This window comes from Dendrobates tinctorius, unplaced genomic scaffold, assembly GCF_039654945.1.
Source record: "Dendrobates tinctorius isolate UK_male_01 unplaced genomic scaffold, ASM3965494v1 ptg000189l, whole genome shotgun sequence".
Taxonomy (NCBI): Eukaryota; Metazoa; Chordata; class Amphibia; order Anura; family Dendrobatidae; genus Dendrobates; species Dendrobates tinctorius.
Genome location: NW_027361856.1, coordinates 4,577,392 through 4,649,480, shown reverse-complemented (window position 1 = coordinate 4,649,480; position 72,089 = coordinate 4,577,392). Strand labels below are relative to the sequence as shown.

General features: G+C 49.2%; 2 protein-coding genes across 3 annotated transcripts; one reads left to right on the top strand and one right to left on the bottom strand.

Moving 5' to 3' along the window:
- Window positions 1–12,549: 12,549 nt before the first annotated feature.
- On the top strand, window positions 12,550–24,335 carry IGSF8 (immunoglobulin superfamily member 8). Its single transcript, XM_073552291.1, has 6 exons — window positions 12,550–12,689; window positions 19,932–20,306; window positions 21,587–22,042; window positions 22,275–22,697; window positions 23,168–23,578; window positions 23,801–24,335. Exons 1-6 carry the CDS (start codon window positions 12,647–12,649, stop codon window positions 23,920–23,922), a joined length of 1,830 nt encoding a protein of 609 aa, XP_073408392.1. The 5' UTR covers window positions 12,550–12,646; the 3' UTR covers window positions 23,923–24,335.
- Window positions 24,336–25,934: 1,599 nt separating this feature from the next.
- KCNJ9 (potassium inwardly rectifying channel subfamily J member 9) lies at window positions 25,935–63,921 on the bottom strand. Of its 2 annotated transcripts, none has more exons than XM_073552292.1 (3): window positions 63,593–63,921; window positions 54,425–55,368; window positions 25,935–28,998 (listed from the first exon to the last, which is right to left on the bottom strand). In XM_073552292.1, exons 2-3 carry the CDS (start codon window positions 55,338–55,340, stop codon window positions 28,679–28,681), a joined length of 1,236 nt encoding a protein of 411 aa, XP_073408393.1. In that variant the 5' UTR covers window positions 55,341–55,368; window positions 63,593–63,921; the 3' UTR covers window positions 25,935–28,678. The 2 variants fall into 2 exon arrangements, with proteins under 2 accessions (XP_073408393.1, XP_073408394.1); XM_073552293.1 differs by lacking the exon at window positions 63,593–63,921 and adding an exon at window positions 55,716–55,873.
- Between the last annotated feature and the right edge of the window lie 8,168 nt (window positions 63,922–72,089).

The window sequence follows — 72,089 nt, the reverse complement described above, 5'->3', positions numbered from 1 at the left end:
CAGGCGGTGTGGGTTAATGGGAAGCGTATGCAGGGACTAAGGGATTCCGGAGCAACTTTGACCCTTGTGAAGCCTCATCTCGTCCGGGACCAAGAGAAGACGGACCGGACAGTGGCCGTCCGTGTAGCCAGGGGAGCCATACATCGACTGCCCACTGCCAAGATTCACCTAAACTGGGGAGTCGGGGATGGCCTTGTTGAGGTCGGCCTGATGGAGGATTTGCCTGCAGACATCTTGCTGGGAAATGACTTGGGGCCCATGTTGTCTGCATTCTCGGTCGCCCCTCTGGCTGAGACCTATCCTGTGACCACCCGGAGACAAGCTCGAGCTGCGGAGGTGGAATCACACTCAGAGGAGGCCCAGGTAAGACACCCCAGCCCTACACGTATTCCCATAGCCAGACACATTTCTTGGGCCACCCCAGCTGAGTTTAAAAGGGAGGTACTTGAGGATCCCTCATTACAGGGGTATCGTGGGAAGGCACAGGAGGGGGGAGGAATACTGGAAGGGGAACAGTTTGCATGGCATCAGGGACTCCTCTACCGGGTTACAGAGCAGTGCCACACAGGGACGAGCCACACTATAAAACGACAGCTGATAGTGCCCAAGAAGTATTGGCAGAAGCTACTGCGAATCTCTCATGACATACCCTTGGCTGGGCGCCTCGGCGTCAGTTGCACCAGGCATCGTCTGATACAAAACTTCTTTTGGCCGGGGGTAACCTATAATATTCGTCAGTACTGCCAGACCTGTGACGGTTGCCAGCGCCTTGGCAAGAAGGGAGATCGCTACAAGGCCAAATTACACCCCCTCCCCATTGTGAGGAGCCATTTAGCCGAGTAGCAATCGATCTGTTAGGGCCATTAGCTAAACCCTGTCCGTCAGGGAAAAAGTATATATTGACAGTGGTAGATTATGCCACACGGTATCCAGAGGCGGTTGCATTACCTAACATACTGGCAGAGACGGTGGCGGCTGCCCTGCTCTAGGTTTTCTCACTGGTTGGATTTCCCCGGGAGGTTATCTCAGACCAGGGCACCCAGTTTACAGCAGAGGTGACCAACCAACTGTGGAAGCTGTGCGGCGTAAAGTCCATTAGATGCTCCCCGTACCACCTGCAAACCAATGGGTTGTTTGAACGTTTTAAGGGAACATTAAAACTCACTGGGACTTTTACCAGGACCTACAGGGACTGGGAGAAATTCTTGCCACACGTCCTGTTTGCCTATCGGGAGGTGCCCCAAGAATCCTCGGGGTTCTCCCCGTTCAAACTGTTATACGGGAGGTGGGTAAGGGGACCCCTAGACTTAGTGCGAGAACACTGGGAAGGGGAGGGAACCATAGAAGGGATACCTATTGTGCCCTATGTGCTGGAATTCCGGGACCGCCTACACGAGCTGACTCAGGCTGTACATGGGAACATGCAGGTGGCCAAATGGCGCCAGCGGGTGTGGTACGATCGGAGGGCAAGAGAACGCACCTTTGAGATAGGACAGAAGGTCCTGGTGTTAGAACCAACTAGGCAGAACAAGTTCAAAGCTGCATGGCAGGGGCCCTACCAGGTAGTGGGGAATATAGCCGACACCACCTACAATGTCGCCTATTGTGTTGACCCCAGGGTTATCCGCGTGTTCCACGTGAATATGCTGAAGCCCTACTGGGAGCTCCCTGAAGAGGTAGTGGCCATCTGTGCTCCCAAATCAGAGGATTTAGCAGGACTCCCCTTGCCTGATGTCTTAGGGGAGAGGACTAAAACATGGGACCAGGTACACTTGGGGGAAAAGCTAGTGCCCCGGGAGAGACAGCAGGCGGTAGCGTCGTTGAGGCAGCGACAGAGGATTCTTTTAGAGAGACCGGGGTACACCCGCCTGGCACAACACAAGGTTGAGACCCAGGATCAGACCCCCCTGAGACAACCCCCCCTTCCGCGTCCCTGAGTCTGTACGAGAAGGGATGCGACAAGAGATACAATAGGTGTTGCGTTTAGGGGTCATTGAAGAGTCAGATAGTCCCTGGGCATCCCCCGTAGTGTTAGTACCCAAGAAGGATGAGACCACCCGGTTTTGTGTAGACTATCGCAAGCTAAATGAGAAAACGGTGACGGATGCATATCCCATGCCGCGTGTGGATGAGATGTTAGACCGGCTGGCGGGGGCAAAGTATTTGACCACCATCGATCGATGCAAAGGCTATTGGCAGATCCCCCCAAGTCCGGACGCTATTTCTAAGTCTGCATTTGTCACCCCGTTCAGCTTATTCCAGTTTTTAGTTATGCCATTCGGGATGAAGAATGCCCCTGCGACCTTCCAGAGGCTGGCTGGCTGACCGGCTTCTGGCTTGTGCCTACCTGGATGACATCACCATCTACAGCGCGACATGGGATGAGCATCTAAATCACCTAGAGACAGTATTGGACAGGATCCACAAGGCCAGAATCACCTTGAACCCCAACAAGTGTCACGTGGGCAAAGCAGTATTCAGTATTTAGGACATTGGGTGGGAAGTGGGAAAGAGAGAACAGAACCAGCCAAGATTGAGGCCATAACCAAATGGCCCACCCCATGCACTAAAACCCAGGTCATGGCATTTCTAGGGACAGCAGGGTACTATAGGAAATTTGTCCCCAATTACAGCAGCATAGCCAAGCCCCTCACTGATCTGACACGTAAGAACCTCCCCCGCCAGGTAACCTGGACCCCTAGTGTGAGGAAGCCTTCTGCCAGCTAAAGGACGCCCTCACAAATACCCCGGTTTTGGCAGCATCCGATCCAACTCAACGTTTCGTTGTTCACACAGACGCTTCTATGTTTGGACTGAGGGCAGTGCTGAGCCAAGTCGGGCCGGACCGTCAAGACCACCCGGTAGGTTAGGTGAGTCGGAAACTACTGCCCCGCGAAGTAAGCTATGCGGCCATCGAGAAGGAGTGCTTGGCAGTAGTATGGGCACTCAAGAAGTTACAACCATATTTGTATGGACAACAGTTTTCCCTCCTAACGGACCATAATCCCCTAGTGTGGCTTAATTGGGTCTCTGGAGATGCCAGATTACTGCGGTGGAGTTTAGCCCTACAAGCTCTGGACTTCACCATACACTACAGACCCAGCAAACAAAATGGTAACGCCGATGGACAAAGTCGACAAACGGAACTTATACCAACCCCATAGACTTCGGTCATCCCCAAGCTGTTCCGTTAAGGATCAGACTGTGTATGCCAATTGCGTCGCTGAAAAGGGGGAGCCGTGTTACAGAACCCCCCAGCACCCCGAATAGGAGATGCATGATAGGTGCAATGTGAGATGCATACACCTAATGCAGCAACCGACCGGCTGCGACCCCCTGGGCAGAGGTAAACGAGATATCCCACTTCTGACCTCCCCCCACCTTTGTAAATCCCACGGTAAATGATCGGGGGGTCGCCGACCACCTGCGGCTATTGTAATGTACGTCTGGCGTCTTAATTGGAGCCTGTTATCTACTGGCCCGCCACATATTGATTGTCCTGTTCTCTGTATGTATATATATTCTGTGACCGGTGAGTAAAATGTTGTCACACTGGAAATATGTGGAGAAGCAGTGATCTTTTATATGTTCCCATGTTACAAAGCCTTTCGAGCCAGCATCCTTCATTCAGAAGTGAGGAAAAGCAGAGTGGACCTCCTGAAACACGGGGTGGTAATGTAAGAGGTATTAGAGCACAGAAGACCCCGTTACAAGCTGTACACAAACACGGGGAAGGAGGATTGGTATATACAGGTGTACACAGACATGGGGAGGGGGGAGCGTTATATACAGGTGTGCACAGACACTGGGTGGGGGGAGCGGAATATACAGGTGTACAAAGATACGGGGAGGGGAAAGCTGTATACACAGGTGTACACAGACACGGGTAGGGGGAGCGGTATATACAGGTGTACACAGACACAGGGAGGGGGCAGCGGAATATACAGGTGTACAGAAATAGGGGGAGGGGGGAGTGGAATATACAGGTGTACACAGACACGGGGAGGGGGGAACGGTATATACAGGTGTACACAGACACAGAAAGGGGGGGAGCGGAATATACAGATGTACACAGACACGGGGAGGGGGGAGTGGTATATGCAGATATATACAGACACGGGGAGGGGGGAGCAGTATATACAGGTGCACACAGACACAGGGAGGGGGAGCAGAATATACAGGTGTACAGAGACACGGGGAGGGGGAGCGGAATATACAGATGTACACAGACTCGGGGAGGGGGGGAGCAGCATATACAGGTGTACACAGACACAGGGAGGGGGGAGCGGCATACACAGGTGTACATAGACACGGGGGGAGCAGTATATACATGTGTATACAGACACGGGGAGGGGAATATACTGATGTACACAGACACGGGGGAGCGGTATACACAGGTGTTTACAGATACGGGAGAGCGGTATACACTGGTGTACAGAGACACGGGGAGAGGGGAGCAGTATATACAGGTGTACACAAACACGGGGAGAGGGGAGCGGAACATACATGTGTACACAGACACGGGGAGAGGGAGTGGTATATACAGGTGTGCACAGACACGGGGAGGGGGAGCAGTATATACAGGTGTACACAGACACGGGGAAGGGGGAGCAACATATACAGGTGTATATAGACACAGGGAGGGGGGAGTGATATATACAGGTGTACACAGACACGTATATACAGGTGTACACAGACATGGGGAGGGGGGAGCGGTATACACAGGTGTACACAGACACGGTGAGGGGGGGAGTGGAATATACAGATTTACACAGACACAGGGAAGGGGGAGCAGTATAAACAGGTGTATACATACACCGGGAGGGGGGAGCAGTATATACAGGCGCATACAGACACGGGGAGGGGGAGCAGAATATACAGATATACACAGACATGGGGAGGGGGGAGCGGTATATACAGGTGTACACAGACATGGTGAGGGGTGAGCGGTATATACAGGTGTACACAGACACGGGGAGGGGGAGCGGTATATACTGGTGTACACAGACACGGGGAGGGGGAGCGGTATATACAGGTGTACACAGACACGGGGAGGGGGAGCGGTATATACAGGTGTATACAGACACGGGGAGGGGGGAGCGGTATATACAGGTGTACACAGACACGGGGAGGGGGAGCGGTATATACAGGTGTACACAGACACGGGGAGGGGGGAGCGGTATATACAGGTGTACACAGACACGGGGAGGGGGGAGCGGTATATACAGGTGTACACAGACACGGGGAGGGGGAGCGGTATATACAGGTGTACACAGACACGGGGAGGGGGAGCGGTATATACAGGTGTACACAGACATGGGGAGGGGGTGCGGTATATACAGGTGTACACAGACATGTGGAGGGGAAGCGGTATATACAGGTGCACACAGACATGTGGAGGGGAAGCGGTATATACAGGTGCACACAGACACGGGGAGGGGGAGCGGTATATACAGGTGTACACAGACACGGGGAGGGGGGAGCAGTATATACAGGTGTACTGTACACAGACATGGGGAGGGGGAGCAGTATATACAGGTGTACACAGACACGGTGAGGGGGGAGCGGTATATACAGGTGTACACAGACATGGGGAGGGGAAGCGGTATATACAGGTGTACAAAGACACGGGGAGGGGGAGCGGTATATACACGTGTACACAGACACGGGAAGAGGGAGCGGTATATACAGGTGTACACAGACATGGGGAGGGGGTGCGGTATATACAGGTGTACACAGACACGGTGAGGGGGGAGCGGTATATACAGGTGTACACAGACACAGGGAGGGGAAGCGGTATATACAGGTGCACACAGACATGTGGAGGGGAAGCGGTATATACAGGTGCACACAGACACGGGGAGGGGGAGCGGTATATACAGGTGTACACAGACACGGTGAGGGGGGAGCGGTATATACAGGTGTACACAGACATGTGGAGGGGAAGCGGTATATACAGGTGCACAAAGACATGTGGAGGGGAAGCGGTATATACAGGTGAACACAGACACGGGGAGGGGGAGCGGTATATACAGGTGTACACAGACACGGGGAGGGGGGAGCAGTATATACAGGTGTACTGTACACAGACATGGGGAGGGGGGAGCAGTATATACAGGTGTACACAGACACGGTGAGGGGGGAGCGGTATATACAGGTGTACACAGACATGGGGAGGGGAAGCGGTATATACAGGTGTACAAAGACACGGGGAGGGGGAGCGGTATATACAGGTGTACACAGACACGGGGAGAGGGAGCGGTATATACAGGTGTACACAGACATGGGGAGGGGGTGCGGTATATACAGGTGTACACAGACACGGTGAGGGGGGAGCGGTATATACAGGTGTACACAGACACAGGGAGGGGAAGCGGTATATACAGGTGCACACAGACATGTGGAGGGGAAGCGGTATATACAGGTGCACACAGACACGGGGAGGGGGAGCGGTATATACAGGTGTACACAGACACGGGGAGGGGGGAGCAGTATATACAGGTGTACTGTACACAGACATGGGGAGGGGGGAGCAGTATATACAGGTGTACACAGACACGGTGAGGGGGAGCGGTATATACAGGTGTACACAGACATGGGGAGGGGAAGCGGTATATACAGGTGTACAAAGACACGGGGAGGGGGAGTGGTATATACAGGTGTACACAGACACGGGGAGGGGGAGCGGAATATACAGGTGTACTGTACACAGACAAGGGGAGGGGGGAGCAGTATATACAGGTGTACACAGACATGGGGAGGGGAAGCGGTATATACAGGTGTACACAGACATGGGGAGGGGGGAGCAGTATATACAGGTGTACACAGACACGGTGAGGGGGGAGCGGTATATACAGGTGTACACAGACATGGGGAGGGGAAGCGGTATATACAGGTGTACAAAGACACAGGGAGGGGGAGCGGTATATACAGGTGTACACAGACACGGGGAGAGGGAGCGGTATAAACAGGTGTACACAGACATGGGGAGGGGGTGCGGTATATACAGGTGTACACAGACACGGTGAGGGGGGAGCGGTATATACAGGTGTACACAGACACAGGGAGGGGAAGCGGTATATACAGGTGCACACAGACACGGGGAGGGGGAGCGGTATATACAGGTGTACACAGACACGGTGAGGGGGGAGCGGAATATACAGGTGTACTGTACACAGACATGGGGAGGGGGGAGCAGTATATACAGGTGTACACAGACATGGTGAGGGGGGAGCGGTATATACAGGTGTACACAGACATGGGGAGGGGAAGCGGTATATACAGGTGTACAAAGACACGGGGAGGGGGAGCGGTATATACAGGTGTACACAGACACGGGGAGAGGGAGCGGTATATACAGGTGTACACAGACATGGGGAGGGGGTGCGGTATATACAGGTGTACACAGACATGGGGAGGGGGAGCGGTATATACAGGTGTACTGTACACAGACATGGGGAGGGGGGAGCGGTATATACAGGTGTACTGTACACAGACATGGGGAGGGGGGAGCGGTATATACAGGTGTACACAGACATGGGGAGGGGAAGCGGCATATACAGGTGTACAAAGACACGGGGAGGGGGAGCGGTATATACAGGTGTACACAGACATGGGGAGGGGGATCGGTATATACAGGTGTACACAGACATGGGGAGGGGAAGCGGTATATACAGGTGTATACAGACATGGGGAGGGGAAGCGGTATATACAGGTGTATACAGACACGGAGAGGGGGAGCGGTATATACAGGTGTACAAAGACACGGGGAGGGGGAGTGGTATATACAGGTGTACACAGACACGGGGAGGGGGAGCGGAATATACAGGTGTACACAGACACGGGGAGGGGGAGCTGTATATACAGGTGTACACAGACATGGGGAGGGGAAGCGGTATATACAGGTGTACACAGACATGGGGAGGGGGGAGCAGTATATACAGGTGTACACAGACACGGTGAGGGGGGAGCGGTATATACAGGTGTACACAGACATGGGGAGGGGAAGCGGTATATACAGGTGTACAAAGACACAGGGAGGGGGAGCGGTATATACAGGTGTACACAGACACGGGGAGAGGGAGCGGTATAAACAGGTGTACACAGACATGGGGAGGGGGTGCGGTATATACAGGTGTACACAGACACGGTGAGGGGGGAGCGGTATATACAGGTGTACACAGACACAGGGAGGGGAAGCGGTATATACAGGTGCACACAGACACGGGGAGGGGGAGCGGTATATACAGGTGTACACAGACACGGTGAGGGGGGAGCGGAATATACAGGTGTACTGTACACAGACATGGGGAGGGGGGAGCAGTATATACAGGTGTACACAGACACGGTGAGGGCGGAGCGGTATATACAGGTGTACACAGACATGGGGAGGGGAAGCGGTATATACAGGTGTACAAAGACACGGGGAGGGGGAGCGGTATATACAGGTGTACACAGACACGGGGAGAGGGAGCTGTATATACAGGTGTACACAGACACGGGGAGGGGGAGCGGTATATACAGGTGTACTGTACACAGACATGGGGAGGGGGGAGCGGTATATACAGGTGTACACAGACATGGGGAGGGGAAGCGGTATATACAGGTGTACAAAGACACGGGGAGGGGGAGCGGTATATACAGGTGTACACAGACACGGGGAGGGGGGAGCAGTATATACAGGTGTACTGTACACAGACATGGGGAGGGGGGAGCAGTATATACAGGTGTACACAGACACGGTGAGGGGGAGCGGTATATACAGGTGTACACAGACATGGGGAGGGGAAGCGGTATATACAGGTGTACACAGACACGGGGAGGGGGAGCGGTATATACAGGTGTACTGTACACAGACATGGGGAGGGGGGAGCGGTATATACAGGTGTACACAGACATGGGGAGGGAAAGCGGTATATACAGGTGTACAAAGACACGGGGAGGGGGAGCGGTATATACAGGTGTACTGTACACAGACATGGGGAGGGGGGAGCAGTATATACAGGTGTACACAGACACGGTGAGGGGGAGCGGTATATACAGGTGTACACAGACATGGGGAGGGGAAGCGGTATATACAGGTGTACACAGACACGGGGAGGGGGAGCGGTATATACAGGTGTACACAGACATGGGGAGGGGAAGCGGTATATACAGGTGTACAAAGACACGGGGAGAGGGAGCGGTATATACAGGTGTACACAGACATGGGGAGGGGGTGCGGTATATACAGGTGTACACAGACACGGTGAGGGGGGAGCGGTATATACAGGTGTACACAGACACAGGGAGGGGAAGCGGTATATACAGGTGCACACAGACATGTGGAGGGGAAGCGGTAAATACAGGTGCACACAGACACGGGGAGGGGGAGCGGTATATACAGGTGTACACAGACACGGGGAGGGGGGAGAAGTATATACAGGTGTACTGTACACAGACATGGGGAGGGGGGAGCAGTATATACAGGTGTACACAGACACGGTGAGGGGGAGCGGTATATACAGGTGTACACAGACATGGGGAGGGGAAGCGGTATATACAGGTGTACAAAGACACGGGGAGGGGGAGTGGTATATACAGGTGTACACAGACACGGGGAGGGGGAGCGGAATATACAGGTGTACTGTACACAGACAAGGGGAGGGGGGAGCAGTATATACAGGTGTACACAGACATGGGGAGGGGAAGCGGTATATACAGGTGTACACAGACATGGGGAGGGGGGAGCAGTATATACAGGTGTACACAGACACGGTGAGGGGGGAGCGGTATATACAGGTGTACACAGACATGGGGAGGGGAAGCGGTATATACAGGTGTACAAAGACACAGGGAGGGGGAGCGGTATATACAGGTGTACACAGACACGGGGAGAGGGAGCGGTATAAACAGGTGTACACAGACATGGGGAGGGGGTGCGGTATATACAGGTGTACACAGACACGGTGAGGGGGGAGCGGTATATACAGGTGTACACAGACACAGGGAGGGGAAGCGGTATATACAGGTGCACACAGACACGGGGAGGGGGAGCGGTATATACAGGTGTACACAGACACGGTGAGGGGGGAGCGGAATATACAGGTGTACTGTACACAGACATGGGGAGGGGGGAGCAGTATATACAGGTGTACACAGACATGGTGAGGGGGGAGCGGTATATACAGGTGTACACAGACATGGGGAGGGGAAGCGGTATATACAGGTGTACAAAGACACGGGGAGGGGGAGCGGTATATACAGGTGTACACAGACACGGGGAGAGGGAGCGGTATATACAGGTGTACACAGACATGGGGAGGGGGTGCGGTATATACAGGTGTACACAGACACGGGGAGGGGGAGCGGTATATACAGGTGTACTGTACACAGACATGGGGAGGGGGGAGCGGTATATACAGGTGTACTGTACACAGACATGGGGAGGGGGGAGCGGTATATACAGGTGTACACAGACATGGGGAGGGGAAGCGGTATATACAGGTGTACAAAGACACGGGGAGGGGGAGCGGTATATACAGGTGTACACAGACATGGGGAGGGGGAGCGGTATATACAGGTGTACACAGACATGGGGAGGGGAAGCGGTATATACAGGTGTATACAGACATGGGGAGGGGAAGCGGTATATACAGGTGTATACAGACACGGAGAGGGGGAGCGGTATATACAGGTGTACAAAGACACGGGGAGGGGGAGTGGTATATACAGGTGTACACAGACACGGGGAGGGGGAGCGGAATATACAGGTGTACACAGACACGAGGAGGGGGAGCAGTATATACAGGTGTACACAGACATGGGGAGGGGAAGCGGTATATACAGGTGTACACAGACATGGGGAGGGGGGAGCAGTATATACAGGTGTACACAGACACGGTGAGGGGGGAGCGGTATATACAGGTGTACACAGACATGGGGAGGGGAAGCGGTATATACAGGTGTACAAAGACACAGGGAGGGGGAGCGGTATATACAGGTGTACACAGACACGGGGAGAGGGAGCGGTATAAACAGGTGTACACAGACATGGGGAGGGGGTGCGGTATATACAGGTGTACACAGACACGGTGAGGGGGGAGCGGTATATACAGGTGTACACAGACACAGGGAGGGGAAGCGGTATATACAGGTGCACACAGACACGGGGAGGGGGAGCGGTATATACAGGTGTACACACACGGTGAGGGGGGAGCGGAATATACAGGTGTACTGTACACAGACATGGGGAGGGGGGAGCAGTATATACAGGTGTACACAGACACGGTGAGGGCGGAGCGGTATATACAGGTGTACACAGACATGGGGAGGGGAAGCGGTATATACAGGTGTACAAAGACACGGGGAGGGGGAGCGGTATATACAGGTGTACACAGACACGGGGAGAGGGAGCTGTATATACAGGTGTACACAGACACGGGGAGGGGGAGCGGTATATACAGGTGTACTGTACACAGACATGGGGAGGGGGGAGCGGTATATACAGGTGTACACAGACATGGGGAGGGGAAGCGGTATATACAGGTGTACAAAGACACGGGGAGGGGGAGCGGTATATACAGGTGTACACAGACACGGGGAGGGGGGAGCAGTATATACAGGTGTACTGTACACAGACATGGGGAGGGGGGAGCAGTATATACAGGTGTACACAGACACGGTGAGGGGGAGCGGTATATACAGGTGTACACAGACATGGGGAGGGGAAGCGGTATATACAGGTGTACACAGACACGGGGAGGGGGAGCGGTATATACAGGTGTACTGTACACAGACATGGGGAGGGGGGAGCGGTATATACAGGTGTACACAGACATGGGGAGGGAAAGCGGTATATACAGGTGTACAAAGACACGGGGAGGGGGAGCGGTATATACAGGTGTACTGTACACAGACATGGGGAGGGGGGAGCAGTATATACAGGTGTACACAGACACGGTGAGGGGGAGCGGTATATACAGGTGTACACAGACATGGGGAGGGGAAGCGGTATATACAGGTGTACACAGACACGGGGAGGGGGAGCGGTATATACAGGTGTACACAGACATGGGGAGGGGGAGCGGTATATACAGGTGTACAAAGACACGGTGAGGGGGAGCGGTATATACAGGTGTACACAGACATGGGGAGGGGAAGCGGTATATACAGGTGTACACAGACACGGGGAGGGGGAGCGGTATATACAGGTGTACACAGACATGGGGAGGGGGAGCGGTATATACAGGTGTACAAAGACACGGTGAGGGGGAGCGGTATATACAGGTGTACACAGACATGGGGAGGGGAAGCGGTATATACAGGTGTACACAGACACGGGGAGGGGGAGCGGTATATACAGGTGTACACAGACACGGGGAGGGGGAAGCGGTATATACAGGTGTACAAAGACACGGGGAGGGGGAGCGGTATATACAGGTGTACACAGACATGGGGAGGGGGAGCGGTATATGCTGGGGTTCACAAACACGGGGAAGCGAATCTACATACTCCAGTCAGCACGTAGCAGAATTCAGCTATAACGTCATAAATCACAGGTGTGGTGGGAGGAGCTTTGTAGCGACATTTGTCACCGTGTGGGGAAGGAGCCAGATGCTGGGTGGGGCTTCCTCTTCTTCATTTTCGCCCGTTGCTTGCGAGCATAATGTTGGTGGTGACAGCGCCGTTTCTTCTTCTGTGCACAGCGGGTGAGTGCCGATCCCGGATGTGGTAATGTGTGTGTGTGTGCTGTACCCCCACTCCTCAGTATGTGTGTGCTGTACCCCCACCCCTCAGTATGTGTGCTGTGCCCCCACTCCTCAGTGTGTGTGTGCTGTACCCCCACCCCTCAGTGTGTGTGCTGTACCCCCACCCCTCAGTATGTGTGCTGTGCCCCCACTCCTCAGTGTGTGTGTGCTGTACCCCCACCCCTCAGTATGTGTGCTGTGCCCCCACCCCTCAGTGTGTGTGTGCTGTACCCCCACCCCTCAGTGTGTGTGCTGTACCCCCACCACTCAGTATGTGTGCTGTACCCCCACTCCTCAGTGTGTGTGTGTGTGTGCTGTACCCCCACTCCTCAGTATGTGTGTGCTGTACCCCCACTCCTCAGTGTGTGTGTGCGCTGTACCCCCACTCCTCAGTATGTGTGTGCTGTACCCCCACCCCTCAGTATGTGTGCTGTGCCCCCACTCCTCAGTGTGTGTGTGCTGTACCCCCACCCCTCAGTGTGTGTGCTGTACCCCCACCCCTCAGTATGTGTGCTGTGCCCCCACTCCTCAGTGTGTGTGTGCTGTACCCCCACCCCTCAGTATGTGTGCTGTGCCCCCACCCCTCAGTGTGTGTGTGCTGTACCCCCACCCCTCAGTGTGTGTGCTGTACCCCCACCACTCAGTATGTGTGCTGTACCCCCACTCCTCAGTGTGTGTGTGTGTGTGCTGTACCCCCACTCCTCAGTATGTGTGTGCTGTACCCCCACTCCTCAGTGTGTGTGTGTGCTGTACCCCCACCACTCAGTATGTGTGCTGTGCCCCCACTCCTCAGTGTGTGTGTGCTGTACCCCCACTCCTCAGTGTGTGTGTGTGTGCTGTACCCCCACTCCTCAGTATGTGTGTGCTGTACCCCCACCCCTCAGTATGTGTGCTGTGCCCCCACTCCTCAGTGTGTGTGTGCTGTACCCCCACTCCTCAGTGTGTGTGTGTGTGTGCTGTACCCCCACTCCTCAGTATGTGTGTGCTGTACCCCCACTCCTCAGTATGTGTGTGCTGTACCCCCACTCCTCAGTGTGTGTGTGCTGTACCCCCACTCCTCAGTGTGTGTGTGTGCTGTACCCCCACTCCTCAGTATGTGTGTGCTGTACCCCCACCACTCAGTATGTGTGTGCTGTACCCCCACCCCTCAGTGTGTGTGTGCTGTACCCCCACCCCTCAGTGTGTGTGTGCTGTACCCCCACTCCTCAGTATGTGTGTGCTGTACCCCCACCCCTCAGTATGTGTGTGCTGTACCCCCACCCCTCAGTGTGTGTGTGCTGTACCCCCACCCCTCAGTGTGTGTGTGCTGTACCCCCACCCCTCAGTGTGTGTGTGCTGTACCCCCACTCCTCAGTGTGTGTGTGCTGTACCCCCACTCCTCAGTGTGTGTGTGCTGTACCCCCACCCCTCAGTATGTGTGTGCTGTACCCCCACTCCTCAGTGTGTGTGTGTGTGCTGTACCCCCACTCCTCAGTATGTGTGTGCTGTATCCCCACTCCTCAGTATGTGTGTGCTGTATCCCCACTCCTCAGTATGTGTGTGCTGTACCCCCACTCCTCAGTATGTGTGTGCTGTACCCCCACCCCTCAGTGTGTGTGTGCTGTACCCCCACCCCTCAGTGTGTGTGTGCTGTACCCCCACCCCTCAGTGTGTGTGTGCTGTACCCCCACTCCTCACTGTGTGTGTGTGCTGTACCCCCACCCCTCAGTGTGTGTGTGCTGTACCCCCACCCCTCAGTATGTGTGCTGTACCCCCACTCCTCAGTATGTGTGTGCTGTACCCCCACTCCTCAGTATGTGTGTGCTGTACCCCCACTCCTCAGTATGTGTGTGCTGTACCCCCACCCCTCAGTATGTGTGTGCTGTACCCCCACCCCTCAGTATGTGTGTGCTGTACCCCCACTCCTCAGTATGTGTGTGCTGTACCCCCACTCCTCTGTGTGTGCTGTACCCCCACTCCTCAGTGTGTGTGTGCTGTACCCCCACTCCTCAGTGTGTGCTGTACCCCCACTCCTCAGTGTGTGTGCTGTACCCCCACTCCTCAGTGTGTGTGCTGTACCCCCACTCCTCAGTGTGTGTGCTGTACCCCCACTCCTCAGTGTGTGTGCTGTACCCCCACTCCTCAGTGTGTGTGCTATACCACTTCTCTGTGTGCGTGTTGTACCCCCACTCAGTGTGTGTGTTTTGCACCCCCACTGCTCCGTGTGTGTGTTGTACCCTACTCCTCAGTGCTTGTGTTTTCTAACCCCCCTCCTTCTTAGTGTGTGTTTTGTAACCCCACTCCTCAGTGTGCCCTTTTAGCCCTATTCCTCAGTGTGTTCACTGTACCACCACTCCTCAGTGTCTGTGCTGTTCCCCCACTCCTCTGTGTGTGTTGTACCTCCTGTTGTGAATTCTCTCTCTGGCATCCCTCTGGTGATTACTGAAGGTAGTGGAGCTGGTCAGATTGACAGAGGGGTTGCGCGTTCTCTTTCTGGGCTCCCTCTGGTGGTTACTGGAGGTAGTGGAGCTTGTTATGAATGGGTCACCGAGGAGGAAAAAGCCTAAACATGCTAAACCCAGAAAAACCAGAGAGGTTGGTAACTATGCAGATTTCAGATCCCTGGTCCTATTACACAACTAGCAGCAGCCATGGAGCGTGCCTATGATGAACCTAGATGCCTCGTCACGGCTGGAGTACTAAATAAGCCTAAAGCAAGAAAAGGGAAAACTAACTGCCCCAGAGCAGACCCCAAAGGAATAGACAGCCCTCACACATGTATTGACGGTGAAACAAGATGAAAACACAAACACAGGTAGGAAAATAGGCTGAGCAAATGATGGGGCCCAAACTAACTCAGTGCGTGTGTGTGTGTAGCTGTACCCCCACTCCTCAGTGAGTGTGCTGTTTCCCCATTCCTCAGCTTGTGTGCTATACCACCACTTCTCTGTGTGCGTGTTGTACCCCCACTCAGTGTGTGTGTGTGTTTTGCACCCCCACTGCTCTGTCTGTGTGTTGTACCCTGCTCCTCAGTGCATGTGTTTTCTAACCCCCCCTCCTTCTTAGTGTGTGTTTTGTAACCCCACTTCTCAGTGTGCCTTGTACCGCTAGTCCTCAGTGTGTTCACTGTACCACCACTCCTCAGTGTCTGTGCTGTACCCCAGTCCTCAGTGTGTGTGTGTTGTAACCCCACTCCTCAGTGTGTTGGTCCCCCAACTCCTCTGTGTGTGTTGTACCTTCACTCTGTGTATGTTTTACCCCCGCTCCTCCGTGTGTATGTTGTAACTCCACTCGTTAGTGTGTTGTACCACCACTCGTCAGTGTGTGTATGTTGTACCCCCCACTCCTAAGTGTGTGTGTTATAAACCCACTTCACAGTGTGCGTTGTACTCCCACTGCTCCGTTTGTGTGTTGTACCCCTACTCCTCAGTGTGTGTGTTGTACACCCACTCTTCGAGTGTGTGTGTGTTGTCTCCCAATCCTCATTGTGTCCGTCTTGTGCCCCACTCATCAGTGCGAGTGTGGTACTCCCACTCAATGTCTGTGTCTCTCGACCACTCCTCAGTGTGTGTGTTGTACCCCCCACTTCTCAATGTGTGTGCTGTACCACCACTCCTCTGTGTGATTTCTGTAAACCCACTCCTCAGCCTGTGTGCTGTATCCTCAGTGTGTGCGTGTGTTGTACTACCACTCGTCAGTGTGTGTTTTACCCCCTTTCCTTAAGGCGTGTATACTAGCTGTACGCCCACTCCTCAGTGTGTGTGTGCTGTACCCCACACTCCTCTGTGTGTGTGCATGTTGTACCCCCTCTGTGTGTGTGCATGTTGTACCCCACTCCTCAGTGAGTGCTGTACCCCCACTCCTCAGTGAGTGCTGTACCCCCACTCCTCAGTGTGTGTTGTACCCCCACTCCTCAGTGTGTGTTGTACTCCCACTCCTCAGTGTGTGTTGTACCCCCACTCCTCAGTGTGTGTGTTGTACCCCCACTCCTCAGTGTGTGTGTTGTACCCCCACTCCTCAGTGTGTGTGTTGTACCCCCACTCCTCAGTGTGTGTGTTGTACCCCCCACTCCTCAGTGTGTGTGTTGTACCCCCCACTCCTCAGTGTGTGTGTTGTACCCCCCACTCCTCAGTGTGTGTGTGTTGTACCCCCCACTCCTCAGTGTGTGTGTGTTGTACCCCCCACTCCTCAGTGTGTGTGTGTTGTACCCCCCACTCCTCAGTGTGTGTGTGTGTTGTACCCCCCACTCCTCAGTGTGTGTTTGTGTTGTACCCCCACTCCTCAGTGTGTGTGTGTGTTGTACCCCCACTCCTCAGTGTGTGTGTGTGTTGTACCCCCCACTCCTCAGTGTGTGTGTGTGTGTGTGTGTGTTGTACCCCCCACTCCTCAGTGTGTGTTGTACCCCCCACTCCTCAGTGTGTGTGTGTGTGTGTTGTACCCCCCACTCCTCAGTGTGTGTGTGTGTGTGTGTGTGTGTGTGTTGTACCCCCCACTCCTCAGTGTGTGTGTGTTGTACCCCCCACTCCTCAGTGTGTGTGTGTTGTACCCCCCACTCCTCAGTGTGTGTGTGTTGTACCCCCCACTCCTCAGTGTGTGTGTGTGTTGTACCCCCCACTCCTCAGTGTGTGTGTGTGTTGTACCCCCCACTCCTCAGTGTGTGTGTGTGTTGTACCCCCCACTCCTCAGTGTGTGTGTGTGTGTTGTACCCCCCACTCCTCAGTGTGTGTGTGTGTGTTGTACCCCCCACTCCTCAGTGTGTGTGTGTGTTGTACCCCCCCACTCGTCAAGTGTGTGTGTGTGTGTTGTACCATCACTCCTCTGTGTGTGTGCTGTACCCCCACTCCTCTGTGTGTGTGCTTGTTGTACCCCACTCCTCTTTGTGTTGTACCCCCACTCCTCAATGTCTGCTGTACCACTCCTCAGTGTGTGTGTGTGTGTGTGCGTGCTGTACCCCCACTCCTCAGTATGTGTGTGTGTGTTGTATCCCCACTCAGTGTGTGTTGAACCCCCACTCCTCAGTGTGTGTGCTGTATCCACACTCCTCAGTGTGTGTTGTACCCCCACTTCTCAGTGTGTGTTGAACCCCCACTCCTCAGTGTGTGTGCTGTATCCACACTCCTCAGTGTGTGTTGTACCCCCACTTCTCAGTGTGTGTTGAACCCCCACTCCTCAGTGTGTGTGCTGTATCCACACTCCTCAGTGTGTGTGTTGTATCGCCACTCCTCAGTGTGTTGTTCCTCCACTCCTCGGTGTGTGTGCTGTACCCCCACTCCTCAGTATGTGTGCGTGTTGTACCCCCACTCTTCAGTGTGCGTGTTGTACCCCTACTCCTCAGTGTGCGTTGTACCCCCACTCCTCAGTGTGCCTTGTACCGCCACTCCTCGGTGTGCATGTTGTACCCCCACTCTTCAGTGTGTGTTGTATCCCCACTCCTCAGTGTGTGTGCTGTATCCCCAATCCTCATTGTGTTGTACCCCCACTCCTCAGTGTGTGTTGTACCCCCACTCCTCAGTGTGTTGTACCCCCACTCCTCAGTGTGTTGTACCCCCACTCCTCAGTGTGTTATGCCCCCACTCTTCAGTGTGTTGTACCCCACTCCTCAGTGTGTTGTACCCCCACTCCTCAGTGTGTTGTACCCCCACTCCTCAGTGTGTTGTACCCCCACTCCTCAGTGTGTTATGCCCCCACTCTTCAGTGTGTGTTGTACCCCCACTCTTCAGTGTGTGTTGTATCCCCACTCCTCAGTGTGTGTGCTGTATCCCCAATCCTCATTGTGTGTTGTACCCCCACTCCTCAGTGTGTGTTGTACCCCCACTCCTCAGTGTGTTGTACCCCCACTCCTCAGTGTGTTATGCCCCCACTCTTCAGTGTGTGTTGTACCACCACTCTTCAGTGTGTTGTACCCCCACTCCTCAGTTTGTGTTGTACCTCCACTCCTCAGTGTGTCTGTGTTGTACCCCCACTTCTCAGTGTCTGTGTTGTACCCCCACTTCTCTGTGTGTGTGTTGTACCCCCACTCAGTAAGCCTGTGTTGTATCCCCACTCCTCAGTGTGTGTGCGTGTTGTGCCTCCACTCCTCAGTTTGTGTGCTGTACCCCCGCTCCTCAGTGTTTGTGCTGTATGTCCACTCCTCAAGTGTGTGTTGTACCCCCATTCCTCAAGTGTGTGTTGTACCCCCACTTCTCAGTGTGTCTGTGTTGTACCCCCACTTCTCAGTGTGTCTGTGTTGTACCCCCACTTCTCAGTGTGTCTGTGTTGTACCCCCACTCCTCAGTGTGTGTGCTGTAACCCCGCTCCTCAGTGTGTGTGCTGTACGCCCACTCCTCAAGTGTGCTGTTCCCCCACTCCTCAGTATGTGTGTGTTGTACCCCCACTCCTCAGTGTGTCTTTGTTGTACCCTCACTTCTCAGTGTGTCTTTGTTGTACCCCCACTTCTCAGTGTGTCTGTGTTGTACCCCCACTTCTCAGTGTGTCTGTGTTGTACCCCCACTTCTCAGTGTGTCTGTGTTGTGCCCCCACTCCTCAGAGTGTCTGTGTTGTGCCCCCCTCCTCAGTGTGTCTGTGTTGTACCCCCACTCCTCAGTGTGTCTGTGTTGTGCCCCCACTCCTCAGTGTGTATGCGTGCTGTGCTCCCACTCCTCAGTGTGTATGCGTGCTGTGCTCCCACTCCTCAGTGTGTGTGTTGTACCCCCACTCCTCAGTGTGAGTGTTGTACCCCCACTCCTGAGTGTTGTACTCCCACTTCTAGTTGTGTATTGTTTTGCCTCTCCTCATTATCTCATGTTGTTTTTCCTCCTTCTTGTTATCTCATGATCAATCTCATTATCTTATGTTGTTATCCTCCTTGTTATATCATGTTGTACCCAGCTCCTCAGTGTCTGCTGTACCCCTGTTCTTGTTATCTCTTGTTCCATCTCATTATCATATGTTGATCAACCTCCTCTTTTTTTATGTCTTGTTACTCCTCCTCTTCCTCATTATCTTATGTTCCGCGTCTTTGGTATCTCATGTTGTTCCTCCTCAACTCGTGATGTTCCTCTACTTCCCTGTCATCTCGTTTTGTTCCTCCTCCTCTTCTCGTGTTGTTCCTCTTCCTCCTCTTCGTCATCTCCTGTTGTTTCTCCTCCTTTTGGCTCCTATACACTCCACCTGCTTATTCCAACTTTTTGTTCTTTCAGTGATTCTGTCATCATGCTGATGGTCTCCTTTCATCTTGTATTCTAGGCCTGAGTGTTGCCCGGGACGTGAAGCTCCCAAGTGGGCCCCTGTACCGTGTAGAGGGGACATCGATTTCCATTCCCTGTAATGTCAGTGGGTATGAGGGTCCGACTGTCCAGAACTTTGAGTGGTTTGTTTACCGGCCCGGGGCTCCTGATAACTCCATTGCTATCGCCAGCACTAAGGACCCTGACTTCTCGTACGCTGTGTTCTCTCCTCGGGTTAGCAGTGGCGATATTTCCATCCATCGTGTGAGTGGAGATAGCGTCGAACTCCGAATCCAGCGCCTGCGCAGTGAAGATGCCGGCGTCTACGAGTGCTACACCCCCACCACAGATGCCCGCTACCTTGGGAGCTACAGCGACAAGATCACCATGAATGGTGCTTCCACTTAGTCACATGACAGTGTGGGGTGTTGACTAACACAGACTACAGGGGGAAATAATTTCCAAAATTTGAGGGAGGTGTGTGAATAGGACCCTGTGCTGTAGTGGGATTCTGACCAGTAAAAGAAGAGTGTACATGGCAATTGCAAGGTGTGGGTATATTGGGGGTGTCCCAGGCAGTAGCGCCGGGGAAAAGAAGTTAGAAGGAGTGTACTGGGGTGTTCCAGGCCATTGCGAGGGAGTATAGGAGGGGTCTCAGACAGTAGCGAGGGAGGGGGAAAGTGTGGTAAGGGTTTCGGGAAGTAGCCAAGGAGAGGGAAGGAGGGTGGTAGGGATCTCGGGAAGTAGTGAGGAAGAGTAGGGGGGTCCCAGGCAGAAGCGAGGGAGAGTAGTGGGGTTTCGGGCAGGAGCGTATGGGTGGGTGTCCCGGGCAAGAGCGAGGGAGCGTAGGGGAGGTGGTGTCCCGGGCAAGAACGAGGGAGAGTAGGGGGGTGGGGGTGTGTTACGGGCAAGAGAGAGGGAGTGTGGGGGGGGTGTCCCGGGCAAGAGCGTGGGGAGGTGTGTGTCCCAGGCAAGAGCGTGGGAGCGTAGGGGGGGTGAGTGTCTCAGGCAAAATACTGGGGGCATAGGGGGGGGTATGTGCCAGGCAAGAGTGAAAGAGCATAGGAGGGGGTCGTGTTCCGTGCAAGAGCGAGGGAGTGTAGGGGGGGTGTTTGTGTCACGGGCAAGAACAAGGGAATATAGGGGGTGTGTGTGGGAGCGTGGGGAGATGTGTGTCCCAGGCAAGAGCGTGGGAGCGTAGGGGGGAGTGTCCCAGGAAAAATACCAGAGGTGTAGGGGGGTATGTGTGTACCGGTGCAAGAGTGAGGGAGCTTAGGAGGGGGGTGTATCGGGCAATAGCAAGGGAGCGTAGGTGGGGTCCCATGCAGGAGCTAGAGAGGGTGAAGGATTGTAGGAGGGATGTCACAGTAGCGAGGTGGAGTGGTGAGAAGCATAGGCGGAGTCTCGGGATGAAATTAGGGAGGGGTCTCAGGCAATAGCGAGGAAGGGGGAAGGAGTGTAAGAGGGGTGCCAAGCAGTAGCTAAGAGGGGGAAGGAGCATAGAAGGTGTCTGAGCAATAGCGAGGGAGGGGGTAGGAACGGTCCCAGGCAGTTGCGATGGAGTATAGGAAGGGTCTTAGGCAGTAGTGCGGGGTGTATTGCTGGATAGGTCCTTGGATGTAGCGGGCTGTATTCTCCAGCAGAGGCCTGATCTTCTGCCTCTTCTTCTCGCAGTTATCCCGGACACCCTGCATGTTTCCTCGGTGGGCTCCAGTAGAGGACGCCTGTCTTCCCCTCCACCTCTGCAGCTTCACTTGGTGGAGGGCCGTGAGCTGCACCTCTCATGCTCCGCGCTGTCTGCCTCTCCTCTCCACACCCACCTCTCAGTGACATTTGGGGTGAGTGCACCTGGATCTCCAGTGGGACGGGAGACCCTGCAGGACATTATCTCTGTGCGATGGGACCTCAGCGTGGAGCCGGCCTTGTACATAGAGCGCTACATGAATGAGGAGATCCGGGTGGAGAAGCTTGATAACTCCACTTTCAAGATGGTAATTGCCCGCTTGCGACCACAGGATGCCACCACCTACCACTGTACTGCAGCACAGTGGATTCAAGACCCTGATGGCAGATGGCGGAAGATCACTGAGAAGAGAGCTGTGCTGGCCCAGGTGTCCGTGCAGACTATAGGTAGGAGAGGCATGAGAATTAGCCGTGGCACTCTCCTAAGCATCTGCCACTCTGCATCAGAAACCCTAGCCTGTCAGCTTGGGTAATGATTAGCTCCCAAAGTCATGACAACCCTGCAACTCAAAGAAGTGTAATCTCAAAGCTTACTTGCTAGTTTTTGCCACTACAGGAGATCTCATCACTGTCTGCTAGTGGTCTCATCATTGTCTCATGTGTCTCTCCCTTTCTTTAGACTCTTTGCTGACGGTCTCGTCCTCTCCTCTGGAGCTCCGCCTGCAGTCTGGGGACATGGCGGAAATGATCTGCAGTGTGTCCATGCTGCTGCATCCTACTCCAGATGTGCTATTCTCTGTGGAATGGTGGCTAATGACAGCGCCAGATTCACCTGGACAGCGGGTTTCATCCATGACATCGGACGGAGCGGTGCAGCTGGGAGAGCAGTACACTGGGGAAGACGTGGGAGTGAGACACATCTCTCTAGAGAAAATCTCCTCCTTCCCCGGATCCTACCGCCTGAGGATTTACTCCACCCAGCCCAGCGATATTGGATCCTACAGCTGCCGAGTCACCGCCATTGTGTCCTACCCAGGGGCGAGACAAGAGGAGGTGTCCAAGAAGACGTCACCGAGCCTTAGACTGCTAATGAAACCACAAGGTAAAGCAGTGTGATGTACCCAACACACCCACCATATGAGACCTCCATAGTGTGACCACCCCCCTCATAAGGTGAAAACTCTACTGTAGTGATATCACCCCTTTCTTACAGTAAAGGCTCTGTAGCATGATCATCTTTCATTCCAACCTCTTAAGTTAGAGAAGCCGCGGCCTGACCCTCCTCTTTGCGCAGGGAAGCCGTGGCCTGACTCTCCTTTTAGGGCAGAGAAGCCACAGCCTGACTCTCCTCTGTAGGCAGTTAAGCTGCTGCCTGTCCCTCCTTTTTGGGCAAAGAAGCCGCCTCCTAACACTCCTCTTTGAGCACAGAAGCCGCCGCCTGACGCTCCTCTTTGGGCAGAGAAGCTGCCGCCTGACTCTCCTCTTTGGGCAGTGAAGCTGCCGCCTGACGCTCCTCTTTGGGCAGGGAAGCTGCCGCCTGACGCTCCTCTTTCTTTGCTTCTCTTTCTGTAGATATTGCTGTGAGCGCCTTTGTTTTTCTGGACTCTGCCCCCATATATCGTGGTGACACGGCTGTTCTGCTTTGCAACATCACGGTGGATTCCCCTCCACAATCTCTTCGTTCTGCTGTCAGTTGGTGGGTGGAGCTTGCAAGGGAGGAACCACATGACCGATCAAGTCGGCTCCTGGCGTCGATGAGCCGGCAGGGTGTGTCAGAAGCAGGGTCCCGCGTCTCTGGTGGAGAGCTGAGCACAGATAAGGTGGAAGCAGAGCGTTATCGTCTGCGTCTGTACAACATCCAGCCTGAGGACGAGGGATCCTATCACTGCACGGTCACCACCTGGATTCAGTACCCCGACCACAGCTGGCACAATGCGGCCTCCACTAAGTCTAACTCCATCAGACTCTACCCATATGCTCGAGGTATTTATATGTCAGGGTAGGAGGTGATGGTGGGGAATGGCGGGGTGTGGGAAGTGATGGGGGAAACGCAGGGTATGGGAGGTGATGGAGGGAATGAAACGCGGGGTATGGGAGGAGATGGGGGAATGGCGTTGTCTTTGTCCGCTTTGTGCTTGCTTTGCCTCTTGCTGGAGCAATGACCTTGAGGCTCCACCCACTTTTATGACATCTGTTTTCTTTCAGCTCGCGACCTCCTCCTGATCCCGATGATTGGCGGTTTTGCCAGCGCTCTGGTCGTGGGCATCACCATCTTGTCAACAGTCACCTGCTGCTACATTCGCCATCTGCGTAGCCGGAAACGGTGAGGGCAGAATTGGTGCACATGACGAGTGGTTGGAGTCTTCTCACCTGTGTTTTTACATGAGGCACAATACGCAGGGTGGTGCTGATGGGGCGGACGCCATGTTTTAGTCTTGTGATTGTTGACTTTCTCATTAGCACTTAGATAAATGTGATTCTACAGGACAAGCGGTGACTGGCAGTGGCCACATGACAGTCCATAGCTGCCCTGCACTGATGTTGGGGTCCTCAGGAAGCCCTACCTGAACTCAGCCAAATGTGGGCAATGCATTTCCATAATCCTCTCTGCTCCCGCTGCATGTGCTTAGTGGCGGCTAGGGAGCCTTGAGGGGCACTACTCCAGTGTCTACTATGAATTTAATCCTGGGCCCCCGGCCTCTTAATGTGACAAATAGCCAATAAAATGTGAATCATCACAGCCTCCTGTAACATAGTGGGAGGAGTCAAGGTAAGCGATGGGATTTGAGGAATGAAAATATGGTGGGAGGAGTGCCAGACTCCTGGTGCCTTGCTCTGGCTGCTGCTGCGCCGCCTCTTCTCTGGCCGTGCTCTCCACCGTTCTTCCCTCCTATGGTATCTGACTCTGTACTGTATAGGTCATATCCTCTCTTCAACCCCCACCTCCAAGTCTCCTCCAATCTGTACTTGCTTTTCATTTATACAATTACTTTTACCTCTCAGCTAAGTTACCCTGCCCTGTTCCCTCCAGTGATGCCAGCCCGGGTCCTTTCTTTCTATTCTCCGGTGATCCCGCCCTGGGTCCTTTTTCTCTGCCTTGCGGTGACCCTTGCCCCTCATCCTCTCTCTGGCCTCCAGTGACCCCCGCCACCGTGTCTTCTCTGCCTTCCAGTCACTCTCGCCACTGTGGCTTCTCTGCCCTCCAGTCTCCCCCGCCACCGTGTCTTCTCTGCCCTCCAGTCACCTCCGCCACCGTGTCTTCTCTGCCCTCCAGTCACCTCCGCCACCGTGTCTTCTCTGCCCTCCAGTCACCCCCGCCAACGTGTCTTCTCTGCCTCCAGTCACCCCGCCAACGTGTCGCTCTCGCTCTGCATCCTCTAGCAACCTCCGCCCCGCATACTCTGTCTGCCCTCTAGTGACACCCGCCCTGGGTACTCTCTCTGCCCTCTAGTGACCCCCCACCTGCTTACTCTCTCTGTCTGCCCTCTAGTGACCCCTGAAGTACGTCTTCTCTCCAGCCACCAGGACCATCCTCAGTGGCGCCCCTCCCCTGTATCTTTTCTCCACATAATGGTCACCACCACCCAGTGTCCCCCTGTTTCCTGACCAATGCGACCTCCCCACCAGTATCTCCCTCATAGTAGTTACTATGTGATGTTAATAGTATAATATACTGGTATTGTCATATGTAGGGTGCTCACCCTCTGACCCTCCATACAACATACTCTTACAGTTCAAGGTTGACTGTAGTTATTGCAAGTGTGAGCAGCATTCCTGTCCTCTAGAGCAGCCCTCTTCTCAGGTCTCCATGTTTGACAGCACTATGATGGTGATACCGGTCTATACCGGTGTAATATACTGGACCTGTGCTGTCTCATGGGTTTGGTCTGCCAAGGTTTATTACAGGTGGGACCCCAGATCTGATGTCTTCCATGAGATGTTTGTGGCTATGCCACTCTTCTATGCTGAGATGGACACTACTTCTCCAGACCTGCAGAATCACTGCGGAGATGAGCAAATAAGCCTCAGCGGGAACGACAGACGTGGGATTACTGGAGCAGAATTTCACTATGTGTCCAGATATTAAGAGGGCATATAAGGGTATGCTGGGGATTTGATGTATTTGTCCCTTTCGGGTGTATGGTGGAACAGTCGGGTGTCTCTGGTCCGGGTGAATACTTGTGCGCCGTGCGATCTTCTTGGTTCTTTTCGGTTAGGGCTGAGAGCTGCAAATGCTTAGGTTCCTCTGGCGTTAACATCTCCTCATTTACATATACCAGTCCATACTGGTGAAGCTAGTGTCATCCAGTGAGAGCGGCCAAATAATGGACACTCAGGCGGGCGTCAGCGTTTTTATTGTACAGCAGCAGGCACAGAATTTTGATACTGCACAGGCCAGAACCAGATCTAACCCCGCTGCTCTGGAGTGATGTTGTGATTGGTTCACATGTTGATTACTCTGGGTGTGACTGCTGTAGATGGGGTTAATGTGCTGGACACGTATGGATGGCGATTATGTAATTCTGTATGTGCATGGAGCAAGCCAGAAAGGAGGCTCATGGGAAACATGGCATCTCTATAGGGCATAGTATGAGATTGTGGGCTCAGTAAGAATCAGCCCATATACAATGGGAGAGAAATGGAGTAGTTGTGATGATAGAGGACTGTGATGCTACTTGAGAGGCACAGCATCAACAACAGTGTTGCATGGCGAAAGGCGCAGCATGCAGGAAAACTACATCGCTGGGCAAGATACGCACCGTTCATGAGGATGAAGTCATTGGGTGAAAGGCGCATCGTGCATGAGCACGACATAGCCGGGGGTGAGAGGCGAAGCGTGCATGTGGACAACATAGCCGGGCGAGAGGTGCAGCGTGCATGAGGATGACAGCCGGATGAGATGTGCAGCATGCATGAGGATGACAGCCGGATGAGATGTGCAGCGTGCATGAGGATGACATAGCCGGGTGAGAAATGCAGCGTGCATGAGGATGACAAAGCCGGTGGCAAGAGGTACACCTTCATGAGGACAACATAGCTGAAGGTGAGATGCGCCATATGCATGAGGACGACAGCCGGGTGAGAAGCGCAGCGTTCATGAGGACCGACATAGCCAGAGGCGCTGCGTTCATGAGGACGACATAGCCAGGGGCGAGAGGTGCAGCATTCATGAGGATGACATAGCCAAAGGCGTGATGCACAGTATGCATGAGGACAACGTAGCCAGGTGAGAAGCGCAGCGTTCATGAGGACCGACATAGCCAGAGGTGATACGCACAGCGTTCATGAGGACAACATAGCCGAAGACGAGATGCGCAGTATGCATTAGGACGACATAGCTGGGTGAGAAGCGCAGCATTCATGAGGACTGACGTAGTCAGAGGCGAGAGGAGCAGCGTTCATGAGGACGACAGAGCCGGAGGCGAGAGGCATACCGTTCATTAGGACGACATAGCCGGGGGTAAGAAGCGCAGCGTTCATAAGGACGACATAGCTGGGTGCGAGAGGCGCAGCGTACATGAGGACGACATAGCCGGGGACGAGAGACGCAGCGTGCATGAGGACAACATAGGTGGGGCGAGATGCGCAGTATGAATTAGGACGAGAGGCACAGCATGCATGAGAACGACATAGCTGAGGGCGAGAGACACAGCGTGCATGAGGACGACATAGGTGGGCCAAGATGCGCAGTATGCATTAGGACGACATAACCGGGTGAGAAGTGCAGCGTTCATGAGGACTGACGTAGCCAGAGGCGAGAGGCTCAGCGTTCATGAGGATGACATAGCCGGGGCGAGAGGCGCAGCATTCATGAGGACGACACAGCCGGGGGTAAGAAGCGCAGCGTTCATAAGGACGACATAGCTGGGTGCGAGAGGCGCAGCATGCATGAGGATGACATAGCCGCTGAGAAGTGCAACGTGCATGAGGACGACAGCCGGGGGCGAAAGGCGCAGCGTGCATGAGGATGACATAGCTGGGGCGAGAGTCGCAGCATTCATGAAGACGACATAGCCAAGGGTGAGAGTTGCAGTGTTCATGAGGACGACATAGCCGGGGGGTAAGAAGCGCAGCGTTCATGATGACTACGTAGCCGGGGCGAGATGCGCAGTGTGCATGAGGATGACATAGCGGGGGGGCGAGAGCTGCAGTGTGCATGAGGACGACATCGCCGGGTGAGAAGCGCAGCATTCATGAGGACATCATAGCCGGGGATGAAAGGCGCAGTGTACATGATGATGACATAGCCGAGGATAGAGGCGCTGCGCGCATTAGGATGACATAGCTGGGTGAGAACTGCAGCATGCATGAGGACGACATAGCTGAGTGAGAAGTGCAGTGTGCATGAGGACAACATAGCCGGTGGCAAGAGATACAGCGTGTGTGAGGACGACATAGCTGTGGGTAAGAGGCGCAGCGTGCATGAGAACGACATCACCGGGCAAAAGGCGCACCATGCATGAGGATGACATAGCCAGGTGAGAAGTGCAGCGTGCATGAGGACGACATCGCCGGGGGCGAGAGGCGCAGCGCACATGAGGAAGACATAGCCGGGCGAGAAGCGCAGCATGCATGAGGACAAAATAGCCGGGGCGAGAAGCGCAGCATGCATGAGGACGACATAGCCGGGGCTAGAGCCGCAGCGTGCATGAGGACGACATAGCCCGGGGTGAGAGGTGCAGTGTGCATTTGGACGACATAGCCAGGCGAGAAGCGCAGCGTGCATGAGAACGATATAGCCAGGGGACGAGAGGCACAGCGTGCATGAGGACGCAATTGCTGAGCAAGTTGCTCAGTAAGTACACGGACGGCGTCGCCGGCCGAGAGGAATAGTAGGCCAACAGCATCACCGGGCAAAAGGATCAGTAGGCAAGCGGACGGATAGATGAATGGATTCGCCAGGAGAAAAGCGCAATGGTTTGAGAATTGTGAATTTGTGAGAATGGAGATGAAGGGCAGAGAGAGAGGATGTGGGGCGGGGGTTGCTGGAGGGCGGAGAGAGTTATCTGAAAACTGCTTGGTTCTTAGAGGTTTAGCAATTTGTGAAACAGCAGGTTAGTGTATGTAGGTAGGACTGCACTTTCACTCCAGCAGGACCTGCTCACTTTCAGGACTGCTCACGCTGCCATTTCTCTGCTTATCCATGCCATCTTTTTCTGTGCCCTCTTCCACCTTCTCATCCAGTTGGCTGGGAATGGACCAGTAGAGATGGGCGTCCATTCTAGCAGCGTTCTCAGCTAGCTCCCGTGCGCTGCAGGAAGGAGTAGATACTTCAAAAGTCTGGTGAAATGTGTTGTAGTCCACCTCATAAAATCCATCCTCCAGACTGAGCACAGACATAAAGCGATGGCCCCATAGCACTTCATCTACCAGGTAAGAGCTTCGTGCCTGGCATGTCATTCCTGCAAAAAGAGAAGCATTTAAAGCACTATCCATTTACAATCAACAGCTCCTCGCCGTGCCAACCCAGACGGGCGAGAGTCCAACAATAAGGAAACCCAGCTGAGGGAGAGGCCAACAATACGGAACCCAGACGGGGGAGAGGCCAACAGTACGGAAACCCAGACAGGCAAGAGGCCAACACTGCGGCAACACATCCACAACCAAAACTCACCTATACAGTATTGTGCAAACATATTAGGCAGGTGTGGGAAAAATGTTACAAAGTAAGGATACTTTAAAAAACTAATAAGAAAATGGAAAGAGTATTAAGAAAAGATAAAAGGAAGACCTATCAGTAACTTGTACACAGGTTAATAAGGATCTCAGCAAATCCTTCTGTTTCTTCATGTGATTCCAGACAAACTAGATGATGTGAGATCAGAGCTCTGCAGAACGGTATCATCACTGTCAGGACTCCTTTTTAGAAACGAATGAACCTTTCAAGTTTCGGTGAACGTCCCGATGTTCGCCGAACATACCCGAACCCCATTGAATTCAATAGGAGAAAAAAACAAACACATAGACAAGGGGCTAAAATTAGGGGCAGACACCAGGAAAAGTGTCCTCAATTGACCCAGAGTACAACTAGTATAATTGCGCAGCATGGATGCATGGAACAAGGCTTGGACCAGCATTTCTAGCTTGAGCATTGATCAGTAACGGGGATTAGTGATAGGTGTAGGCCTGGTGCTCTGAGAGCTCTGCCAAATTCAGGCAACCCACATGAAGGTAACCCAACTAGGAGTCCAAACATTTCCAAAAATTAGGGGCAGACAGGAAAAGTGGCATCAATTGACCCACAGTAGAAATGTGATAATGGCACCACAGCAGTCAACCATGGACCATGCATGAAGTGTCAGAATCTGGGCCAGCATTTACAACTGTGAATTGAAGTTTCAATTGAGATGAGGTGGGTGAGGATTTGGTGTAGTCCTGCTGTGCTGGAGCCCTGTTACCTTATGCAACAGCTCAAACTGTTTTTTTGCCCAGCCATTCTTAGGTGGCACAAATAGCTTGGTAGACCACTAATGTTGGAAAAATGTAAGGATAGTAACACAGGTAGTTAACTGAAAGGCCTGCTGGTCTGGGATCTCTACTGCTACATCCAACACACATGAAGGAGACCCAACTTGGAGTCCAAACGTTTCCAAAAATTAGTGGCAGACACCACTAAAGTTGCATCAATTTCCCCACAGCAGAAATAGTATAATGGGGTTCTGACACCTCTTACACTACAGGCAACCCACCAGATGGAGACCCAACTTGGGAGACTCCACATTTCAAAAAATTATTGTCACACACCATTAACGTGGCATGAATTTCTCCAGAATATAAATAGTATAATGATCCTCTGACACACCTTCCACTACAGGAAAAGATAGACACCCAACATTTCCAAAAATTATTTGTAAGATCAGAAGCAGAAGCCACAGACTGCAATAACGCAAGATCAATGCATGATACTAAAGATGACACCATCACCTAGTGTGCCTATTCTGCGACTGGAGTGCAAAAGACATTGGAGAGACATGACTTCTTCATCTTGATCAAAGCTAGGCGTTGTGACGCCCCCATAGAGGAAGCATTTGCGAAACGGTGCTGTCAGGGTGAGAACACGCTGCATTTGGGACCTGCATCTTCAGCACTTTATAGGTATTTTCTTACATTTTTTGAGCATGTTTCCATCTGTCTGACCTAATACCCTTAGCTATTTGCACATCAGCTATTTTGCACAATTTTTCCATGCCCTTTTATTGGCGTTCTGTTTACATATTGCCTTATTATGGTATTTACATATATGCACTTTGCACTTTATTTATAAAGCACTTATTTATTTAAATAGGTATTTACCTTGTATTTTGTGAATACATAACTTATGGGCATGCTTTTCTTTTTATCATTTATTGTTTGATATATTGGGTATTTAATCAGGCTCTATATCTCATGTTGTTTATATTGTGCACTTTGCACTTAATTTATTGCATATCATATTTTATTTATCATCTTGAGTTACTCTATTTTTGTATTCAAATAATTTCTTTCATCTTTGACGTAATACCCTAAGTGCATATACATTTTTGGTACTTACCATTTGTCCCTCTCGCTGTGTTCTTCTTTTGTTGGTTCTAGAAGCTTGAATATTTCCATAATTTTTATTCATTTTTTATTATTATCAATAAAGATTATTTTTTTTAATCGTATTCATTCTTTTGCATTTCATCATCCTTTTCTCCAGTTTCACAATGGAGGTTGTGTATATTGATGTGGTATATAATAACACAGACTAGGCGTGGAAGTAAGATGCCTATATTTTTGGGATCTACATCATGAAAGCTATCCACAGTGGCGCTTTCCGGCTTATGCACGCCTCAGGAACTGAGAAAAGGGTTCCTGCCTTCCCCTAGCCAGCAGATAGTTCTCGTTTGGCATCAATAGAAAGCTCATGTCATAATAAGAAAAATGGCAGTCCTGCCATCACCGAACGAGCATCGCAGTCAGAGTTATGATTTTCATAAGGTTTTAGTTACTTCTGAAAAGGGGAGTGCATTCCACAGCTCAGCCCTCCCCGTGATGTCATCCAGGAGGAAGACCCTTAGTTTTGGGCAAAAGGTGTACAGCTCAGAGGCCCAGATAAAGGAGGGGGGGGGTCATATGCCCGGGGTGCCAGCTAGGAGATGGCTGTGCTGATGAACCATTGTCCCTTGGGGAAGGCACCCCTCCCACATGGCATGCCATTGACTGAGATATGTAAGTTCCTTCTTTTAATCCATGTTATTTTGTAATTGCATGTATATATTGTAATTGTCTCGTTTGTAACATCTTTTTATATTTTTGTAAACACTGCCTATCTTTTCTGGAGTAAAACTATAAAAAATGACTAGCATTGTTTTCCTTGCTCTAAACGTATCGCCACGTCCTCTGGGCTAAATTCACACCACTGTTGGGTTGGCTCCTGACCCCATATTGATTTTAATATCAGAACTAGGATCTGGTAGCAGCAAAGTGTGTTTTGGGGTATCTGGGAGATTCTGGCAGGGACGGAAAAGAGGTTTTATTTGTGTATTACCTGCCTGAGACTGGGGACATATTGCCATCCCTGTTGAGTGCCCAATAGCCAGTACACGACCAGGCAGCCCTTCTGGCGTCTTATACTAGGTGTAGTTCCCTGACTGACCTGAGAGTAAGGGGGGCATCAGAGAACTGCAATTTCCTAAGCCAGATCTGGAAAAGTGGGATTGTAAAATAGGATCCCTGACAAGGGTTAATAAAGGTTTGTTAACCAGATTGCTGTCCCTATAATTATCCCTTATCTTAGTGCTCCACAGACAGCTACAACTTTTTTCTCCTTCATCCTATATCTCCCCTCTTGAGGGTTTGCGGCAGGAGCAGCTACGAGCATAGTTACTTCCATTGAGAAGCTTAAGGACCTGCCATTTTCGGGCAATGCGGGATTCACACTTCCCAGCTTAAGGACCTGCGGTGACGCGTATCCTGTTCCCTGATCACGTGACCAGAACTCGGAAGTGCTGGCCAGCAGCAGCGGTGCACAGCAGTTTCCAATGGTCCTCGGGGATCATCCCTCCAAGTACAAACTGGGGTTGTGCAGGGGTGCACAACCCCATTAGGTGAGTGGCCACTTGTCCCCTGTTTGATAATCCACTTAATCATCAGGTTTCGCACATTTTGTGCTCCTTGTTTATTGTTCTCATTGCATGGACTGTGAGGTGCAGGCAGAGATATTATGGTGGATGGAGAAAAATGTGTGCTCGCTGAAAGAAATACAGCAGGCATCTCCACTTGCATAACAGCTGACGGGCTCTCACTCACACTGACTGTAGGGGTAAACAAGTGGAGGTTATTCGGCCTAAGACCTGTGCAAGAACACTTGACACAGTGATGGAGGAGGAAGAAGCAGAAGATGTGGTTGTCGAGGTAGTCAAATTATTGAAATTTTTGCCTCTACTGAGTAGTCTTTTGCAAAGTTGGCAGATAACATGAGTTGGGTCATCCTTTGCACTCTCAAAAAAGGCCCAGGTTAGGCAATCCATGCTGCCCCTGCGAACTAAAGACCCGTGACCCCTACTGGCCACAGCCAGAGTTGTGGCTGAGGATGCAGTGCTTGTCATGGTTGCATCACTCCGTGTCTATGCAGCAAGCAGCAACGTAACCTCATCGTCATCCTCTCTTATCCCACTCCTCGCCCTGAGAGTCGCCCTCCTCTTCCTCCCTGACAGTACAGTACAGTTGGCGTGCACCTCAGGTATCTGAGTCTCATCAAGATCACCTTCACCCCCAGGGGTTTACCTCTGGTGATGAGGGTCTGGATTCAACTTGGACACCTCTGTTATGAATGGGTCACTGAGGAGGATGGCAGGAACAGGCTAAGCCACCAGAAAACCAGAGAGGTTGGTAACTAAGCGGATTGCAGACCCCTGATCCTATCAACACAACTAGCCATAGCCGTGAAGTGTTCCTATGATGCCCTAGACGCTTTGTCACAGCCGGAGAACTAACAGCCTAAAGCCAGAAAGGTGAAATCTAAACTGCCTCGGAGCTGATTCCCCAAAGGAATAGACAGCCCCCAAACATATATTGTCAGTGAGGCAAGATGAGACACAAACACTGGCAGAAAACAGACTGTGCAAACGGTGGGGCCCAAGCTGTCTATACAGGACAGGACAGAAAAGATACTGTCTGCAATCACGCACAAAACCCTAAAAAAATCCAACACTTCTAATATACAAAAAGCCTGAGACCACATGACCTCTTCCCCGCTAGATCAGCGCTCTGGTATAAACTGGAAGCAAAGTAAAAGATACTTACATAACAGGGGACTGAACAAACTGACACAAGCTGTAACATATGGAGCAGGGCCCAGCGCTGCCCCCAGCAGGGAGTACGCTGAACCCTAGCAACAAAGCAGAAAGCAAAAAAAAAGGCACAACCAGATTAGATGCAAAAGGATTAGCAAAAGAATCACTTAACTGAACCATGCAGATCAGGCAGGGGAAAAAGAACTCCAAATGCAGGTGGGGAATTTCCATCAACCTGCCCAGCTCTACTACTCTCAGTAACCACCAGAAGGAGCTTCGGCTCAGAACTCCGAGCAAGGGAATTCACAACAGTACCGTACCCCCCCCTTGAGGAGGGGTCACCGAACCCTCATCCACGCCACCAGGCCGATCAAGTTGGGCCCGGTGAAAGGCACGAATCAATCTCTTGGCATGGCTGTCAGAAGCAAAGACCCAAGAAATATCCTCCTGGCCATAACCCTTCCACTTGGCCAAGTACTGAAGTCTCCGTCTAGCCAGAGGAGAATCCAATATCTTCTCTACCTCATACTCCAAATCACCCTTAACTAGTGCAGGGTCAGGGGCGCTGCCATGGGAACGACTGGCTCCACAAACCTTTTCAACAAAGATTTATGAAAGATGTTATGAATCTTAAACGTAACTGGAAGAGCCAAACGGAAAGAAACGGTTAAGGATTTCCAAAATCTTATAAGGTCCAATAAACCTTGGCTTGAATTTTGGAGATGCAACCTTCATGGGAATATTTTTTGAGGACAACCAAACCATATCACCCACTTTAAACCAGGGACCCATGGTCCTATGCCGGTTGGAAAACCGTTGGGCCTTTTCCTGAGAGTGGGACCACCACTTGGTCCCCTTCTGCTGCATTCTCTCTACCACAGAATCCACACCTGGGCAGGCAGAAGCTTCCACCTGCCCCGAAGAAAATCGAGGATGAAACCCAAAGTTACAAAAGAAAGGGGACATCAAAGTGGCAGAACAGCCCTATTGTTTAGCATGAATTCGGCCAAGGGCAAAAATGAGACCCAATCATCCTGATCAGCAGATATGAAACATCTCAAATAGGACTCCAAAGTCTGGTTTGTTCTCTCAGTCTGCCCATTGGTCTGAGGATGAAATGCAGAGGAGAAAGACAACTGAATTCCCAGTTTGGAAAAAAAGTTCTCCAAAATATGGAAACAAACTGGACCCCTCTGTCCGGCACAATGTTCTCAGGAATCCCATGCAAATGAACCACTTGTTGTATAAACAAGGGCACCAACTCAGAAGACGATGGCAACTTTGGGAGTGGTGCAAGATGGACCATTTTAGAAAATCTGTCACAGATCACCCAAATAACAGTCATTCTCTGAGAGACAGGGAGATCAGAGATAAAATCCATTGAAATATGGGTCCATGGCCTCCTAGGCACCGGCAGGGGCATCAACAAACCACTAGCACAAGAACAGGGCTTAGACCGAGAACAAGTCCCACAGGACTGCACAAAATTCCTGACATCCCGAGATAAGGCAGGCCATCAAAAAGACCAACTCACCAAATCTCTGGTACCAAAGATACCTGGATGACCAGCCAACGTGGAGCAATGAATTTCAGACATTACTCTTTTCCTCTACTGGTCAGGGACATACAATTTTCCCATAGGGCATCGTTCAGGTTTATCCTCCTGAAATTCCACCAGGGCACGTCTTAAATCAGGAGAGAGAGCGGAAAGAACTACACCCTCATTTAGAATGGTAGTAGGCTTGGTCACATCAATAGAATCCGCAAAGAAACTCCTAGAAAGGGCATCCGCCTTAACATTCTTAGTGCCCGGAAGAAAGGAGACCACAAAATTAAAATGCCTGAAAAACAAGGCCACCTAGCCTGTCTAGGATTCAAGCGCTTGGCTGAGTCAAGATAAATCAAATTCTTGTAATCGGTGAGGACCACAACTTGATGTCTAGCTCCCTCCAACCAATGTCTCCATTCTTAAAATGCCCACTTCATGGCCAAGAATTCCCGATTCCCCACTTCATAGTTACGTTCAGATGGAGAAAATTTTTGAGAAAAGAAGGCACAGGGATTCATCTTAGAGGTTACCGGATCGCTTTGAGACAAACCGGCTCCTGCACCAATCTCAGAAGCATCTATTTCCACCTGAAATGGCAGGCATGGTACCGCATAGGGAACGGGCCTCGGACTGCGGAGCCCCTATGGCAAAGTTAGGAGGAAACACCGGGTAGTGCCAATTCCCTCCTCCTACTACTCCCCCCAAGCGATGCGTTAGGTTGGACGCCCAGCTGACCAACAGGAAGGAAGAGGAAGGGGCGTCCGGCCACACCCACAAGGGTTAAACCCAGTCGCCAGGGTCTGTATCTTCCTCATTCTCCCCGGCTGACCCCCTTGGAAGCAGCTGTCCCACCCTCCCTCCCTTACATATTTCATTGATGTTTTGTGCTCGTTAGGATAATGAGAAATGTTGTTTGCTTTTGTTTTTGTTTTTCCTTTTGTGTTATTTAAAACCGATGATAATAATACTGTTGTTACTAAGTCACAGCGGAATTTGAGGTAGGGGCAAAGGATCGTAGCCGCTCATTGGCTGCCCGCCTGTCCTTCGCAGACTGAGCATGTTGCGAGACATAATTGCCCCTCCCCACTTAACAGTTCATTACTGTGACCGACCTGTTTCAACGCATCTAGGCCTGTTTTGTGATGTCATTTCGGGATTGGTGGGAGGGGGGAAGACACCGTTTACGACACACGGGTCTCCGCAGTCTGGGAGTGAAACATCAGGTTGCCGTAGAATCGGAGCAGAAGTGAATCTCTGCTTAAGCTCCTGAAATGCCGATACTGCCTCTGGAGACCAATTCACCACATCAGCGCCCTTTTTGGTCAAATCCGTCAGAGGTTTAATTATACCAGAAAAATTACTTATAAATTTACGGTAGAAATTAGCAAAACCCAAAAGCCTTCAGAGAAGTGGGCTGAACCCAATCAGAAATGGCCTGTACCTTGGCCGGGTCCATTTCAATAGCAGATGGGGACAAAATGAATCCCAAAAACGAAATCCTCTGTACACCAAAAAGACATTTCGATCCCTTAACATACAGAGCTTTTTCTCTCAAAATCCGGAACACAGTCCGGACATGTTCCACATGAGAATCCCAATCACTGGAAAAAATCAAAATATCATCCAGATAAATGATCAAAAACTTATCCACAAGATCCCGAAAAATATCGTTCATAAAAGATTGGAAGACGGAAGGGGCATTAGTGAGCCCAAAAGGCATCACCAGGTACTCAAAATGTCCCTCTGGAGTATTAAACGCCGTCTTCCATTATCCCCGTGCTTGATGTGAATAAGATTTTATGCCCCCCTGAGGTCAAGTTTGGTAAACCAACAAGCACTTTTAACTCTAGAAAATAAATCAGAAATCAGGGGTAACGGGTACTGATATTTAACAGTGATTTTGTTAAGGGAACGATAGTCAATACATGGCCTTAATGAGCCATCTTTTTTGGCCACAAGAAAATAAACAGCACCCAAAGGCGAAGAGGATGGTCTGATATGACCCTTCTCCAATGATTCTTTGATATAAGATCACATAGCATCATGTTCAGGTACAGATAAGTTGAAAAGCCGACCCTTGCGAAATTTACAACTGGGCATTAACTCAATTGCGCAGTCATAACTCTTATGAGGAGGCAAAGACGTGGACTTACTCTCACTAAATACATCAGAAAAATCAGCCAAATAGGAACATCTTGAGACTGGGGAGAGGTGGAGAAAACAAGAGTGTCAGTAAGAACACATTGACAACCCCAACTCACCACAGTCACAGATTTCCAATCCAAAACAGGATTATGGGCCTGCAACCAAGGAAAACCCAGCACAACAATATCATGCAAATTGTGCAACACCAAAAATTTACAATTCTCTTGATGGTTCGGGGTGACCCGCATTTTGGGTCCAATACTGGGGTTTATTCTCCGCCAAAGGGGTAGCATAAATCCCCCTCAAGGGAATAGGGGTTCTCAGGGGCACCATGGGGAAACCACAACGTTTGGCAAAGTCAAGATCCATCTGTTAGGCGTCAGGTTTCTGCGTCTGCTCTGCAGGAATCCAGAGCCTCACATTCTGCGGTCTCCTGCTGTCTATCTACTGCAGAGAAGATTACTTTGCAGCAGACTGCTCCAGAGACTAAGCTCCTCTGTGCTCATACTGGGCATGCTCATGAGACACTCTCGCATTGGAGATCGGGAGTCATGTGCCCAGGTCCTGCTCCAGATCTCATCGGTCCATCTCGGAGATCTGGAAGGTCCTGCACAGCTATAAAAAGCATGCATGACTGTTCGGCCATGTGCCAGTATAATCTATACTTGCTATGTGTGAATGGTGACGGATGTATGATTCTGGTGACCGACTTATTAAGAAACCCCTTCCCTCTGATATTACGCATGTGGATAGGGAATTAGTTCAGCAGTCAGCACCAGTCAGTGGCAAGCCTTAGGCCACTGTGCACACCGCACCTCTGCGCTAGTGTCTGACATTGCGCCTGCTTTGTAGCCGTGTCGTCCTGCGGCAGTGTCCTACGCCATGCTGCAGTTGCAGCCCTTCTTGGCGCTCGCAGTAGCGACGCCGCACACATGGTAGGTCTAGATGGACGCAGCTCCTCTGTCTTAGGTCCTGCTCCTGTGACCTGATACCGTGTGTGCATTTACCTGAGGCCTGTGATACTAATAGGTTTAGTGTTTTTGTATGTTTATGTTGCGGCGCCTCTGTGAGTGAACAGAGCCCGCTTTTCGCACTTCGGGTGAAGTCTTACCCGTGCGCATGATACCGCCATATTGCTTGTTTGTCGTTACCTAGCAGCGGTGTAACATCTACTGCACGGTGGACCCCGAGCGGCGAACGCACTTTATTATTTACTTTTATGTAGTGCTTTCTGCCGTTCCTAACACCATCAGATTTAAGGCTGCTCCTGAATCAACAAAGGCTTTAGCAGAAAATGTAGACAAGGAGCAGATCAAGGTAACTGCCAACAGGAACTTAGGCTGTACACTGCCCACCGCAAATGCGTGAGCAAAACGTTTTTCTCATTTAGGGCAGACAGAAATAACATGAGAGGCGTCCCCACAAAAGAATCATAACATATTACACCTTCTGAACTTGACGTTGCGCCCTAGACAAAACCCTATCACATTGCATGGGTTCAGAAATTTGTTTAAAAGGCAACACCGCCTCTTGCGTCCCTCTGTGTTCACGTAAACGTTGATCAATTTGAATGGCTAATGACATGGAGTCGTTAAGACCAGAGGGGACAGGAAATCCCACCATAACATCTTTTACAGTTTCTGCCAGACCTTTCCGAAAGAGAGCTGCTAGGGCATCATCATTCCATTTAGTAAGGACCGCCCACTTTCGGAACTTCTGGCAATATAACTCCGCAGCATCCTGACCCTGGTTCAATGCCAATAAGGTTTTCTCAGCTTGATCAATAGCATTAGGTTCATCATACAACAACCCCAGGGCCTGAAAAAACACATTTACATTAGCCAGAATAGGATCTCCAGGTGTCAGAGAAAAAGCTCAATCCTGGGGATCGCCGCACAGCAGGGAGATGACAATTTTAACCTGCTGCACCGAGCTCCCCGATGAATTAGGCTTCAAAGCAAGAAATAGTTTACAGTTATTCTTGAAATTCAAAAATTTTGAGCGATCCCCCGAAAACACATCAGGAGTAGGGATCTTTGGTTCTACAGCAGATGATTGAGCGAGATAGACAGAAATTCCCCGCACTTCAGCAGCGAGCTGTTCAACACGATCGGACAATTGCTTAATCTCTATTAAGGAAAAAATCCTCCTACGGCCCCAGAGAAAAAGAAGAAAAAATATATAAAAAAATTCTGACACTTTTTTTTTTGCAATTCTTTCCTTCTTTTGAGTACCCTAGAGTCTACGGTTAGGCTGGTGATTCTGTTATGAATGGGTCACCGAGGAGGATGGCAGGAACAGGCTAAGCCACCAGAAAACCAGAGAGGTTGGTAACCAAGCAGATTGCAGACCCCTGATCCTATCAACACAACTAGCAGTAGCAGTGGAGCGTTCCTACGATGCCCTAGATGCTTCATCACAGCCGGAGAACTAACTAAGCCTAAAGCCAGAAAGGTGAAATCTAAATTGCCCCGGAGCAGATCGGTGAAGATGCTTTCCTCCTCTGGATTATGTGAATCCTTGGAGCAGACCTCTCATGCCCTTGAATAAAATGTGAGAACAGCTCGGAAAACTCGCCCACCTGTGGTTCCCCACAGTCAGTTAGGCAGTTGAAGCGGTGTGATGTGGGGGAGAACAAGGGTAATTGAGGTGCCACCTCTAAGAACTGTACTGTGTGTGATGTTAAGGTGGAGGAAAAGAGGCTACTTGATGCATCCACTGGAGCACATGCTCTTTCTGTCCCTCATCTACGAGATGTACCGCTGTTCGGCTGCCAAAGAGAGTCGAGTAGCCCATCCTGTAACATGCAACAGAGTGAGCTGGTGTTTGTTCAGTAGAGCTTTCAATAACATTACCATCTAACCCACGTACATGTCGAACACTAAGCTTACTCCCCCTTCCACCATGACTTCGCTCTTTCCCACTCATGTTGTATGTACCCTTCCCCTCTCTAAACCAACTGTTTCACAACCCTAGGCCCAGACCTGTCACTCACCTGTCACTAAATGAACAATCAGTATTTATTTGCTGAGATAGTGTCTAGACCACACTATTAGCAGAAAGGATTTAGATTCTGAAATGTGGCCTCCTGCCTGAACCACAGTATTAGAACAAATAATTTAGATTCTGAAATGTGGCCTCCTTTCTGCCCCACAATAATAGCACAAATGATTTTGATTAGGAATGTGGCCTCCTGCCTGCACCACAATATTATCACAAACGACTTAGATTAGGAAATGTGTCCTGCCTGCCTGCACCAACATATTAGCCCAAATGAGTTAAATGCTGGAATGTCTATTTCACACAGGATCCTATCTAGCTGACAATAAACCGCTTATCTAACTAGCTGAATACTTGCAGGAGCGGCCTCTCTGCACTGTTACACTGACAAAATGGCACGACCTAAACAACATGTCTGCTTTCATATGGAGAGGGACATGTGACTTCAGCAGCCATTGACAGAAGCCCGTGTGTCTAGACATTGTGGATGGTTTCTGCACCATGATTGCCTGCCGGAATCTCCACACGTTAATTAAAAAAACAATAACAGTCCACCACTCCTCTGACCACATCCCAACTCCTCCCCTCAGCAAACACATCCCCCACAGCTCATTATACAGCATGACTATCCTAGCCAAAGTCCTAAAGTAAGAGGGTGTGGGCTTTACCACTTTAAATATTCATGCTGCTATTTTATATTTATCTTTATATAATTGTAATATATGCATTTTGTCGTGTTTTCGTATTTTTGTATGCTGTGTAAGGTACAATAGGTACAGTGCAGTTAGGGAAAAGGGCCACTAGATGCGTGCACTGAGTACACTGCATGTTATGGTTTAGCTGTAGGACACTTAGAGGTTAATACTAGGAGGGGTAGCTGGGGAATAAGTGAGAGACTTCCTGTATATAGTCAGTCAGGGGTAGACCCCTTTGTGCTGCTCAGGTGACCTCTGGCCTGGGCTGCTCAGCTACCCCGAAACGTTCTAAAGTAGAAGCCCAGCTGTTATGATTGAGTCACCGTAGGAGGCAAAAATAGAAATGCTAGCTAAGTCCAGAAAACCAGAGAAGTTGGCAGCTATCGGATTGCAGACCCCTGAACCTATCAACACAACTAGCAGTAGCCGTGGGGGGCTCCTACGATGCCCTAGGCCCCTCGATCACAGCTGGAGGACTACATAGCCTAAAGACAGAAAGGGAAATCTAAACTGCCCCAGAGCAGACCCCAAAGTAAAAGGAAGCCCCCACAAATAATGACGGTGAAGCAAGAAGAAAGAACAAAACACAGACAGAAAGATAGACTGAGCAAAGATGGGGCCCACGCTAGCTTAGATAGGAAAGGACAGGAAGGCTGCTGTCTGCAATCTGTGAAAAACCCTATGAAAATAAGAGCCAACAAACTGACAGTAAAACAGGCCCTGAAGACGCTAGGCTTCAAAAAAGCTATGTCAGTACTCAGGAATATTCTGAAGACAGCGCAACAGGCAAAAGGAGATTCAGCTCACCCCAGCAGGGAATGGCAGAATCCAGAAAAGCAAGGAAAACAAAACACTAATGCAAAAAGGCAAAGCAGAAATCTTAGCTTTAGATGAGCAGGAATCAGACTGTTTCCTAGAAGTCCACAGAGAAATCACCCGCAGGCCAGAAGGGCGTCGGCAGCCTTATATCCAGTCATTAACTCCACTCAGCCAGTGATCATCATCAGCCCCAGGTGTTTGACAATCAGGCTCACTACCTTTCTTCACCAGAAGAGGGAGTTCCTCGGGCCTCAGTAGTGAAGGGGAAAATGAACTCACAACACCCAGCCATCCATGAAAAGGAGTGGGAGTATAGAGAAGGAAGAGTAGAGTTAAGAGCACAGTATCCGCAGCAACGTAGCGAAGAGTAAAGAATTTATAGAAGAAGTTAGAGTGGGCCACCGTGAAAGTGCGCAACCAGGATAACCATTGAAGGGGTGGATGACCCAGTAGATAGTATTTCCGAGTCTGGGACGAAGCTAGTTTCAGGGAGATGTATTGCAGTGGCGTTTTCACCGGGCTCCTCATCCCGTTATCTTTGTGGCCTATTCCGTGAAGCAGAAGAAGTTAGGGAAAGATGAAGAAAATGCATTGCTGGTACTGACAAGTGTGCTGGAAGTGTTATGGATGTGCTGTGTCCTGAAAACAATAAACCCGTTTTGTTTAAAGTTGCTTTGGACTCTGTCTCCTGTCCTTCAAACGCAAGGAAGATTGGGGGACACAGCAGTGAAGAAGCAGCTGCCAGCATAGTGAGTATGGATTGTGCTGATATGTCTACAACCCTGTCGTTGTTTTACACTAACAAAAGCATTAGTGGAAATGCAATAATTTACGGAACTATGCCCAAATATTTCCAACTTTGAGGGAAAATGTTCGGGAATCTGAACACAAATCCGAATAAGCTACATTTGTGCAGAATTTGAAATTGGCGAACGTTTTCCAAACAAGTTCGCTAATTGCCACACCTTTTTTGTCATGATCCATTTCTGGATCTGTGTCAGTGTGGGCTTCTCATATATAAACTTTTTTTTCCTTTCAGGCCATCAGGGGTTAATATTAGTTTTTCCCCCCGGTGGCCGCTGGTGTAATTGCATGGCTGGTCTATCTGTTGAGGCAGGTGGAAACCACTCCCACCTTCCTATATAAGCTCACCAGGAGCACCAGCTAACTATTGGTGATATTATTCCTCTTTGGAGACCAACCAAGCTGGAGTCAGGAGCAGGCTGTGTTGCAGTGGAGCTTCAGCTATTTCCTTGTTCTGGTGCTTTACTCTGCTGTTCTTTGCTTAGCAGCAGATAAAGCTAATTTTTGTTTTTCACTTGATATAACCCCGTGATGTCTGTTTTATCTTTCCTTTGGTTTGTGGTGCAGTTCACTGTTTTCCCTGTCTCACCTCCTGGGGAGGGGGTTGGGGGTTTAGCTCAGGGCTAAACAGGAGATAGGGACAGGTCGGGGACTTGGGCCTCACTACCATCAAGTGTCCCCCAAGTTAAGGAAGGTCAGGGCACCCCCTTAGCCTGAGAGGCAGTTCAGGGGCCCTGGTTCCTTTCCCCGTTTACCTGCTACTGCCCCGTGACATTTTTATCCTTTAGACTGAAGATTATGACAAAGACCCTAGACATACAACCAGTCGGATGCCTCCCTGTTTGTACTGTATGCTGGATAAGTATCTGCCTGTATTCCTCAGCATTTAAGACATTACGAAATGGGCAACGTCGAGGCTCGCAGATGCAGTGGTCAGCCAAGTAGACTTAGTGCCCCAAATGAAAGGCACATTATGTTATGTCTAGTGATGAGCGAACGTTTATCTGAGCATGCTTGTTTGCCAACTAAGTGTCTTCGGCGTGCTTGAAAAATATGTTTGTGTCCCAGAGGCTTTATGTGTCGTGGCTGTCTAACATCTGTGTGCTCTAAGAAAGCAATTGTAACATCAAATGATCTTCACGGTGCTATCAAATGAATAAAATAATCCACTCTATCCATAAACAGAGAGATGGTGAGGGAACACTTAGCTAATTTAAATTAATTTAAAGCTCCTGGTCCAAATGAATTACATCTTAGGGTACTGAAAGAGTTAGCAGAGGAAATTGCAGAACCACTAACCAGAATCTTTGAAAATTTGTGGAGAACAGGAGAAGTCCCAAAAGGTTGGGTTGGGCAAATGTTGTCCCTATTTTCAAAAAAGGAAAGAAGATGGAGCAAATAAAATACAGGCCAGTGAGCCTTACTTCTACACCAAGAAAGATCTTTGAACAAATCATTAAACAGCATGTATGTTCAAGTACTTGAACAAGAATATAGTAATTAACTAGAGCTAGCATGGGTTTGTAACAAAGAAGATATGCCAGACTGATCGAATTCCCGTCGATGATTTAATTACTGACTGGATGGATCAGCGAAATGCAATAGATATAGTACAGCTCTGGCAAAATTTAAGAGATCACTTTCAAATGTTCGGTTTGTCTGATTTTTCTCTTTATAGGTATATTTTTGGAGTAAAATGTAAATTGTTCTTTAAGTCTATAAACTTCTGACAACATGTCTCTAAATTTCCGAGAAATTAATTTTGTATTTATTTTCTGACAAAGAAAAATGGTCAAATTAAAAAAACAATGCTTTCAGACCTCAAATAATGCAAATAAAACAAGTTCATAATCATTTAGAAACAACAATACTAATGTTTTAACTCAGGAAGAGTTCAGAAATCAATATTTTGTGGAATAACCATGATTTTTAAAAACAGCTTTCATACGTCTTGGCATGCTTGTCACCAGTTTTTCACACTGCTTCTGGCTCAAAAATTGAAGCAGTTCTTCTTTGTTTGATGGCTTGTGACTATCCATCATCCTCTTGATTACATTCCAGAGGTTTTCAATGCGGTTCAGGTCTGGAGAATGGGCGGCCCATGACAGGATTTTAATGTGGTGGTCTCTTAATTTTTTCCAGAGCTGTATATCATGACTTCAGCAAAGCATTTTATAAAGTTTCTCAGACTATCCTTATTGAAAAAATGACCAAGAATGGGGTGGACAAGGCTACGGTTAGGTGGATTCGTAACTGGCTCAGTGATCGTACTCAAAAAGTGATAATACATGTTGCACATCCAATTGGAAGAGTGTAACAAGTGGGGTACCACAAGGCTCTGTCCTGGCCCTAGTGTTGGTCAACATTTTTATAAATGATCAAGATAAGGGAACTGAAGGTAAACTAACCAAATTTGCAGACAATGCAAAGCTAGGAGTGACAGCTAAGGGCCCCGTCACACATAGCGATCTCGCTAGCGAGATAGCTGCTGAGTCAAAAGTTTTGTGACGTAACAGCGATCTCACCAGGGAGATCGATGTGTGACAGCGATCAACGACTGGCCCCCCTGCCGTTATCACTGATCGCTGTAGGAAAGCCCTGGACATTTTTTTGGTCGCTGGTCTCCCGCTGGCCAGCACGCATTGCTGCGTGTGACAGGCGGGATACCAGCGATCAGCTGGTAACTAAGGTAAACGCAGGGTTTCTAAGCACTGCGCTGTGCTTAGAAACCCTCTGTGTACATTAGTTACCAGCGTGCTAATGCAGGGAGGTGGTAACTAAGGTACACATCGGGTTTCTAAGTGACGCACGTCCCTTAGAAACCTGATGTGTACCTTAGTTACCAGCTCCCTGCATCAGCGCGCTGGTAACTAATGTACAGAGCGACACCGCGCGCTCGGCGTCGCTGGTCCTGATCGCTGGTGAAGCTGTCTGTTTGACAGCTCACCATCGATCATGTAGCGACTCACCGGCGATCCTGACACGTTGATATCGTTGTCGGGATCGCTGGTGAGTCGCTATGTGTGACGGGGCCTTAGCACTAGAGAAGACAGAGGAATGATTCATAAGGATCTAGATAAGCTTGAACAATGGGCAGCGACAAATAGAATGGTATTTAACAGGGAGAAATGCAAGTTTCTACATCTAGGAAAGAAAAACAAAAATTACATCTACAAAAAGGGAGGAATAGAACAAAACAACAGCACGTATGAAAAAGACTTGGGTATACCAATAGATCACAGACTGCACATGAGTCATCAATGTGATGCAGCAGCAAAAAAGGCAAACAGTTCTAGGATGTATTAACCCCTTCCCGACCAATGACGCCACATAGGCGTCATGAAAAGTCGTGCCAATCCGACCAGTGACGCCTATGTTGCGTCATGAATTGCCCTCCTGCGGGTCAGGTGACCGGGGTCACTGAAAGGTCATCCGACCCACAGGTACAGGGGGCTTTGTACTTCACCACAGGGGGCATGGCTTAGCCCCCACGTGGCTACGATCGCTCTGATTGGCTGTTGAAAGTGAAACAGCCAATCAGAGCGATAATATTTCACCAATGATATTTGGTGAAATATTACAATCCAGCCATGGCCGATGCTGCAATAGCATCGGACATGGCTGGAGACCATGATCCATTCCCCCCCGCCAACTGACGGCGGTGATGTGCCACCGCCGCCGTCAGTATTTGCTCTCCCTCCGCTTCCCCCTGCCTTCCGATCCCCCCTATAACCCCCCCGGTACCTCCTGAGTCCCAGTACCTCCCGGTAACCCGCCGTCTTCTTTCCATGGGCACCGCCATCTTACAAAACGGCGGGCGAATGCGCAGTGCGCCCTCGAATCTGCCAGCCGGCGGATTCATTCATTCATTTTACAGGTACATTTTGATCACTGTGATAAACTATCACAGTGATCAAAATACAAAAAAAAGTAAATAAAGCCCCCCTTTATCACCCCCATAGGTAGGGACACAATAAAATAAAGAAAATATATTTATTTTTCCTTTAGGGTTAGGGTTAGAATTAGGGTTGCAATTAGGGTTAGGGTTAGAATTAGGTTTAGGGTTGCAATTAGGGTTAGGGTTGGGATTAGGGTTAGGGTTTGAATTAGGGTTAAGAGTAGGGTTAGTGGTGCATTGGGGTTGGGATTAGGGTTAGGCTTGTGGATAGGGTTATGGTTGGGATTAGGGTTAGGTGTGTGTTGGGGTTAGGGTTGAGTTAGAATTGAGAGGGTAGCCACTATTTAGGCACACCAGAGAGTCGCAATACGCGACATGGCGCCACAATTGATTCCAGCCAATTTTGCATCCAAAAAGTCAAACAGTGCTTCCTCCCTGTTGAGCCCTGACATGTATCCAAACAGTGGTTTACCCCAACATGTGGGGTATCAGCGTACTCAGGAAAAATTGCACAACAGCTTTGGGAGGCTAATTTCTCCTGTTACCCTTGGGAAAATAAAATGTTGGGGGCTAAAAAATGATATTTGTGGAAAAAAAGATTTCTTATTTTAACGGCTCTGCGTAATAAACTTCTGTGAAGCACTTGGGGGTTCAAAGAGCTAACCACACATCTAGATAAGCTCCTTAGGGGTCTAGTTTCCAAAATAGTGTCACTTGTGGGGGGTTTCCACTGTTTAGGCACATCAGGGGCTCTGCAAACGCAACATGGTGTCCGATCTTAATTCCAGCCAATTCTGAGTTGAAAAAGTCAAATGGTACTCTTTCCCTTCCGAGCTCTACTGTGCACCCAAACAGAGGTTTACCCCCACATATGGGGTATCAGCCTACTCAGGACAAATTGCAAAACAACTTTTGGGGTCCAATTCCTTTTGCTACCCTTGGTAAAATAAAAAATTGGGGAAAAAAGATCATTTTTGTGAAAAAAAATATGATTGTTTATTTTTACGGCTCTACGTTATAAACTTCTGTGAAGCACTTGGGGGTTCAAAGTGCTCACCACACATCTAGATAAGCTCCTTGGGGGGTTTAGTTTCCAAAATGGGGTCACTTGTGGGGGGTTTCTACTGTTTAGGCACATCAGGGGCTCTGCAAACGTAACATGACGCCCGCAGACCATTCCATCAAGTTGACATTTCAAAACGTCACTACTTCCCTTCCGAGCCCCAACGTGTACCCAAACAGTGATTCCCCCCCACATATGGGGTACCAGCGTACTCAGGACAAACTGGACAACAATTTTTAGGGTCCAATTTTTCCTGTTACCCTTGTGAAAATAAAAAATTGCGGGCTAAAAATGATTTTTTGAGGAACAAAAATGATTTTTTATTTTCACGGCTCTGCGTTATCAACTTCTGTGAAGCCCTTGGGGGTTCAAAGTGCTCACCACACATATACACAAGTTTCTTGGGTCTAGTTTCCAAAATGGGGTCACTTGTGGGGGTACTCCAATGTTTAGGCACACAGGGGCTCTCCAAACACGACATGGTGCCCGCTAACGATTGGAGCTAATTTTCCATTCAAAAGTCAAATGGCGCTCCTTCCCTTCTGGGCCCTGCCGTGCGCCCACACAGTGGTTTATGACCACATATGAGGTATCGGTGTACTAAGGAGAAATTGCGCAACATGTTTTAGGATCCATTTTATCTTGTTGCCCATGTGAAAATGAAAAAATTGAGGCTAAAAGAAAATTTTTGTAAAAAAAAAAGTACTTTTTTTAACGGATCAATTTGTGAAGCACCTGAGGATCCAAAGTGCTCACTATGCATCTAGATAAGTTCCTTGGGGGGTCTAGTTTCCAAAATGGGGTCACTTGTGGGGGTGCTCCAATGTTTAGGCTTACAGGGGCTCTCCAAATGCGACATGGCAACCGCTAACTATTGGAGCTAATTTTCCATTCAAAAAGTCAAATGGTGGTCCTTCCCTTCTGGACACTGCCGTGCGCCCAAACAGTGGTTTATGACCACATGTGAGGTATCAGTGTACTCAGGAGAAATTGCCCAACAAATTTAGGATCCACTTTATCCTGTTGCCCATGTGAAAATGAAAAAATTGATGCTAAAAAAAAATTTTTGTTGGAAAAATTAAAATGTCCATTTTTTCCTTCCACGTTGCTTTAGTTCCTGTTAAGCACCTGAAGGGTTAATAATCTTCTTGAATGTAGTTTTGAGTAGCTTGAGGGGTGAAGTTTTTAGAATGGTGTCACTTTTGGGTATTTTCTGCCATATAGACCCCTCAAAGTGACTTCAAATGTGAGGTGGTCCCTAAAAAAAAAATGGTTTTGTAAATTTTGTTGTAAAAATGAGAAATCGCTGGTCAACTTTTAACCCTTATAACTTCCTAAAAAAAAAAGAATTTTGTTTCCAAAATTGTGCTGATGTAAAGTAGACATGTGGGAAATGTTATTTATTAACTATTTTAGGTCACATAACGCTCTGGTTTAACAGAATAAAAATTCAAAATTTGAAAATTGCGAAATTTTCAAAATTTTCGCCAAATTTCCATTTTTTTCACAAATAAATGCAAAAATTATCGACCTAAATTTACCACTAACATGAAACCCAATATGTCACGAAAAAACATTCTCAGAATCGCTATGATCCGTTGAAGCATTCTAGAGTTATTACCTCATAAAGGGACACTGGTCAGAATTGCAAAAAATGGCCCGGTCATTAAGGTCAAAATAGGCTGGGTCATGAAGGGGTTAAGAGAAGCATAGAGAGTCCAGATCACCTGAAACAATTATCCCTCTCTACTCTTCCTTGGTCAGGCTTCATCTGGAATACTGTGTCCAGATCTGGTGACCAATGTCATGCTGTGACAGTCTTTGGTAACCTTATGCTCCTGTTCATGTCCTAAGCTGTCCCCTCTCCCAGGAGGCCTGGGACTAATATGTTAGTGTATAAACACTTAAGACAAATTGGGATAACAAAAAGCTACTTACATACAAAAACATCAAGGGTGGGGAGGAATTAGACTAAATTCACAATAGGTGTTTTTACAGCTTTTTTAATGCAAATTTTCAACTGCGTTTTACAGTACAGAAATCTCATGCACACAGCTTGTTTTGTCATCAGGATTTTGTGCTTTGCATTTTTTTTTGCACAATGGAGCATATCACTTCTTTCATTGTCTTTCACCCATTGAAATGAATGGGTGGTGAAAAACGCTGAAAAATCGCAGGTATCAGGTTTTGCTGCGTTATGTGGGCCAAAACCTGATTCTATAGACTAGGACTTTGAAAAAAAAACAAACTTAATTTTATTAGCATGCACAAGAAAAAAAATCTAGCATGCCAAACCGCAGCAAAAAAGCAAGAAAAAAAACAAGGAAACCTGCTTTTTTTCTGCAGCTTCTTTCCTGCCAACAGATCAGGTTTTGCTGCAGAAAAAAAGGCCTAGTGTGAACTTACCCTATATAGAAAGATAGGAATGTACAAACAAAATGGGAATAGGATAATGGAGAAAGCATACACCCAAAAACAGCACACAACAATCTCTAGCAGCAACTACGACCTCCTACTTCAGCACACCATCTCCAACAAGCCAGGAAGTAAAGCTTCAGAGAGAAAATGAGCAGTTCAGGAGCAGCTGAGAGATGGAGCTGCATGTCTCTAACCAGCATACAAAAAGTCGTTAACCTCGTCAGCACAAAAGTAAACGAAGTCAATTTAATATGAGGAAAAAGCCACACAGGCTAAATGGAAGACCTGCGTTTTACAATACGTAAAGATGGCATAACCCCAGATCTCCCAGGAGGATGTGAAATGCTCATGACAACCACATTTTAAAAGACATTGAAAAACTGGAGCAAGTTCAGAGAAGAGCTACCAGGATGGTGAGCGGACTGCAAAGTATGTCCTACGAGGGACGGTTAAAGAATTTGGGAATGTTTAGATGGCAAAAAAGAAGACTAAGAGGAGACCATAGCTGTCTACAAATATTTGAAGTGATGTAAGTATAGAGGGATCATCATTATTCTCATTTATACATGGAAACACGAGAAGCAATGGAATGAAACTGAAAGGGAGAAGATACAGATTAGATATGAGAAAAAACTTTGCAAAAAAGAAAAAAAGACCAAACACAACGTTGGCAATTTACTGATATCAGTTCATTGAACCTCTCTGTATTAGGTCCTCAGAGACATTTTGGTATATTTATAAGGCTATTCTTAGCATGCATTATCATGACAAACATTTAACTAATTGTTTTGCTTAAGTGCACTGTTGGCTGTATTATTATGTACTGGTTGAGCTCCACATATAAGCTTATCCCATGTGAAACTATTTGGGGGGGGGTGTTTTGATTACCATGTTGGTTTTGTGGTTTTAAATGTTTTTATCTATGTGTATGTCCCAGATTCAAATATTTACATGGTTTTCTATTATATCAGGTGTGCATGCCAACGTTGTTTGGTCTTTTTTTCTTCCTTTTTTGCTTACCTGTCTTCCAGACAAATGTGTAGCACCCTGCTACTGACATATAAATCATTTTCTGATGGAGATGCACCCTACCCCTTTCTATATTAGAAAAAACTTTTTGACAGTGAGGGTGATCAATGAGTGGGAGAGGCTGCCATGAGAGGTGGTGAGTTCTCCTTCAATGGAAGTCTTCAAACAGTAGCTGGATAGACATCTGTCTGAGATGGTTTAGTGAATCCTGCATTGAGCAGGGGGGGTTGGACATGATGACCCTGGAGGTCCCTTCCAACTCTAACATTCTCTGATTCTATAAGTATGGGTTTTGCCACATCTGTGCATGAAAACATAGAAACAGGGATGCAGAAAAATGGCCGCAGGTGTGACAGTGTGAAAAATTAGGCTGTAACAGAATAAGTTTGTTCCTGAAAGGTTGGAGAGCAGCACAATAATGAGGGTGTGCAGGAGCAGTGGAGGGTTCTGTAGGTTGGTCAAGATTAATAGACAATTTATGGGCAAAGTAGTGGGAGGGACAGTGTAGGGAGGGGACAATATCGATAGGAGGCCAGTGTGAAGGCACAGTTTGGAGAGGGAGGGTGTGAAGGGGGTAGTGTGAGGTTTTAGTATAGAAATGGGAGAGAATAATGTAAGGGTTTAGAATGGAAATTTACAATGTGAGGGTAAAGTATGGAGAGGAGGCAGCTTGGGAGAGGGTGAGGGCACTGTTTGGTGGTGGGGACAGTTTGAAGTCATACTTTATTCTCTGATCAATTGTTTTCCTATTTATTGTTCACCATGTTAGAGTTAAAAACACTAAGGATCAACAACCATGAAGCTAACAAAGGTTATATCAGTGGATGCTCTAGCAACCTTTAGTGCCCAGAGTCAGGCAGCTACCAGTGAGTCCACCATGTAGTAATATAAACTGATTAGTCCGTCCATCTAATTTCTTCCAACAGATTAGGTGTGACTATAATTTCCTGTACCCCCCCTTTCCTTTTTCACAAGTGTTCTTCCAGGTCCTTCATCTCTACTAGAAGTGGACTCAGTGGTGGGGTGTCAGTCCTCATGCCTGAACCCCACTAATAAAGCCATGACCTCCTCTTGTGTCCCTGAGAAGGGTGATCCCTAAGGGTGTGTGCACACGCTGCGGAATCCGCTGCGGATTAATCCGCACGGATTTTGCAAAAACCGCAGATAAACCGCAGGTCAAAAGACCTGCGGATTATCTGCGGTTTTGCCTGCGGTTTGGTCCTGCGGATTCACCATCTCCACAATGGTGGAGATAGGAACCCGCTGCGGATTCCGCAGAAAGAATTGACATGTCAATTCTTTCTGCGGTTTCAAAACCGCAGCAAATCCGCGCGGATTTTTCTGCAACGTCTACACAGCGTTTTTTTTTTCCCATTCATTTGAATGGTACTGTACACCGCAGCTAAAACTGCTGCGGGTCCGCAGCGGCCTAAAACGCTGCGGAAACGCAGCGTGTGCACATACCCTAATTCCTGCATAGCAGCCCTGCTCTTAAGATAAAGGTGGAGCCTGCCCCCAGGTAAGTGAATATTCATATATAATCATGGAAAGAGTTATCAGCTATTTCACGCATCCGTTCATTCCTCACCCAAGAATCTGCAAAAACCCTAGTCCATGCCCTCATCATCTCTCGCCTTGACTACTGCAACCTCATGCTCTGCGGCCTCCCCTCAAACACTCTCGCACCCCTCCAATCTATTCTAAACTCTGCTGCCCGACTAATCCACCTGTCCCCCCGCTATTCCCCAGCTTCTCCTCTCTGTCAATCCCTTCACTGGCTCCCAATTGCCCAGAGACTCCATTACAAAACCCTAACCATGACATACAAAGCCATCCACAACTTGTCTCCTCCATACATCTGTGACCTCGTCTCCCGGTACTTTCCTGCACGCAACCTCCGATCCTCACAAGATCTCCTTCTCTACTCCCCTCTTATCTCCTCTTCCCACAATCGCATACAAGATTTCTCTCGCGCATCACCCCTACTCTGGAACTCTCTACCACAACATATCAGACTCTCACCTACCATCGAAACCTTCAAAAAGAGCCTGAAGACCTACCTCTTCCGACAAGCCTATAACCTGCAGTAACCACCGATCGACCAAACCGCTGCACGACCAGCTCTACCCTCGCCTACTGTATTATCACCCATCCCTTGAAGATTGTGAGCCCTCGCGGGCAGGGTCCTCTCTCCTCCTGTACCAGTTATGACTTGTATTGTTTAAGATTATTGTACTTGTTTTTATGTATACCCCTCCTCACATGTAAAGCGCCATGGAATAAATGGCGCTATAACAATAAATAATAATAATAATAATAATAATCAGCTCAGGCTCATAAATAATAATTGTTAACCTTGACGTGTGGATGTCAATATTGGGTTATGTTGTACATGTTCTATGTGAGTAAAGGTTACGCTGAGCGGCACTACTGCCTGTTTCCATCATGTATAGTCCTATAGGGGTTAGGCCTGTTTCACATTTCAGTTATTTGACGTCAGTCAAAATCCGCCAGCGTGTGAAAAAACGGATCCGTTTCCGTTTTTCCACAAACGGATGGCACAGGATCCGTCTCCGCTTTAGCAGCTATGTGAGAAAGAGAGAGAATGAGAATTTTGCTGCCAGAACGGGTTTCGGGGTTAAATTTCATGAATTTCATGAAAGGACATTCTTCCGGGCATGCTTAGTATAAAAAGGCGGATCCCTTGGCGGATTCCATCAAATAACGGTTGGTAACCGTCACCCATAGGTGTCCATTATAACGCATGGCGGGCGGCAACGGATCCGTTGCTATCCGCTGTTTTAACGCAGACAAAAAACGTTTCATTGTCCGTCCACCCCAGACAGCGGACACCAAAATTATGACGGATCCATCAAAAAACGGATGCAACTGATGACCATCCGTCAAAATCCGTCACTAATGTAAGTCTATGGAAAAAAAACGGATCCGCCAAAAAAATGGCGGATCCGTTTTTTTGCAAAACGGCGGATTTTTACTGATGTCAAAAAACTGAAGTGTGATACAGGCCTTACTGTACTGGTCCTCATCAGGGCTTTCAGGATCTAATCATCCAAAGACTGGGAAGGTCAGGGTGTGAGATAATTAGGGAAGGAACGGCGGGTTTTTTTCTCATGGTCGCAAGCAGCTCGTACCTGTGGCTTCCACCATCCCTTCCAGGATCACAACGATTTCAAACTCGTCCTTCTCCAGTTGCCTCTTTGAAACCTCCCAGAAGGGGCTGTGCTCATTTATTTCATGGCTGATAATGAGGGGGGAGACCAGGAAGAGGCGGTCATCTCCTGTCTCAAAGCCCACGTTGATATCCGTCTGGTTGAGAGGAATGAACTCGCCTTCCTGTGTTTGCTTGGATTTGATCAATTTGGCACGTATGGAGGCCTCCACAATGTGCGACTGTCGGAGGTCTCCCACCCGGAACATGAGACAGAGTTTGTCGTCCCTTAGAGAAATGACAGCATGTGAGGAGAACACCAGAGTCTCCGCTCTCTTGTTGGGCTGGGAGATCTTTACAAACATGCATCCCACCATGAAGGCGTTCACCATAGAGCCGAGGATAGCTTGAAGAAGGAGTAGAACAATGCCCTCGGGGCACTTGTCTGTGATCACCCTGTGTCCATACCCAATGGTTGTCTCTGTCTCTATAGAGAAGAGAAAAGCTGACACAAAGCCGTTGAGGTTTTTGATGCAGGGCGTCCACTCTGAGTCCTCCAAATGCTCCAGATCTCCGCGGCAGTAAGCAATGAACCACCAGATCACCCCGAAGAAAAGCCACGTAATGGCATAGGCCATGATGAACACCAGTAAGCTCACCCGCCACTTCAGATCCACCAAGGTGGTGAAGATGTCCGTCAGGTAACGATAGGTCTCCCGCACGTTTCCATGCTGCACGTTACACCTGCCGTCCTTCTCCACGTATCGCTGGCGGCGACGCAGCTTCCGGTCAGCTTTCTCCAGCCTCTCAGCAAGTTTGGAGGGGTGGGAAAAGGATGCTTTACTGTTGGGGACTGTTGAGTCAGGGATGGACGTGAAGGCATTGTTGTTCTTGGCCATTGTGTTTAGGGCCAGAAGTAGTTAAAGCCTGGACAAAAAAGAGAAAGATTAGTGCTGCCAACATGGAAGATGGTGGTGAACTGAACCCCTAGAGACTGCTAATTGGCCACAAATGTATGATTACCCACGGGGTGACCCCAGCTTTAGTCCCTTGAACAGAGAAGAAATAGATCAGTACTAATACCGCCAATGGGGGGGGGGGGACAGGAGAATAGAACTAGAGGCTGCTGACGGACTTCAACTGTATGGTTTGAACCCACCAGGTGACTCCATCTTCCATCCCCTAGAGTCTAGACGAACGGTAGCAGGGTTCCTGACCACCGTGACAATAGTAGTGAAGCTCCTGAGTCACCAGGGGCCCGCTGTTAATCCTACCTCTATGCCCTCAGAGAACTGTGGTTTGCAGCTAGTGCTGCGGGCAGCAGTGACGCAGATGACAATATAGCATCTTTACTCTGTGGTCTGGCTGTCACAGATACCACCATCCAAGCGTCTTGAAGCCTCCCATGTCAGTGACAATAGCCTAGGAAGAGTTAACCAAGAAGTCGATGAATTTACTAAAATTAGCAATAGCGGATGTCTCCCGTCTATATGTGTCGCCCTCTCCCAGGAAGCCCTGCTTCAGCAGTTGCCATGGAAACCTGTCAGATGTGCTCTATACGTAGCTCACATTTAACTATTGCCATTCTTACCCGAATGTTCAATGATGTCATGTGACCACGCAGATGGAGATGGCTGTGGCGGCACGGGCATGTAACCGTTATATAACGGCAAGGTCTGTGACACAGATCAGAGTCACCAAGTTTTCCTTGCTTTTCTTTCACTGGTGATCCCCTTCCATCCCCTCAGATGCCCCCTACAAATTAAGCCTGGGGCAGATACCAATGCGGAGAGACCTTATCCGGATACTGGTACTGACAGATCCAGGGCAAATACTGGTGACCTGCATTAGATACTGATACCGAATGACCAGAGGAAGACACTGGTGACCTGCAGCTGATACTGGTACCGACAGATGCAGGGTAAATACTGATGACCAGCAGATACTGATACCGAATGACCAGAGTAAGATACCTGCAGATGATACGGTACCGAGTGACAATAGAAAGATACTGGTTACCTGCAGCTGATTCTGGTACCAAGTGACCAGAGGAACATAATGGTGACCTGCAGCTGATATTGGTACCTACTGACCAGTGGAAGATACTGGTGACCTGAGCTGATACTGGTACCGAGTGACCAGAGGAAGATACTAGTGACCTGCAACAGGTACTGAAACTGAGTGATCAGAGGAAGGCACTGGTGACCTGCAGCTGATACTGGTACCGAGTGACCAGAGGAAGAAACTAGTGACCTGCAGCTGATACTGTTACCGACAGATCCAGGGTAAATACTGGTGACCTGCAGCTGATTCTGGTACCGAGTAACCAGATGAAGACACTAGAGACAAACAACAAATACTGGCTGGTACTGAGTGTCCAGAGGAAGATACTGGTGACCTGCACCTGACACTGGTTCCGAGTGACCATAGAAATATACTGGTGACCTGCAGCTGATTACTGGTCCCGAGTGACCAGAGGAAGATACTAGTAACCTGCAGCAGATACTGGTACCGAGTGACGAGAGGAAGATAGTAGTGACTTTTAGCTACTACTGGTACCGAGTGCCAGAGGAAGATATTGATGACCTGCAGCTGACACTGGTACCGAGTGATCAGAGGAAGATACTAGTGACCTGCAGCTTATACTGGTACTGAGTGACCAAAGGAAGATACTGGAGACCTGCAGCTGGTACTTGTACCAAGTGTCCAGAGAAAGATACTAGTGACCTGCAGCTGACACTGGTAACGAGTGATCAGAGGAAGATACTAATGACCTGCAGCTGACACTGGTACCGAGTGACCAGAAGAATATACTAGTGACCTGCAGCGGATACTGGTACCGAGTGACCAAAGGCAGATACTGGTGACCTGCAGCTGATACTGGTATCGAGTGACCAAAGGCAGATACTGGTGACCTGCAGCTGATACTGATGCCGAATAACCAGAGGAAGATACTAGTGACCTGCAGCAGATACTGATACCGAGTGACCAGAGGCAGATGCTGGTGACCTGCAGGTAATACTGGTACAGAGTGACCAGAAGCAGATACTGGTGACCTGCAGATGATACTGGCACCAAGTGACAAGAGGAAGATAGTAGTGACCTGCAGCTGATACTGGTACCGAGTGACCATAGGAATGTATTAGTGACCTGCAGCTGATACTGGTACCGAGTGACCAGAGGAAGATACTAGTGACTTGCAGCTGATATTGGTACTGAGTGACCATAAGAAGATACTGGTGACCTGCAGGTAATACTGGTACAGAGTGACCAGAAGCAGATACTGGTGACCTGCAGATGATACTGGCACCAAGTGACAAGAGGAAGATAGTAGTGACCTGCAGCTGATACTGGTACCGAGTGACCATAGGAATGTATTAGTGACCTGCAGCTGATACTGGTACCAAGTGACCAGAGGAAGATAGTATTGGCCTGCAGCTGACACTGGTACCAAGAGACCAGAAGAAGATTCTGGTGACCTGCAGCTGACACTGATACTGAATGACTAGAGGTAGATACTAGTCACTTGCAACTGACATTGGTATCGAGTGACCAGTAGAAGATACTAGTGACCTGCAGCTGATACTGGTACCGAGTGACCTGAGGGAGATACTGGTAACCTGCTGCTGATACTGGTACCGAGTGACCAGAGGAAGATACTGGTGACCTGCAGCTGATACTGGTACCGAGTTACCACATGAAGATGCTAGTTGTCACGCTGCAGCTATGCAGGTAACTGCAACCTCCACTAGATGACAACAGAGTGGAAGGATAGTAGCAAGTCTGCAAGAGAAGACCTGCAGTGCTGCAGCGAAGCCACCACCAGGTGGCAGCAGAATAGTCAAACAAGTGGAGTCAAAACCTAGACCGTCACGCAGTACAAAGGGGGGAAAAACAAGCACAATGTCAGTGGAGAGCCAAAGAGTCAATACCAGACAAAAGGCAGAAGTATCAGGGACCAGAGGCAACGTCAAGTCAGACTCAAAGCCAAGCCAAACACCGGGAAAACCAAAAGCAATCAGGAAACACTGAGACAGGATGGGCAGAGAGGGAGGAACAGACACGGGCAAGGTAAGAAAGCGCAGCAGGACAAATCAGGGTACTACCAGAGTCTGTTACTCACGCCATAGGCAGAAAATATAACTGACATGGCCTGCAGGATGCAGCAGGAAGAAATAGCAAACCTGAACCCAAAATGAGGCCAGGCAAAGTTAACCCTTGACATGATCAGCCCAGGAAAAGGACAGACAGGACTCAAAACCAGGACTGGATCATGACACTATTGATGTGCAGCAGATACTGATGCCAAAAAAACAGAGCAAGATAATAGTGACCTGCATCAGATACTGGTACCTAGTACCCAGAGGAAGACACTGGTGACCTACAGTTCACACTGGTACCCAGTGACCAAAGGAAAATAGTAGTGACCGGCAGCAGATACTGGTTACCGAGTTACCAGAGGCAGATACTGGTGACCTGCAGATGATACTGGTACCAAGTGACCAGAGGAAGATACTGATGACCTGCAGATGATACTGGTACTGACAGATCCAGGATAAATACTGGTGAACTGCATCTGATACTGGTGCCAAGTGAACAGAGGCAAACACTTGTGACCTGCAGCTAATACTGGTACCGAGTGACCAGAGGCAGATACTAGTGTCCTGCAGCTAATACTGGTACCAAATGACCAGAGGAAGATACTAGTGACCTGCAGATGATACTGGTTCCGACAGATCCAGGGAAAATTCTGGTGACCTGCAGCTGATTACTGGTCCCGAGTGACCAGAGGAAGATACTAGTAACCTGCAGCAGATACTGGTACCGAGTGACGAGAGGAAGATAGTAGTGACTTTTAGCTACTACTGGTACCGAGTGCCAGAGGAAGATATTGATGACCTGCAGATGATACTGGTACTGACAGATCCAGGATAAATACTGGTGACTTGCAGCTGATATTGGTACCGAGTAACCAAAGGAAGATAATAATGACCTGCAGCAAATACTAATACTGATTGAACAGATGGAGATACTAGTGATCTGCAGCAGATACTGGTACCGAGTGACCAGAGGAATCTACTAGTCACCTGCAGCAGATTCTGGTACCGCGTGACCAGAGGAAGATACTGGTGACCTTCAATTGATACTTGTACCAAGTGTCCAGAGAAAGATACTAGTGACCTGCAGCTGACACTGGTAACGAGTGATCAGAGGAAGATACTAATGACCTGCAGCTGACACTGGTACCGAGTGACCAGAAGAATATACTAGTGACCTGCAGCGGATACTGGTACCGAGTGACCAAAGGCAGATACTGGTGACCTGCAGCTGATACTGGTATCGAGTGACCAAAGGCAGATACTGGTGACCTGCAGCTGATACTGATGCCGAATAACCAGAGGAAGATACTAGTGACCTGCAGCAGATACTGATACCGAGTGACCAGAGGCAGATGCTGGTGACCTGCAGGTAATACTGGTACAGAGTGACCAGAAGCAGATACTGGTGACCTGCAGATGATACTGGCACCAAGTGACAAGAGGAAGATAGTAGTGACCTGCAGCTGATACTGGTACCGAGTGACCATAGGAATGTATTAGTGACCTGCAGCTGATACTGGTACCGAGTGACCAGAGGAAGATACTAGTGACTTGCAGCTGATATTGGTACTGAGTGACCATAAGAAGATACTAGTGACCTGCAGCAGATACTGGTACCAAGTGACCAGAGGAAGATAGTATTGGCCTGCAGCTGACACTGGTACCAAGAGACCAGAAGAAGATTCTGGTGACCTGCAGCTGACACTGATACTGAATGACTAGAGGTAGATACTAGTCACTTGCAACTGACACTGGTATCGAGTGACCAGTAGAAGATACTAGTGACCTGCAGCTGATACTGGTACCGAGTGACCTGAGGGAGATACTGGTAACCTGCTGCTGATACTGGTACCGAGTGACCAGAGGAAGATACTGGTGACCTGCAGCTGATACTGGTACCGAGTTACCACATGAAGATGCTAGTTGTCACGCTGCAGCTATGCAGGTAACTGCAACCTCCACTAGATGACAACAGAGTGGAAGGATAGTAGCAAGTCTGCAAGAGAAGACCTGCAGTGCTGCAGCGAAGCCACCACCAGGTGGCAGCAGAATAGTCAAACAAGTGGAGTAAACCTAGACCGTCACGCAGTACAAAGGGGGAAAAACAAGCACAATGTCAGTGGAGAGCCAAAGAGTCAATACCAGACAAAAGGCAGAAGTATCAGGGACCAGAGGCAACGTCAAGTCAGACTCAAAGCCAAGCCAAACACCGGGAAAACCAAAAGCAATCAGGAAACACTGAGACAGGATGGGCAGAGAGGGAGGAACAGACACGGGCAAGGTAAGAAAGCGCAGCAGGACAAATCAGGGTACTACCAGAGTCTGTTACTCACGCCATAGGCAGAAAATATAACTGACATGGCCTGCAGGATGCAGCAGGAAGAAATAGCAAACCTGAACCCAAAATGAGGCCAGGCAAAGTTAACCCTTGACATGATCAGCCCAGGAAAAGGACAGACAGGACTCAAAACCAGGACTGGATCATGACACTATTGATGTGCAGCAGATACTGATGCCAAAAAAACAGAGCAAGATAATAGTGACCTGCATCAGATACTGGTACCTAGTACCCAGAGAAAGACACTGGTGACCTACAGTTCACACTGGTACCCAGTGACCAAAGGAAAATACTAGTGACCGGCAGCAGATACTGGTTACCGAGTTACCAGAGGCAGATACTGGTGACCTGCAGATGATACTGGTACCAAGTGACCAGAGGAAGATACTGATGACCTGCAGATGATACTGGTACTGACAGATCCAGGATAAATACTGGTGAACTGCATCTGATACTGGTGCCAAGTGACCAGAGGCAAACACTTGTGACCTGCAGCTAATACTGGTACCGAGTGACCAGAGGCAGATACTAGTGTCCTGCAGCTAATACTGGTACCAAATGACCAGAGGAAGATACTAGTGACCTGCAGATGATACTGGTTCCGACAGATCCAGGGAAAATTCTGGTGACCTGCAGCTGACACTGGTACCAGGTGACCAGAGGAAGGTACTGGTGATCTGCAGCTGATACTGGTACTGAGTGACCAGAGGAAGATACTGCAGCTGATACTAGTACCAAGTGACCAGATGAAGATACTAGTGCTCGCTGCAGATACTGATACCGAATAACCACAGGAAAATACTAGTGACCGGCAGCAGATACTGGTACCGAGTGACCAGAGGGAGATACTAGTGATTAACAGCAGTTACTGATACCGAGTGACCAAAGGAAGATACTGGTGACTTGTTGCTGATACTGGTACTGATTGACCAGAGGCAGATACTGGTGACGTACAGATGATGCTGGTACCATGTGACCAGAGGAAGATAATAGTAACCTTCAGCTGATACGGGTACCGATTGACAAGAGGAAGATACTGGTGACCTGTAGCTGATACTGGTGTCAAGTGACCAGAGGGAGATACTAGTGAACTGCAGCTGGTACTATTACCGAGTGACCAGATGAAGATACTAGTGATCTGCTGCAGATACTGATACCGAATAACCACAGGAAAATACTAGTGACTGGCAGCAGATACTGGTACCGCGTGACCACATGACTATACTAGTGATCTGCTGCAGATACTGAATAACCACAGGAAGATGCTAGTGACCGGCAGCACATATTGGTACTGAGTGACCAGAGGAAGATACTAGTGACCGGCAGCAAATACTGGTACCGAGTGACCAGAGGAAGATACTAGTGACCGGCAGCAGATACTGGTACCGAGTGACCAGAGGAAGATACTAGTGATTAACAGCAGTTACTGATACCGAGTGACCAAAGGAAGATACTGGTGACTTGTTGCTGATACTGGTACCGATTGACCAGAGGCAGATACTGGTGACGTACAGATGATGCTGGTACCATGTGACCAGAGGAAGATAATAGTAACCTTCAGCTGATACGGGTACCGATTGACAAGAGGAAGATACTGGTGACCTGCAGCTGATACTGGTGTCAAGTGACCAGAGGGAGATACTAGTGAACTGCAGCTGGTACTATTACCGAGTGACCAGATGAAGATACTAGTGATCTGCTGCAGATACTGATACCGAATAACCACAGGAAAATACTAGTGACTGGCAGCAGATACTGGTACCGCGTGACCACATGACTATACTAGTGATCTGCTGCAGATACTGAATAACCACAGGAAGATGCTAGTGACCGGCAGCACATATTGGTACTGAGTGACCAGAGGAAGATACTAGTGACCTGCAGCAGATGCTGATACCGAAAAACCAGAGGAAGATACTAGTGACCGGCAGCAGATACTGGTACCGAGTGACCATAGGCAGATATTGATGACCTGCAGCTGATACTGGTAACAAGTGGCCAGAGGAAGATGCTAGTGACCTTCAGCTGATACGGAGTGACCAGAGGAAGATACTAGTGACCTGCAGCTGATATTGGTCCCGAGTGACCATAGGCAGATATTGATGACCTGCAGCCGATACTGGTAACAAGTGGCCAGAGGAAGATGCTAGTGACCTTCAGCTGATACGGAGTGACCAGAGGAAGATACTAGTGACCTGCAGCTGATATTGGTCCCGAGTGACCATAGGCAGATATTGATGACCTGCAGCTGATACTGGTAACAAGTGGCCAGAGGAAGATGCTAGTGACCTTCAGCTGATACGGAGTGACCAGAGGAAGATACTAGTGACCTGCAGCTGATATTGGTCCCGAGTGACCATAGGCAGATATTGATGACCTGCAGCTGATACTGGTAACAAGTGGCCAGAGGAAGATGCTAGTGACCTTCAGCTGATACGGAGTGACCAGAGGAAGATACTAGTGACCTGCAGCTGATATTGGTCCCGAGTGACCATAGGCAGATATTGATGACCTGCAGCCGATACTGGTAACAAGTGGCCAGAGGAAGATGCTAGTGACCTTCAGCTGATACGGAGTGACCAGAGGAAGATACTGGTCACTTGCAGCTGATACTCGGTGAGCAGAGGGAGATATTGATGACCTGCAGCAGATACTGGGTGACCAGAGGCAGATACGGGGACGGAGTGACCTAGGAGCAGATGCTGGCACATACCTGCTGAGGACGCTGCCCATTTGCTTCTGTGGATGATTTTCCTGCGACATTGCCGCACACGGGCTGGATTGTATAGTCAGCACCTGCTGAACCTTGGCTGGAGCCGTGCGGCTGAGCCTGTTCTGCGGAGGGTGAAGACGATGCTCAGGCCCTGCCTCTATACTGAAGGAGGATCGGTGGGAACGGCAGCAGATGGGGGTCTCTGATCTGACTGACAGGTGAGGGAGAGGACCGCCTACACATAGGAGACCATGCAGGATCCAGGGGCTAAACAAGGGGACGCTCTGCTCCATGATCCCATCCTCCAGACTCTCCACCAGATATAGAGGAGATGCACCAGGGATATGTCCTATCTGCTGGATCTACCTTGTCCAGGCATATAATTATGGAGCAGCTCCTCTAGTCACTGATATAGCACATTCACCACCATTCAGACATGTATCATAGAAGAAAGAAGCTGCTTCTTGATTGTCACATTTGTGGGGATCTGCTATCTCCACCACCAGAAGGCAGGACTTAAAGTGTAACTCACCTACCAAGTGACAACCACAGGGCTACTAGTGGCCCCATGATAATGACATACAGGGGCTTCTCACATAATTAGAAATCATCAAAAAGTCAATTTATTTCAGTTCTTTTGTACAAAAAGTGAAACTCATATAGAGTCATTAGAGAGTGATCTATTTCACGTGTTTATTTCTGTTAATGTTGATGATAATGGCTTACAGCCAATGAAAACCCAAAAGTCATTATCTCAGTAAATTAGAATACTTTATAACACCAGCTTGAAAAATGACTTAAAATCTGAAATGTTGGCCTACTGAAATGTATGTTCAGTAAATGCGCTCAATACTTGGTCGGGGCTCCTTCTGCATCAATTACTGCATCAATGCGGCGTGGCATGGAGGCGATCAGCCTGTGGCACTGCTGAGGTGTTATGGAAGCTCAGTCTGCTTTGATAGAAGCCTTCAGCTCAACTGCATTGTTGGGTCTGCTGTTTCTCATCTTCCTCTTGACAATACCCCATAGATTCTCTATGGGGTTAAGGTCAGGTGAGTTTGCTGGCCAATCAAGCACAGTGATACTGTTCGCAAACCAGGTAATGGTACTTTTGGCAGTGTGGACAGGTGCCAAGTCCTGCTAGAAAATGAAATTTCCATCTCGAAAAAGCTTGTCGGCAGAGGGAAGCATGATGTGCTCTAAAATTTCCTGGTAGACGGCTGCGCTGACTTTGGTCTTGATAAAACACAGTGGACCTACACCAGCAGATGACATGGCTCCCCAAACCATCACTGATTGTGGAAACTTCACACTAGACCTCAAGCAGCTTGGATTGTGGCCTCTCCACTTTTACTCCAGACTCTGGGACCTTGATTTCCAAATGAAATACAAAATTTACTTTCATCTGAAAACCACACCTTGGACCACTGAGCAACAGTCCAGTTCTTTTTCTCCTTGGCCCTGGTAAGACGCTTCTGGCGTTATCTATTGGTCATGAGTGGCTTGTCACAAGGAATGCGACACTTGTAGCCCATGTCCTGGATACGTCTGTGTGTATATGTGTGTGTGTGTGTCTCTTGAAGCAATGGCTCCAGCAGCAGTCCACTCCTTGTGAATGTCCCCCAAATATTTGAATGGCCTTTTCTTAACAATCCTTTCAGTGCTGTGGTTATCTCAATTGCTTGTGCTCCTTTTTCTGCCACTTTTTCCTTCCACTGAACCTCCCATTAATATGCCTGGATACAGCACTCTGTGAACAGCCAGCCTCATTAGCAAAGACCTTTTGTGGCTTACCCTCCTTGTGGAGTGTGCCAATGACTGCCTTCTGGACATCTGTCAATCTGTCAAGTCAGCAGTCTTCCCCATGATTGTGGGGCTCACTGGAACAGACCAAGAGACCTTTTTAAACACTTAGGAAGCCTTTGCAGGTGTTTTTTCTTAATTATTCTTATTTACTGAGATAATGACTTTGGGGTTTTCATTGGCTGTAAGCCATAATCATCAACTTTAACACAAATAAACAATTGAAATAATGTACATCACTCTGTTTGTAATGACTTTATATAATATATAAAATTCACTTTTTGTATTGAAGAACTGAAATAAATGAACTTTTTGATGATATTCTAATTTTGTTAGAAGCACCTATAAGTACCATGGATATGAGGAGCGGCGCCCTCTGCTCATCACAAGAGTGATGACATCTCTGGATTTGTGTGTGAGATGCAGTGCCCTCTGCAGGCCTAAGTGGTAGTGACTAGAGATGGGCGGACACCTGGATGTTCGGGTCCGGCGGATTCGGCCAAACAGTTGCAAAAAGTTCGGGTTTGGGTACCAGAACAGTACCCGGACGTGAGCGCGAACCCGGACCCCATTCACTTGAATGGGGGGGTGAACATCCAGTTTTTGCCATGCTGTCATGTGCATGACAGCGCGGCAAACACCACTTCTGATCTGCGGTGAAATCATCCCCGCCAGTCAGAGAGCCGCGGTTCCCACGCTGTCAGCTGTGATCGGAGGTGTAAAGTTTACCTCCGGTCACTGGTGTCAGCTGAGGGGACTACAGCTCCCATCATCCAACATCTTCAGCCGCTAATAACAGTGAGGCAGGAGCGGCAGACTGGAGTATTCATTAGCCGCTTTTGTGCTGCAAATAAATAATTTAAAAAAAAACGGCGTGGGTTCCAACGGAATTTTTGATATCCAGCCAGGCAAAACTCACAGCAGGGGGCTGCACCCCTCAGCTGTCAGCTTCAGCAAGGCTAGTTATCAAGAATAGAGGGGTCCCCATGCTGTTTTCTTAATTATTTAAATAATTTAAAAAAACGGCTTGGGACACCCCCCATTTTTGACAACCAACCTTGCTAAAGCAGACAGCTGGTAGCTGGTATTCTCAGGCTGGTAAGGGGCCATGGATATTGACCCCCCCCCCAGCCTAAAAATAGCAGCCCACAGCTGCCCAGAAAAGGCGCATCTATTAGTGGTAGCAAGTGGGGTGATAGTTGGAGGGGTTGATGTCACTTTTGTATTGTCACCTTAATACGCCCCCATTACTAACCCCATAGTCACATTGTAAAAAAACCACAGACACCCAGAAAAAAGTCCTTTAACTGAAAGAACGACATAGACTCCTTTAATAATCTTAATTAAATCATACTTATGACCTTGCCTAATTCCACCGAAGCCCTCGATCTCCTGGAATAAAAGTAAAATAAAAAAACAACAATATACCATACCTGTCCGTCGTTCTGTCCCACGCCATAATCCATGTCTGGGGAATAAACAGATTTCAACCTGGGCGGTACCAAGATGCGACCGTCCAGACTGAGAACCACTGGTGACTGAACTGCTGCGAGTGCAGCCTCAAAGACCGGTGGTGTCATCATAGAGGTTACGTCCGGTCACTGAGGCTCCGTTCCCAGCCAGGCTGAACTGCCGTGACCTCGGTGAGATCCCCGCTAGCACTGTGAGAAAAACTGGATTGTAGTGTGTGGTGTAGGGAACTCTGCTGGTATCTAGAATTATGACGTCAACGGACTTGTGTGTGACGTACATTGCCCTCTGCTGGTCACCGGGAAGATGACATCTCTGGACTTGTGTGTGAGGTGTGGCATGCTCTACTGGTATCCGAGATGATGACATCTCTGGACTTGTGTGTGAAGTGCATCGCCCTCTGCTGGTCACCAGGATGATGACGTCTCTGGATTTGTGTGTGAGGTCAGGGCCGCCATCAGGGCATTACTGCCCTTACTACAGTATGAGGCCCGGTGATTAGGAGGAAAAAGGGGGGCCCGGCCGAGGTCCCTGAGCACGTTGGGAGCCCGGTCCATGCTTGAGCCCCCCTGGTCCGCGTTCGGGCTCCCCTACATTTTGTTCAGGGCAGACTGCAGCTTCCGAACGCCCCCCGATGTATAACAACACTGTGGTGTTTTAAAGAGATACCACAGTGTTGTAAATGCATGGGCGAACGGAAATGGGCACAGTAGCTTTAAGCCGGGTGCATCATGGTCCCAACATGACGTCACACACTGCTCCACTTCGTCATTCCGGAGCAGAGCAGCGTGCGGTGTGCCACGAGGAATCAGTCTCCGATCGGTCAGGTGGTGGAGACGGCGGACCAGACGAGGTGGACCGGATGGGACGACGCGCAGGCCGCAGACTGGACGACCAGGTGAAGGTGGCGGGTGAGCAGGGTGAGTCTCTCTCCGGTCTCAGGAGTCCGGGCACCACGGGCGGTGAGTAGAGGCTTGGCTGCAAGCAGTGCACAGTGGTGACTGGGGGCCCGCTGGGCCGCATCCATCCAACAGCCAACAGGGCCCAGGGAGGGCCAGCATCCAACAGGGCCCAGGGAGGGCCGGGCGGCCAGCATCCAACAGCGCCCAGGGGGGGCCATGCCAGCGTCCAACGGGGGCCAGGGGGGCAAAGTCAGCATCCAACAGGACCCAGGGGGAGGTTAGTGGTGACTGGAGGCCTGCATCCAACAGGGCTCAAGGGGAGGCTAGTGGGTAATGGGGGCCCGCATCCAACAGGGCCCCTGAGCCCTGTTGGACTCAGGCCTCCATTCCCCACTATCCTCCCCCTGGGCCCTGTTGGGCGCAGGCCTCCAATCACCACTAGCCTCCCCTTGGGCCCTGTAGGACGCGGGCCTCCAGTCACCACTAGCCTCCCCCTGGGCCCTGTTGGGCATGGGCCCTCAGTTACCACTAGCCTTCCCTTGGGCCCTGTTGGTTGCGGGCCCTCAATCACCACCAACCTCCCCCTGGCCCAGGGGGAGGGTAGGGGAACTGGGGGACACGTCCAGCAGAGCCCAGGGCGAATCTAGGCCGAATTAGGTGATACAGTAATTATGGTTTAATTAAGATTATTAAAGAAGTCTGTGTTATCTCAATTAAAGGACTTTATTCTGGCTTTGTCTTTGTTTACCATATAACTATAGGTTTAGTAATGGATATGTGTCTTATAGATGCCTCTCCATTACTAAGCTGTGGGCTTTATGTCACCTGACAATACAAAGGTGACATCAATGCCACAAAATAGCAGCCTGCAGCCGCCTCACAATTGGCGCATCCAAAGATGTGCTAATTGTGGCACTTTACCCGGCTCTTCCCACTTTATGGGGTTGATGTCACCTCTGTATTGTCAAGTGACATCAAGCCCATGGCTTAGAAATGCAGAAGCATCAATAAGACATCTACCCATTACTAATCCTATAGTTATATGGTAAATAAATACACAGCCAGAATAAAGTCCCTTATTAATCTTAATTAACCCATACTTACTGCATCGCCTAATTCCACCAAAGCCCTCGATCTCCTGTAAGAGAAATAAAATAAAAATGCAACAATATACCATATCTGTCCGCCGATAAGATATCCATACTGTCCCACGACGAGTCCAGCCCTGCTACATCTGGATGCCTTTGGTTGAACGGTGGCACCATCCATCCTGACATCCACACACAGCGGAGCTTGTAGATGACCACCGGAGATAACTTGGTCAGTTCAGCTTATCGCGAGAACTGCAATGTTCGCAAAATTCCAGCTGTAGCACAAGGTAACACATTATTTATTTAAATTAGTAAACATGCATAGTAATCTGCGTTCCTGCACTTAATACGCATGTGACTATAAAGATAATGCGGATTTACAGCATCTAATGAAAGTCTATGGGTAATTTATGCTGTGGAGACTGAGTGTCTCCGCAAGATAAATAGACATGCTGCGGTTTTGGAAAGACGCACCGCATGTTCATTTAAGCAGGGAAGCCGCGGGCTTCTCTGAACGCATAGTTGAGATGGAATTTCTTGATATCCCATCCACTATGTTGTAAGATAAAACTGGGGAAAGAAAGAGCGCAATAGGGTCTTATCTGGGTAACAGATGAAATAAATTCAAAAGAATCTACTCACCTTTTCCAGGAAGGATAAAAGCATGTAGGTCAATGTCAGCCTGCTGCACGCCCGAGGTTCACGTCCGTGACCACAGAGAGAAATCCTTTTGGATAAATTATTTAGGCTTACTTGTGCGCTGCTGAGACCAGGATAAAGTCACCACATAAGAAACTTTTTAACTCTTTATTCCCAACGTGTTTCGAAGTGGAAAATCACTTCTTCATCAGGGGATGACATAGAGTCTCTATGTCATCCCCTGATGAAGAAGTGATTTTCCACTTCGAAACGCGTTGGAAATAAAGAGTTAAAAAGTTTCTCATGTGGTGACTTTATCCTGGTCTCAGCAGCGCACAAGTAAGCCTAAATAATTTATCCAAAAGGATATCCACTATGTTGTATCATTTGGCCACTGTGGGTTTAACGCTGTGTCCAACCCGCAGTGTTTACTGACCGTAGGAACATACCCTAAAGAGTTTTGGAATTATTACTGCTATAAAAGTGAGCAAAATAAATAAATGGGGTGATCAGCCCTTTACTCTTGACTCTCTAATCACTTAGTGTTACGTTTTGAGGTGTATTTATAGTCTATAATTTATAGGTTTTTAATAAATAACTATAAAGATAATTTTTTTGTAGTGTATAGTCAGTGATTATATACAGTGCCTACAAGTAGTATTCAACCCCCTGCAGATTTAGCAGGTTTACACATTAGGAATTAACTTGGCATTGTGACATTTGGACTGTAGATCAGCCTGGAAGTGTGAAATGCACTGCAGCAAAAAAGAATGTTATTTCTTTGTTTAATTTTTTTTTAAATTGTGAAAAGTTTATTCAGAGGGTCATTTATTATTCAACCCCTCAAACCACCAGAATTCTGTTTGGTTCCCCTAAAGTATTAAGAAATATTTCAGGCACAAAGAACAATGAGCTTCACATGTTTGGATTAATTATCTCTTTTTCCAGCCTTTTCTGACTATTTAAGACCCTCCCCAAACTTGTGAACAGCACTCATACATGGTCAACATGGGAAAGACAAAGGAGCATTCCAAGGCCATCAGAGACAAGATCGTGGAGGGTCACAAGGCTGGCAAGGGGTACAAAACCCTTTCCAAGGAGTTGGGCCTACCTGTCTCCACTGTTGGGAGCATCATCCGGAAGTGGAAGGCTTATGGAACTACTGTTAGCCTTCCACGGCCTGGACAGCCTTTGAAAGTTTCCTCCCGTGTCGAGGCCAGGCTTGTCCGAAGAGTCAAGGCTAACCCAAGGACAACAAGGAAGGAGCTCCGGGAAGATCTCATGGCAGTGGGGACATTGGTTTCAGTCAATACCATAAGTAACGTACTCCACCGCAATGGTCTCCGTTCCAGACGAGCCCGTAATGTACCTTTACTTTCAAAGCATCATGTCAAGGCTCGTCTACAGTTTGCTCATGATCACTTGGAGGACTCTGAGACAGACTGGTTCAAGGTTCTCTGGTCTGATGAGACCAAGATCGAGATCTTTGGTGCCAACCACACACGTGACGTTTGGAGACTGGATGGCACTGCATACGACCCCAAGAATACCATCCCTACAGTCAAGCATGGTGGTGGCAGCATCATGCTGTGGGGCTGTTTCTCAGCCAAGGGGCCTGGCCATCTGGTCTGCATCCATGGGAAGATGGATAGCACGGCCTACCTGGAGATTTTGGCCAAGAACCTCCGCTCCTCCATCAAGGATCTTAAGATGGGTCGTCATTTCATCTTCCAACAAGACAACGACCCAAAGCACACAGCCAACAAAACCAAGGCCTGGTTCTAGAGGCAAAAAATCAAGGTGTTGGAGTGGCCTAGTCAGTCTCCTGACCTTAACCCAATTGAAAACTTGTGGAAGGAGCTCAAGATTAAAGTCCACATGAGACACCCAAAGAACCTAGATAACTTGGAGAAGATCTGCATGGAGGAGTGGGCCAAGATAACTCCAGAGACCTGTGCCGGCCTGATCAGGTCTTATAAAAGACGATTATTAGCTGTAATTGCAAACAAGGGTTATTCCACAAAATATTAAACCTAGGGGTTGAATAATAATTGACCCACACTTGTATGTTTAAAATTTATTAAAATTTAACTGAGCAACATAACTTTTTGGTTTGTAAGATTTATGCATCTGTTAATAAATCCTGCTCTTGTGTGAAGTTTGAAGGCTCTAACTTATTTGCATCTTATCAAACCTGCTAAATCTGCAGGGGGTTGAATACTACTTGTAGGCACTGTACATTGCTATTGGGGAATTGAAGGCTGAAGGAATGATTGTATAATGATTCCTTCCCCCTCCCCCTTCGACTCCCCAATAGCAATGTATATATAAGCTACTGGATGATCCTGACCTGCTGGAAAACCAAATGCCCAATGATAACATAAGGCAGCAGTGCTCAGGATAATCCAGTAGCTTAGAAGTTTTGTTTGAGGTTTGGAAGGGAGGTGGGAAATTATTGATATAAGTGAGTATATATGACTGGGGAACATCTTTATTATTGTGGCAGTGTAATTTTTGAAAGGGGGAAATCGGTCTGCGCTCGCAGAGCAGTGTATGGACTAGGCGCCAATCTCCTGACCAGCATCCTCATAC

What these genes read in the sequence shown, in the direction of transcription:
- IGSF8 (XM_073552291.1), top strand. Translation starts at nt 12,647, where the DNA reads ATGTTGGTGGTGACAGCGCCGTTTCTTCTTCTGTGCACAGCGG. An exon ending in GGTGTCCGTGCAGACTATAG is followed by an intron (nt 22,043 to 22,274) that starts GTAGGAGAGGCA and finishes CCCTTTCTTTAG; the next exon opens with ACTCTTTGCTGACGGTCTCG. An exon ending in ACTCTACCCATATGCTCGAG is followed by an intron (nt 23,579 to 23,800) that starts GTATTTATATGT and finishes GTTTTCTTTCAG; the next exon opens with CTCGCGACCTCCTCCTGATC.
- KCNJ9 (XM_073552292.1), bottom strand. Translation starts at nt 55,340, where the DNA reads ATGGCCAAGAACAACAATGCCTTCACGTCCATCCCTGACTCAACAGTC. An exon ending in AGGGATGGTGGAAGCCACAG is followed by an intron (nt 28,999 to 54,424) that starts GTACGAGCTGCT and finishes CTCTTTTTGCAG; the next exon opens with GAATGACATGCCAGGCACGA.